The sequence below is a fragment of the Adiantum capillus-veneris genome, chromosome 27 (assembly GCF_014529385.1).
Source record: "Adiantum capillus-veneris isolate H3 chromosome 27, ASM1452938v2, whole genome shotgun sequence".
Lineage (NCBI taxonomy): Eukaryota > Viridiplantae > Streptophyta > Polypodiopsida > Polypodiales > Pteridaceae > Adiantum > Adiantum capillus-veneris.
This window is the reverse complement of record NC_140957.1, coordinates 46,401,668-46,473,756: the sequence shown is the minus strand read 5'-3', so window position 1 is coordinate 46,473,756 and position 72,089 is coordinate 46,401,668. Positions and strand designations below refer to the sequence as shown.

The following is a 72,089-nucleotide window of genomic DNA, read 5'->3' as shown; positions in this document are numbered from 1 at the left end:
GTGGTGCTACAAAGCACATTACCTCACATCGTGAATTGTTCACCGCTCTCGAGTCTGTCCCTCATGGGAATTCAGTCACTTGTGCCAGCAACGCCTCCTATCCGGTTCAGGGAGTTGAAAAGATTGTGCTTACTGCTACAAATGGCAGTTCTTTCACACTTGTTGACACAGTTTATGTACCTGGGATCAAGAAGAATCTTTTGTATGTATCTACACTTGCTAGACTTGGACATGTAGTCAAATTTGTGGATGACAGATGTACAGTTCATGATCTCAGTTTTGGTGATGAAATTGTTGCATCTAGGCTTTTGTGTCGTGGGCTGTATAAGCTCACTTTGTATGACAAGTGTGGACAAAATTTTGTAAATGCAGTTGCAGATTCAAGGCTATTTCAGATGCAAAACTTTGGCATGCACTTTTTGGTCATCTGAATTTTTCCAGTTTGCTACTTTTGCAGAAATCTAATATAGTTTCTTCTTTGCCACCTCTTGAAGCACCTGTCATGTTTGTGAAGGTTGTATTTTGGGTAAGATGCAGCGTTTGAAGTTTCCAAAGAATGGTTCAATTAGGGCCACATGCAGGTTGCAATTTGTGCATAATGCTGTTTGTGGGTCCATGCAAACTCTATCCTTGGGCAATTACCTTTACTTTGTAACTTTCATTGATGATTACTTGAGGCATGCATGGGTATTTCCGCTTAAAGCAAAGTCCAAAGTTTTTATGTGCTTCAAATAATTTTTGGCTATGTCTGAAAATGACTCGAAATGTACTATGGGCACCCTCCATTCTGATCGAGGGGGGAGTATATGTCTCATGAATTTAATGCATTTCTGGCTAGTCGTGGGATAAAACACCAATGTATAGTGCCTTATACACCTCAGCAAAATGGTGTTGTTGAGAGGAAAAACATGTCGCTTTCAAAAATGGCACGATATATGGTCAAAAGTCAAGCTTTGCCACATTCTTTTTGGCTTGAGGCCATCATGTGTGCCAATTATGTACTAAACAGGTCTCCTACAAAATCTTTGTAGTCTATTACTCTATATGAAGCATGGCATGATAGAAAGCCTTCTATTGAGCACATGTGTGTTTTTGGCTGTTTGGCATATGATTTGGTGCCACAAACACAACGTAGAAAATTGGATGATAAGGCTCTCAAATGTATTTTTGTTGGTTATAGTGCTGAAAGCAAAGGTTACAGCTTGTATTATCCACAAACAAAGTGTATTCTGGTTTCACGGGATGTAGTGTTTGTGGAAGATTTTGTTCAGTCCTTGTTCTCATGTACTAGAGACAGTAATGTAAGCTCACATGACATTTATGACACTTTGTCGCCTCTTTTCAGTGGTGGAAGTTTGAATGTAAGTTCCAATGAGGTAAATGTACAGCCTATGGGGGTTTCAGGAAATGTTACAGATCAGCCTGTTTTACTGATGCAGATGTACATGATGTACTTGATGAGGAAAGGGCTGAAAATGAGAAGGCTTGAGGTATGCCAAAATGGTTGGTGCATACATTGCATGACAGCAAATTGGATGCACCTTTGTCTAGTCATACTCGTTCAGGCTCTTGCCATGCATCTTATGCATCAGATTGTTATGCTTTGGTTGTGTGTAGCTTACATGATGTTGAGGAACCTTTGTCTTTTGATGAAGCACAGAATTCATAAAACTGGATGGCTGCCATGCAATCAGAATACGATGCACTTGTAGAAAATGACACATGGACTTTATGTGATTTTCCTCCTGGTAAAAAGGCCATTGGTACGAAGTGGGTTTACAAGTTGAAACGCAAGTCGGATGATGAGATCGGTGGCCATAGGCTCAACTTGTTGCAAAGGGTTATGCACAACAAAAGCCATAGAATATGAAGAGACTTTTGCTCCCACTTGTCGTATGACTACTATGCGTTTTCTATGTGCATTGGCAACTCATTTTGGTTGGGATGTACATCAAGCAGACATTGGTACTGCTTTCTTGAATGGTGACATATTTGAGGAAGTTTATGTAACGCAGCCTCGCGATTATGTCGAGAAAGGACAAGAGGACAAAGTGTGCAGATGTAAGAAGGCTTTGTATGGGTTAAATCAATCTCCTCGTGCTTGGTATGAGAAAGGTGACACTCATTTGGTCAAACAAGGCTTTCGTAACAGTCCAATGGAAAGCACATTGTATGTAAAGCGTGAGGGTGATGTACTTCTCGTTGTGGTTCTTTATGTCAATGATTTGCTGATCACTGGACCAAATGAGAGACATATTGCTAAATTCAAGGCTAATTTGAATGCTACTTTCAAGATGAAAGATTTGGGGCTGTTGAATCATTACTTGGGTATACATTTTAAGCAGTGTGATGGTGGTATTGCCTTGTGTCAAAAAATTTACATTGAGACATTGTTGTGTAAGTTTGCACTTGAGGATTGTAAAGCTATTGCCACTCCCATGGAAACAGGTTTGAAATTGAGTCTTCATGATGTTGGTGATCCTGCAGATGTCACTCTTTATCAAATTTTTGTTGGATGCCTCATTTATGTATGCAACACGAGGCCGGATAATCAATTTGCAGTCTCACAGGTCAACAGATTTATGCATAGCCCAGGGTCTAAGCATTGGCAGGCTGTCAAGAGTATTTTTTGCTACCTTAGTGGCACTTTACATCTTGGGTTGTTTTATCCCAAGGGGGGATCATTGCTGCCAGACTTACATGCTTTTTCAGACTCAGATTGGGCTGGTTGGTTTGACACAAGAGTGTCCACAAGTGGTTTTTATTTCATGCTTGGCAGTTCATGTATATCATGGTTGAGCAAGAAGCAACCGACTATGGACACTTCTAGTTATGAGGCTAAGTACAAGGCAGTCTTCATAGCTACGGTTGAGTGTGTATGGCTCAGATGCCTTATGGATGATTTGGGTACTGGATAGGACACTGCCAATGCTATCTACACAGACAGTCAAAGCTCATTGGCAGTTTCAAGGAGCCCAGTTTTTCATGCTCGCATAAAGCACATTGAGGTGCATTACCACTATGTCAGGGAGAGGCTCTCAGCAGGAGAGATCAGCTTGGCTTATGTGCCAACAGTGGACAACCTTGCAGATCTTTTCACAAAGGCATTGTCTCATGAGAAGCTTGAAGCTTTTCACAAATTTTTGGGCTTACTCCCCTTTGTGGACTTATCATGTCCTCAGGGCATGGCACTACCCTTTACTCATGTGCCAGCTCTCGTTCATCGCATCACTCCAGGGGGGATTTGTTACCATATACATGTGGTAGTGATGTGTGTGAACACACTAGGAATGCCCAGACATTTTTTCCCTCTTTAGGAGGTTTTTTTCCTCGTGCATTCTATATATGCCCATCATTCTAGGGCTATCTATCTTTCCATTGCACACTAAGTAACACACTCTCTATTGTGTGCCTTGAGCTTCCTTCATCTTCTCCAAGCTGTGTGTGTTTTTCTACAACCTTAATTCCAACACCATAGCGGCCTTTCAGCTCAACCAAATGAGATGAGACTTGAACTGTAGCATGCCCCTAGATGATAGAACACTTCTATATCATCAGTTGATCATTCGGCAAGGGTTGAGGGGGGTCCCAAGTAGAAAAGCTAGGTGTTTGGCAGATGTCAAAATTGTATTTTGACTCCACAGACATCTTATAGACTGGGTCTATTTACAATGTATATGGTTGGTTTCATAAAATTAATCAAGGCAAGCCCTCGGAAAGCAGAAAATAGCTCGAAGCCTACAAAGCGTCAAATTTGACATACGAGATCAAATGGGCCAAAATTGGATGAGTTGCTTCAGGACTATGTAGCGGACAAATCCATAGCCTTAGAAGTGACTAACCAACTCCACAAGCCATGTAGTCACAAAAATTGGTGAGTTCAGAGTCGACAAAGCACAAAGTGATGTTAGCAAGACGAAACTTTACCAATTTCAATTTAGGACTTGTTTTAGGTGTATAGAATATGTTTAGGTCAAAATTTTCAAGTTTTGCAAATAAATGTTGGACTGCTGTAAATAATCACGATTATTTACTTTTGTAATATTTTGGCTTGAAAATTATACCATCACTTCACCTATCACTTGTGCAAACCTATTACATGTCACATTTCAAGTATGAGCCAAATTGATCAATTATAACTTGGAAAATTGTCAAAAAACGCAAAGAAGTCCTTCCAAACCAATGAGTTATCAGTCACATTTTTTTATCCAAAACTCCTCATATCACATACATAGGTCTACATCATGCCTAGAACCAAGTTGCACCAAAAAATGTTTATTTTGATGAAAAAGTTAATAATCACGATTATTTACTTTTTTGCCAAGATGTGAGGAAACTGCAACTTTGCCCTCATGGGACCAAATCACATGGTGTCCTAAGCCCATTGACCAAGTTTGAACAAATTTGGAGCTCAAAATCTCAAAATTCCTTTATATCTACTATTTCAAAGACGAAAAACCTAAATCTGACACCATTCTCAACCTGTGCACTCAAAGGAGCCCACACTTCACTTAGAGTATCTATTTGATATATACTTCAAGCCCATGATGCCAAAATTGCAAAAAGTTGAAAAAATTCATCAATTGTAAATAATCGCGATTATTTACTTTTGTTGCAAATTTTTGCCTGGACTTTATGATTTTGATAACTTTGGCACTCTATTCACTTAACAGGAACCATGCAAGCTGCTGAAAATGCAAAGAATAGGGTCTCTCAAAAGGAGAAGCTACAAGAGTTGCCACCCTACCAACTGGACCCCAGTTCAGTAAAGACAGCCAAAGCAACGTACCTGTCCAGAGAACAGCTTCAGGAAAACAATACAACAATTTTCACAAGAGATCTAAAAGTGAAAAAGGACATCAGGTAGAACTACATCTTCTGCCAAAAGAGGTGTGTGATGTCGTTGCAAAACCCAAAATGAAAGAAGCTAACAAAAGGCTTGGACTTAGAGAATTCTACAACCAAGATCCATATGGTGTAGACTTTCAGAAAGCCTATTAGCTTTTGGCTACAATCAAGGAAGATGAAATAGCCCACATCACTCACTAGCAAGGGCAGAAAGTAGAGGTGGTAATTACGAAAGAAATAGTGACTGAAGCTCTCAAGTTGCCGACAAAGGGGATGACGATGAGAGCTAGAGACAGAAAGACAGCAGGTACCTTCACAAAGGAAACCGATGTGGCAACCTTTGGTGATCTCATCCAGAAACAAGTGGAAGAACTAGCACGGTTATATCACCAACAGTTTCACTTTCTAGCAAAGAGACTGCAAAGGTACACAACACCCAATCATGTAGTTTTGACTACATTTACACAAGTGCTAAAGTCGACAACTAGGAAACCCATTGATCACGCACAGTATGTGATATCCACACTAAAGGCTACCAAGAAAGTGGGCAAGATAACCTATCTGGGAGCACTTGAGGTACTCACAAGAATATCTTACCATGCTATCGGCATGGCAGACAATTTGCCACCTTTCCTAGATCAAAATACATGGATAGTGTCAGCACATCCATCTCCAAGAACCACAAGGTCGACAAAAAGAGTTTAAAAATCTGATGAGGAGTCTGAAGAAAGCTCTCATAAAGCACATAGCAGCGAAAGCTCAGACAATGAAGAGAAGAGAGAAGATGAAGAAGAAGGCAGTGGCTACACTTCAAGAATAACCTGAGCAAAAGAAATCGAGGTTCGAACGGGAAAAAGAGACCTACGAAAGAAGCTACCAACCCACAAGTGAGGACCCAGCACGGTGGGTTCCAAGGGATATGAAAGGCCCCCAAACTAAGAATCTAGCCAGGAAGAAACCAGAAGATCCCAAGGATTCTCGTGAACGCATGTACCAGGAAGCAAAAGCCCTAAAGAAAAAATGAGATCAAGAAGAAGAAAGAAAAGCAAGGGAAGATGCGGTAGAGCGGCAGAGACAAGCAGAAGAGGCAACAACACAAGGAGAGACACAGTACGAACAAAGTGAGATGTCTCCCAGACCATCGTCACCTGCTACAAAACAACACGACCACCCCATGCCAAGAACTCCACCTTCACCAACACTTAGACCAGTTGAGGGAGAGTAAACCAAGGAAAAGAAGCCTTAACCACAGGAGGTATTAGGATATGAACAACAAGTAACAACTACTTCCGAGAAAGGCAAAGCAAAAGAGACAAAACCAGAAAAAGCAGCAAGTCCTGAACCAAAGGAGGCAACAAGTTTTGAGCATTCAAAGGCACAAGAAATGGAGGCCACACCGTCTACCACCACCCAGCAGGAAATGAGCAAAGCAACCACACAACCACAAAGAGAGGTAGAAGCCCCACTGCAACTAGTAACTGCCACAATCCCACCCAAGGACCCATAAAAAAAGATTGTTGAATCATCTAGGTAGCTCACAAAAACTGAATACTGGCAGACAAATGATGAGGTAATTCTCCAAGTTAATAAATAGGCAAAGCAGATGCAAGAGATGACAGAAAAAATGCGATCAACAGCACTTAGCCACAATGCTAAGGCTAGCGAGTTGGAAATGGTGATAGACGCTCAAGGACAGCTAGAGGACAGATTAAATGTCATCATGAATCTGCAGAAACAAGTCCAAGAGTTGAAAACCGAAGCTAAACAACACTAGCTAGCCAAAAAAAAGTAGCAAAAGGAAATGGAGGAGCTAGGTGAACTTCTCACAAAGTTGTCAGACGCCTGCAAGACCAAGGACGAGTAGCTGATAGAAGTTACCAACAAGCTCTTAACTGCAACTCTGTCAGTTCAAAAGATCCAAGTACATTTAGACGTAGAAAATGCTTCATTACAATACTCAGAGCAGAGGATCAACGATCAAGCAACCTTCTTGTGATAGATAAGAGAAAATCCCGCAGTTGCCTCGATCAAAGGTAGAGACAAAGTGTATAAAGCATTGGAGAAAAAAGAATGAAGATCTTGAGCTAGAGCTAAAGCTGGAGCAGTCACAACGTAGAGACCTTGCATTAATGCAGGTACAAAGAGAAGAAGAGCTGCTCAAGGAGACAGCAGAGCTGAAGAGAGTTAACCAGCTACTTCAATATGGACAGCAAGAGATGCAGGAAGAAGCAGGTACATCAAAACAACCCCACAATGATATTCTGTCAGTCTCTTTCATTGAGATGGAAACACAGCCAACATAAGTCTAAGTGGAGAAGAAGAATTTCAAGAACCAATAACAAATGTCGATCAAGTGCCGATGGTTCAGCTATCAAAATCTGAAAAAGATAACTTAAAGAGAAGGTTGCTCAGGAGACAGATGAGCAGTGGAAAGCAGCGATGGATTGGGATTTGAGAAATCTTCATTTTGTTAATGTTACTCAACTCACTCCCAACCAAATCAATGCACAATGGCGTCATCAATCACTGCCATATCCCTTGATCAAGGTCGAGCTGCTACTACAGGTCAAGGAGAAACTATATAAAGACATGCAAGAAAAAGGTGCAGATGAAGTCCACCCCAAGTGGAGAAAGAGCTGGCCAAACAAGAATCCTAGATACTTGATTCTGTTCACAAGAGCACCTGCGAAACTTCAAAAAGGCCCAACTTTTTGTCATGTACCAAGAGTAAGGACGTCGCAAGAACATGAGGCAATGACAAAGAAGCGGCCTACATGGCTGAATCATCCAAGATTTCCAGCTCCAGAGAAGGGAACGCCAACAGAGGAATATATGGGAAAACCCTAGCGGGCACCATGGCATTCTTCAAAAGTCTCCCGGATCTTTCATGTGCTATGCTCTACAAAATTTTCCGAATGTTGCTCACATGCATTGAAGCCTTTCATGAGGCAGAGCAAGCAGGAACACCCTGGATGTCCTTCCTGGAGGGTAAGAAAGGTTTATGCTACGACCTCAGTGGCCAACCTTCTGAAGAAGTCCTTTATGGCTTCTACGCCCGCTGCATGTTCTTGCCATCTCATAATATGTTGGCATTTGAGGAAGCGTTCTACACAGGGTTTTTCACTTGGCGAACAAAGATTTTTGGGCTAGTGATCAAAAACTTAACTTCCAGATTCATAGGCTACTCCGCCATCGAGCTAAAGAACAGAGTCACGATGCAATTTTTGCAAGTTCTAGACAAAGAAATAAAGATCAGATATGAAAAAGCTTTACATGTACTTAAGGACTGCCTCGCCAGCTGTCAACCTGAAGAATATTTCAGGCCATAAAGCTGTGATAAGGGACGACACAGGTGAGGAGGGGGGGAGTGTTAGCAACACGCTAACTCGGATACCATTTTTTGGAGCTCTCATTGTAAAAACATTTATTACTTTAATGAATCGAGAATATTGTAACTCCTTTTTCCGGATAAACTTTGTTATTGATGAGCCGGGGCTACAAGCTTCCAGATTGTATCAACCTATCTTTACATGTCTTTAGCTAGAGCTCCCAGGATATTAGTTGTGCCACCAAAAACCTTGGCTAAGATATAAAAGCCAAATTTTGTAAGTTATTATTAAGTTTTGGATAATGAAATACACAGCATGATCTAACGATGCTCACTTCTCTCCTTCTTGCGCTTCCTACTCCCTCCCCAGTTGTCACATTGCGGTCGTGTATGCTGCATTGCAACCGTAGATAAAAGCTCTACGCATTGACATAAGCACTTCACAGTATTTTGTAGCTTTTGGCATTGTTGACCTGCGGCTTAATCTCATCATAAGTAGTAGTTTACACTTCAAAATCAAAAACTAAGCATAGGCGGGGTATTGGGGTATCATTGCTAAGCATTTAGATGCATTCTGGGTTGAAAACAACTAGGTCAAAAATCCACTGCTGTTAATAATCGTGATTTTTGCACTTGACCTAAAGTGGGATTTGAAACCATAAGCGTGTGTGCTTAGGTCTTATAAACATGTCCTAAATTTTTTGTTATGTTTGGATGTCATTTGATACTGTAACGGATATGATTGTTTGTCGATGAGCGATTGGCTTTTGGTGATTTCAGTCACTTGAGTGTAGCTTGAGTTAGATGCGAGTTGTTTGTTGTTTTCCAAGCGATTGACAACCTCTTGTAACCTCTATGCACTAGTCAAATCATCTTCACCCCATGGATTGACAATTTATTCGTGGTTCTCGCTATGTCTGCAATAAGATAGGAGTGAGGTTAGACACCCACCCCACACAATATGAAAGCATTACATTGATCCTTGACAAGATTTTGTGATCATCCTTGCAATAATGCATTAAAATAGGTGTATCTTTGAGAATCATGCAAGCTAGTATCCCACTAGGATTTGATTTCTTCCTTGTAGCTATTAAAAAGAAATATAAGAAAAATATATAGAATACATATATATTGAAAGCTACCCTACAGATAGGATTTAGCTAGGGTGTGAGATAATAACGAGATAGTAGAAAGAAAGAAACAATGCTTTTTGCCCCTAATTAAAGAGGCGGAGCTATTGACGCTTTTGCCCATAGTGCTTTTTGACGGTAAAGTAAGAATATGTTACCTTGAGATAAATAATAGGTTGAGATAGAAAGCTTATTATTATACATAGATATACATATGTACATATAGAAAATATACTTATGTATCTAAAAAATCACAAGATAGATCTTGTAGCATTCGTTCCCACTATATACGTGCCACAGCACGATATCCACCCCCTTGAAACATGCACATCCTCTGGTATGTGCCACATTTGATCTTTGCAAGATCAGTCCTCTTGTAGATCTTTCATGATTTCATCTTCATTGATAGCTTCCAACACTTCATCTTCACTTTGATCTTCACCTGTGTTTTGCTCTTCCTCCTCTTCAACATCTTCTTGATCACTATCTCCTCTTCTCTTAAACATTTTGATCCTTTTTCCTGCAATGGGAATCTTTACTTCTGTACCATCTAGTTTAGACAAGATGTAAGTAGCATTTTCATGCACATGCTTTACAACATAAGACCAAACCATCTTTTTGAGAACTTACGCATGATTGTTCTCTGGTTATCAAGGCTACTATCATACACTAAAACCCAGTGACCTTTGTCAATTGCTTTGCTCCTGAGACGATGTCGCTTATCAAAGTAGTCCTTGTTTTTCAACCTTGCATTTTTTAGTCGCTCGTTTGCAGCCTCAATGTCTCTAGGTCTTCTGTCTAGTTGCCTTATACGCAATGCAAGGAGCTCTTCCCTGCTAAGCCCCTCTTGCCAAGGTAGTAAATTCCATGTGGGAATTGTATCTTCAATTAGCATCACGGGTTTTTGACCATACATCAACTCTGCAGGCATATAACCAGTTACTGAGCTACATGTTGTACGATCAGCCCATAAAGCATATGGAAACAGTTTTGGCCACTCGTCAACTTTCCTTCTCAATCCTTGGAAAAATCTTTGATGATAGGAGGATACCCTATTTCACTCTTTCCATTGCCTTCAGGGTTGTAAGTTGTAGTAAGAGAAAGCTTGATTCCTAGTCTAGAAAAGAACTCCCTTGCTTCTGTGCCATCCAACTCACCTCTATCTACAGTGATCTTCCTCACACAACCATAACGGCAAATCACCTCATCAAGAAGGACTTTGCACACATCTTCTATGGTTTTATCTCTTAATGCTTTTCCTTCAACCTGGTTAGTTAGGTCCTCTCGTGCAAGAACCAAGTATCTCATCTGCCAAAGCCCTGAAGGCATTGTGACTAGATCCACAACCCATTTATAGTGCATGGCTAGTGGATATGTAGGGTGCAATCCATCAGGATGTTGGATATTTGAATACATTTGACAAGTTACACATGACTCTACAAATTGAGATACATCTTAATACATACCCTTCCACCAATATTTTTCTTTCAACTTGGAGAAGGTTGCCCACACACCCCTGTGTCTAGCCCATAGACTCTCATAAAACTCTTGCATGAGCTTTACTTGAGTCTATTTTTTACATATAACCCTTTGTGGTGTAGCACCCTTTTGTATTAGGATGCTTCCACAAGTAACCATCCCTCAAAAAGTACCCATATGCTTTCCTATGTATTCTCTTGAATTCTTGTTCAGACCAATCAACTTGTTTTGCTAGAGTACTTAAATAGCTTCTAGTAAGAATCCAATCACCTTCATAAAGCTCATTCAAAAACAATTCAAGTGGATTAGTCATACATAGATTTTTACCTTTGACATGAGAGATAGAATAGAACTTTGTGACTACATCATCTTCCTTGTCAATCATTTGTGACTCATCTTCATACCTTGCCCTTGATAGCATATCTACCACTGTATTGTCTCTACCTACAATGTGCTTAAAGTCAAGATTTAATGACTTAGTGTAGGCAATCCACCGCAACATAGCAATGTCTGGCATTGAGCAGCTTATAATCATCCCAAGAAGTGGTAGACAATCTGTTTCTACAACCACACATGCACCAGTTAGGTACTCTTTCCCATTTTTTTCAAGGATGTAGCCATACCCCATAACTCTCTCTTTATCTTTGGATAGTTTCTTTGGAAATCACTCAGTACCTTTTCTCCAAATCTCACCACATACATGTGTCCTTCTTCCTCATCTTGCCCTATTGTCCATTCAATCCATGTAGGACTGGTGTCTACTGTCACAATTACTAGCCTTTGACACTTATAGTCTACCTTTCTCAAATTTGATGCTGACTGGAGCAACTCCTTTATCTTTTTCATAGATTTTACATGTGCTGCTATCCATTTAAACTTTTGATTATTTCTAAGCAATTGATAAAGAGGATCAACTTCATGTGCATAATGTGGGATCCAAATAACATAAAAGACACATGCTCCCAGAAACATTCTAACCTCAGTGATGCTAGTGCATGTTTCTTTCATTCTTCGGATGACATCTACCTTTGTTGGACAAGGTTTCCTACCATATGGCCCGCACATGTGCCCCACAATGAGCACTTCATTGACACCAAACATAGACTTTTTCCCTGACAAAGTAAGATTCACTTCCTCTGACCTAGATAGAATTTTATCACAGTCATTTATGTGATTTACCACAAACCTGCGACATCCCTGAGATCCAAAGCTTTATCTTTATCACTTTCTTCACATCGTTTGATAGGAAAATCATCAATGAAAGGCATTGTGATTTGAGGAATAAAGTCAGGTAAGAACTTATTCATCCCATTCATCATATGTGCAACCGAGTTGGTTGCTCCCTGTTGCAAGGTACACATCCTTACCAAACCCAAAGGTGTCCTCATGGTTGTCAAGTCTCTGCTTTCAATTGCAAGCTCAAATTGATCATACCCTGAGTGGAGATCCCTCATTAAGTAGATTGCCCTCCCTGCAAACGCCTCTGCAAACTCATCCACAATCGATCATGTACCTACATTTTCAATTGTTACCTTGTTCACTGGTTGCATATCTTGGATGAAGCGTAGAGCACCATTCTTCTTCGGAACTGTGAACCACCTGTTTGAGTATAGAGCACAAGAAGGCTCCAAAATCCCCATTTTGATATTTTTATTCAATAGCTCTACTAACTTGGGCAAATGAGCCTTTGGAACCATAATAGGCCGTAGATTCCAAGGCACATGAGGTATTGTAAAAAATACTATAGGAGCTACAATAGAAGGATCAACACATCCTATTTCATTGTCTCAAATGAAAAAGCCTTACCATTTTTTGAAAGCATTTCTTTAACACTAGAATGGTAACCTAACAGGACATAAAAGTGTCCTTTCAGGGTTTTGGAAAAAATTTCCAAAACCATAGTAGATCCACTCATTTTAAAAATCCCTTTCATGATGGACCAGTGCATTTTGCCCAAAACAACAATTTCTTACGGTTGATTGCATATAAATAAGAGTGGGGATTTTTGTAGGACATGAGATAAAATGCCCCGCTAACTTCAATGGGTTGGTGACCAAAACATATGGTTGCTTTTACCTCACTAATTTCTTTTTGGGCAAAAAAAATAGGTACAAAAAAGTTGCATTTTTGCCATTCTACGGACCTATCATCAAAGTTTCCATACTCACGCTCAATAAAGATACTATATACATGTTTTCTTAGTTCCCTCTGGGCCTTTGGATTCAAAAGGAGCCATGGAGCATGTCAAAAGGATAATGGATCTCTTACAATTGGAACCTTGGGGGCAATGATAAAGTGCTAAATACAGCAAACATGAAAAAACTGGGTTTAGCATTATCACCTCTAGAAACCCATAGAAACTACTCAATATCTAGCCAAGTTTGTAGTCTATGATTAGATATGGTTACTACCTACAAAATACACACAATTGGCCTAAGAAACTAGAAATATTGAGAAATTTATACTTGCTACTCTAAAATGTATCGTATTCTTCAGCAATCAAAAAACTGAACCATCATCATATACTATGCTTTATAGCATATTAGGTCCCCCAAAACTCAAGGAAGATTAGCTTTATGTTATACATTACACTTACACAATCAAAATTGAATTTGGATATCAAGAAAGCCACCAAAAAAATAATAAAAGTGCTAATTTTGGCCAAAAAACAGGATTATGCAATTCTTGTAAATTGGTCATAACTTTCGATTTTGAAACTTAGCTCTCCCTACAAGCATAAAAACATGTTGAGAGCTACGAAGGCCTAAGCTCTAGCCATCTAAATCTCACAAACATGAAGTTTAGAGTGGTATAGTTGCCAAAAATTGAAAAAAAGCCAAAAACAGGACCCGTTTTTTCACACAGCTTAGGTCAAAAATGTTGTGCAAGAGTAAGGTTAATGGTGAGATTGATACTCCAAAAAAAATGCTAAGTTTTTTTCAGCTCATAAGGCAACTTTGTGGATATATAGAACCTAGAAATTCATTTTCATACTCTTCAAATAATTCAAGAAAAATGGTCACTTAACAGGACACAAAAGTGTCCAAGGACATAAAAGTGTCCTGTTACCATTCTAGTGTTGAAGCACTTTGTCTCCTCATGTGTTAGAAACTCATCGCCACCAACGTGCAACTCTTGAAAAGACTCCTTTGTGAAGGTGTACCCAATCTTTTTAGGATTCCTCAAACTTGGTTGCAAAGCAGGTTGCTCAATCATTTCCCTTTTGTTGGGTGGTAAGGATGAAGTTATTGGTTTCATCTTCTTTGCTACACTCTTGTATTTAGTTTCAACATGGACTTATGGGCCAACTGTTTGCTTGAAACATTGGTTTTCTTTAAAGGCTTCTATGACTTGATATATTTCCATAGAGCATACTTCCACAACTTCATTTTCAAGATGCAAACTAGACTCCATTATAGCATCAAGCTCACCCAGAGTATCTACAAAAGAAACTTGCTCACACAAACCCAAAACATTTTCAGTAGGCTCTAGCAAACCACTCTCTTTCATGCCTATTTGTACATTATGTATATATTGCCTCTCACAACTCTTCAAATCTTCAATTTTTGTAAAACAATATTGATCCATTCCTTGTTACCAAGGAGCCCATTGAGAAAGTTTCACCTATTTTTGTATCAAGCGAGACCCTTTTTCTTTCTGTACCACTGCAATCCTGCTTTACAATGGTACTTGGCCAAAACCCAACATTTCCCTATGATCATGAAACTCTTTGCTCACCTTTGGAAGAGGATGATCTCTGAGGTTGTCACGATTTCTTTCATGGTTTACACAAACTATGAGAAATTGAACAGCACATTTACCATCTTTGCTTTGTATCCTGGAATAAGCTAAACCATCATCCATTACCTTTGTTTCCATTCAAACTCCCACAATGTAGGGTTGTCCAACATTAAGATTATATGAAGATGTTTCCAATATAAAGAAGTTCTTTTCAACCTTTTACATCACCTATTGTTACCTTTACACTTGGACATGCTCCATACAATTCACTTGATGAATTGTTTTGCCACTCTGACCATCCAATCATTCTCTGTGTCCATTGGCCATTTACATTTGTTGTAAAGACTTTTTGATATTATATTTATTTCAAAACCATGGTCAATTAAGGTTACAAATGGTTCTTCAAGATCACCTACCTTGATCAATGTCCCTGTAGTAGCCCGTGCCAAATGGCTTCTAGAATAGTGGCTCCTAGGAATATTTGAGATTCTTCCCCATCATCATCAAATTTCACTTGCCTTACATTCCAAGAAGACTGGTAGCATCCCACCATAGCTTTGTTACCTTCTTTAGCATGCACATGTACTCCTTGTGTCTTCATAGTATTGCCTTCAGCTTGTGGGAGAATAGACTCTCCAAGTGTTTGCTTCTTTCTCTTGATGATGTCGATAATTTCTTCATGGAATTCACGCTTGGCTATGCCAAGCATCTCACCCAAAGTAAACTCAACCTTTCTATTCAAAATCCTCTCCTCTAGAACTGTAGTTTGTAGTTTGTAAGCTGGTACTTTTGGCCTACCTTTTGTTGGCTCCTTTTTTTTGTGTTGTAGATTCCTCCATGGTCACTTTTGGTGAAGGTGCCTTTTGTGTTGGTGGTGCTTGCAAAGTTGATGCATCATTCCTCCCTCCACTTCTTGTAGCTTTTTTGAAGGCCCTTCATCACCATTTTCACGCCTACGCTTGTCTTTTACAATGGCTTCATGGATTTGGAAGTTTGTAATGTTTGTAATGTAGAAATTGATAGACATTGAATCCACTAGATCACTCCAGCCTGTTTCTAGACATATGCAATCACCTACTTCATGTAGAGTCTCTTTTGTAAGCTTTCCTTTTTTAGCTAATTCCATGCCATTTGGCCAAAGTCAGCCATGATGATCAGTCACCTCTTCATCACAAAGATGCTCAATTTTTACTCCATAAGTAGATTCATCAACTAAAGAGGTGGCATGGTTAGTTGCCATATCTTCAACTAAGGTTTGCATTCCCCCCTTCGTAAAGTTAATTCTCAAGGGTAGACCTATCTCTCTTAAGTGGATTTAACCATCCTTAAAAAAGACAACATCTTTTTTCAAAGAATCACTAAAACTATCACAATCCCTTCTTACATGGTCTATACTATCACACCAAATACATCTATTAACAAAACCTTCTTTGGGATGTTGTATTTGCCTAAGAAGCGGCTCTTATGGTTGGCCTTTTTCTTCAAGATTTGCAAGATTCACCTTCAAGTCACGCATTCCCTTCACAAGCTCATCTAGCATAGACACTTAGGAGCTATAAAATTAGGTTTTACCATCTTGCCAGAAGTTGAGGTGAAAGGACTTGTAGTGTTTACTACCATCTTGTCCCTTCTTCTTTGTCATTTGGCAAGCACTAAGACAGCACCTTCAACTTCATTCCAGTTGGTCTTTAGTCCTTGCTTAGCATCTTTATCTTCAAGAATAATCTCTAAATTTTCTTGAAACTCTTTACATGCACCTTGTAAGAAAAGATCTATCTTCTCTGCATCTAGTGTGGCTCTTTCTGTCCTTGTGAGTTTTGCATAGCACCGCTCAAATTCCCTAAGTAGCTCTATTATTGATAGTCCTTGCTTTGGCTTAAATAACCATTCTAAGAATGTCCTTTTGGTCACTCTCTCACAGTCCTCCATGAAATATTCCTCCTTTAAAGCTACTTTCAGTTCTTTCCAATTTCTCCCATTCCCATTTTTAATTCCCTTAACATGTTCTCTAATTTCTAGAGCAATAACTAGCTCAAAGCTTTGAATCATCTCACCTTCTGACACGCGATGCAGCTCCATCTCCTTCACATACTCGCGTAAGTACTTGGTTACATATTTTCCATTTAACTGGTCCATTCTATTGACGACCTCTTGTATGGCCTTGGTTGTTGAAATCTCCCTTCTTTCAGTGGCATGTTGTTGTTACATGAACATCGCAAATGCTTGAGACATTTGCATTTTTACTGGGTCAAAATGCATACCCTATTGCTCAACATGATCACACATGGTTACCCAAAAGCTCTCACCCTGGCAGATTCGTGTCGGTTTACCAAAAATATGTCGAGAAATTTGCGGTCTTGCCAAGAAAGCACCACGCTTTTGGCTGTTGTGAGAGAACTCCAACTATTTGAAGGAGTTATACCATAGATGCCATGAAGTCTAGGGTTTGGAAGGAAGTGCAATCAAAGAAGACCCATTCTTTCTCTCTTGCACTCACACACACACAAATAAAGAACACAAAATAGAAGATCAAAACAACACAAAGATGAAAACATCAAGGCTATGGTCGTATCGTATCATGGGTAATATGAAAACGTTAATAGATGAGTTAATGGCATTCGATATTTGTTGATCAAATAGGCTACAAATTGTTCTTTGGAATTGTAATTTTGTGCTTACCATAATATATATGTTTTTTCTAGTGATTGGGGTTAATTGTGTGTACAAATCCTCTTGGTTCATAGCAAGATAACTAAACTTAAGTCAAAAGAAAAGTTATAGTCTATAAGGGGTAGTATGATGGGATCCGGTGAAAGAAGTATTTCATTGAGCCTTTCTGGGTCAAAGAGAAACATTATACGTTGTTGAAAGTGTATTTTATGGCTAATCCATACATTAATTAATAGATCGCACATAGTGGAAGCGATAGAAATTCACATCATGAGGATTATTCATCTAGGATAGTATGTGAGAAATGTAGATATGAGAGAAGTGAAGGAAAGAGAATTTTCCTCCCAAGCCCTGTTCTTGCTCGTAGGCAATAAGGATACTATGGGGAGAGATGTACATGTAGCAAGGAGAACCTAGAATTTGTAGAGAGAATGAATTTATAAGAGTGAGAGAGATAAGATGAAATTAGAGATATATGTTGGATTAGAGATGCAGAAAAAGAAAACAACAAGAAATCAACAAAATATCAAAGTAGAACACATCTTACTTGACAAACCATTTGGAAGTTATCCACCATTTTTTTATGGAGAGAGAAGAAGAGGGAAGACTTCAAACCTTGATTGATGCACCAAGTTAAATTCCTTCTTTGATTAGAGATTATCTTCCAAGGATAGCTTACAAGATTGGCTAGTCTTCCTCTAGGAGTAAGTAGGCCTAGGCTTATGTTTATGGCTAAGTACAATTAGGCATTACTACTCTCACTCCCTCTTAATTAGAGATTATCTTCCAAGGATAGCTTGCAACATTGGCTAGTCTTCCTCTAGGAGTAAGTGTAGGCTTAGGCTTATGTTTGTGGCTAAGTACAATTAAGCATTACAACTCACTCCCTCTTGAATTCATCTCATGAATGGCTTGGATGGTTTTCAAGAAAGAATAGGTCCCCTTGTATAGGTGAAGGGAACACCCAAGGGTTTACAAAAGAAGAGAAGGGCCAATGTGAACAGAAACTGGAAAAGTTTGAAATGGGTTGTCCCTACATGATGTGGGCAGACTAGGGTCCAGTATCTTGATCATATCTCCTCAACCGTGGCTCCAAGTAGAAAAGTAAAAGGATGTGTGCATGGTTAGGTGGACTAAATACCTATGTCCCGGACATTGGTTGTGGAGAGGTAGCTTCTTGCATATCAAAGCAGGAACCAAGAGAAGAGTTCTAAATAAAACTTTAAAGTTTCAAAGCGTGGATATTTATGATTAAAATATTCCCGCGACCTTTGGTAATTTTGTAGTTCCATAGTTCCCTCCACGCCCCTCGAGAACTTTCAAACAAAATTAGTCGGATGTCTCTCTCTCTCTCTCTCTCTCTCTCTCTCTCTCTCTCTCTCTCTCTCTCTCTCTCTCTCTCTCTCTCCTTCTCTCTCTCTCTCTCTCTCTCTCTCTCTCTCTCTCTCTCTCTCTCTCTCTCTCTCTCTCTCCCTCTACATGCACAGAACCAAGCACAGGAGAGTGAGCATTGATATTCTTGCAGAAACATTTTCACAGAAGCTTCTCTACAAACCAAACACAGAAGGGGAGTTTCTTAAAAATTTGGTAGTCTTGTAGGAGCATTTGCACATAAGCTTCTTTTCTAGGCAAAGACAAACACAGAAGGGGAGTTTTGCATGAGGTTTTGCAGAGAAGATGTTTTGCTTTTGTTTTCCAATCGGCAAGCAGCTAGAGCAGCTTTTTGAGCTAAGCAGAGAGGGTGTTGGTAGTGAGGCAAGAGGTTTCAAGCAACAACTACAGCTACAACTACAACTACAACTTATACATTGCAGGAAGAGTGGTCAGTGTGCACTCTTTTCCACATATCAAGAAGGCCATGGTGGGAAGATAGCCACGTCTTGACCTTACAAGCGGTAGGACTTTAACTTCGGTCTACATGGCACCCGCATCGAGTGGAGCAACCTCAAGCATTGGATCAGCATTGGTTCAAGTACCCTTAGGTAATGGGTTTATTGGAGAAAGAAATAGGAATGCATCTATGGAAAGAGCATTGATTGGGGCATCGGCAAGTTTTGGAGCAGGGATAATAGATGGAATAGCATGTGTTGAAGCTCCCTCAGGTTTTGGAGCATGTGCAAACCATGCCGGCATTTGTGAGTGTGCAAAATGTAGAAGGCTTGCTACCAGAAGTTATGAAGCTTGCAGAAAGAGAGAGTATCGTCGCAAGCTCAAGGAAATTCAGAACCAATATCCATCTCATCCGATTATTGCGAAATGCCAAGCTATCGCAAAGCGTATTGTCACATGTTTCAAACAGCACACAAGAGGCCTTGACAACGAGACAAAGGAATCCATCCTGAAGGATGTGCTAAATGATGGTTGTATGCGTGGGCTCAAAATTGAGACCTGAGAAAATCCAGCGCTAGTGGGTTTCAGGGACACTCTTTCCACCATCAAGAAACCCGGGAGCAAGAAAGAATTGTTTCTTTAGAGGGCGACTATCATGATGGCCATGAGAGCGCTGGCCCCAAACATTTATGCAACTTCAAAACTTCTAGGGACACACCGTAGAAACTTCTACGCAGCAAGACATAAATTAAAAAATGAATCCTTTCCATTGCATTTATGCGAGCGACAGGCACGCACAAAGGATGCAATCTCTCATGAGGTCAAAAAATTGGTGCTCTCCTTTTGGACAAGGAATACGTGTGTCTCATCGAACAAGAAGGATGTGTGCGGAAGACAAATCAAGAGAAAATTGTGGCAGAAGCATCCTGTGCATCTTCTAGAGCAACCCCAGGTGAATGTTTTCTGCATTATGATTTTTTTTGCATTCTGATGTTTTTCTGCACTTTGAAAAGCGTCTTGAGATTACATTAGCTTCATTCCTATCTTTCTTGTTGGCGTGTTGTAAGTTTGTTTGTAGCAGTAAGATTAGGTGGGATAAATACGATAATCATCCCTATGGTGGCAGTCACCCTATGGTGGCAGCCACCCTCTGGTTTTCATGAGTCCTACCATTGGAGTGATATGTGGCAGGCCATCAGTGCTGATACAAGCTTAGTTCTTGTTGCATATCTACAGGAATGGTTTTCATAGTCACTAGATTGTGTGAGGTAAGGGTGGTATTAAGGAAGAAGTCATTGATATGATGCCCTGTCAATCAACATGCAGCTTATAACCTGGGATGTCCACCTGCTATATACATTAGTATCTTTAGAAGTCACTGTCTTGGAGGCTACCAAATCTATAAGACATATTGAGTGTAGCTACTTACTAGTAGGCATCCAGGATGGTAATCATAGTGTTGCTTGTAGTAGAAATTTGTTGGTCTGGTAGCTAGGTTTTCCCAGTAAGTGGGGTTGTAGTAAAAAAAATTGTTGGTGTGGTAGCTAGGTTTTCCCATTTGGTGGTGTTCGAGCACAATGTAGCAATTCAGGTCAAGAGGTGGCTATTTTTCCTTTTCACATGACTAGTATGTCCTCGGTAGCTACCTTTTATAAGTACCTTGCTTCGTAGCTATCCCATTATTTGTGGTGGGGTGTTCTCATGAGATGGCTACAATGACATGGATTACACTCTTTCTTGAGAGCACCACAATTATGGTCTAGGTAGCTACCCATTTGGTTTGGAGCCTCCCAAGGTAGGGCGTGACCAATCCCTTGATACCTTCCATACATGGTAGCTATCCTCTAGGGTTCAACTTGCTATTGGTTGAAGATTATAGTCAAGTAGCTACCACTCTACCTTCATTTTTGGTTGGGTGCTATGTGGTGGTAGGTGCATGAAACTGGTACATTAATAGATCATACAAGTAGCTACCCCCCTAGGTGGTGGCAACCTGAAAAAGAGCTCATCATACAGGTAGCTACCCCCTAGGTGGTAGCAACCTGAAAAAGAACTCATCAAGAAGGCTAGTCTGATGACGGGTGGCTATAGATTGCATGACACCTACTAGCTTCCTCTATTAGGTAAGGTATTTTGAAGTGCATGGTTTCTATCAAATATACTTAAGTTGACTAGGCCATAAGTAGGTACAATCAAGTGCATAATAGAAATAGGTCAACAATTTTTTTTTTACTTGCTTCTTAAACCGTGCTCATGGATGCGAAGTCCAAAGGTTTGCATGTTTACAGGTAGAATTATTCCTTCAATTTCAAAGAGCCCATCCAGATGTGAAGATTGGGCAACGAACTTTTGAGAAACTAAAGCCATACTTTGTCCGCAAACTTAAGGATAGGTACACGTGCTGCTGCATAACACATGTCCAGATTTCTTTTTTGAGAGATGCCTTAAACCAGATAAGGCAAGGTTCTCTTGGCATGCATTCCGTCAGTTGTACTTGCCAATGTAAAATTTGTGGGGCCACCGACAAGTGCAATGCATGTGCTCAAACCTACAACAGTATGACAGTACTATGGGAATCTGTTGTGTGTCTGAAGTCTAAAGTGCCAGCCACATCACAATAAAAAATGTTTAATGGGAGAATGCTCTATTTGTGGACCATAAAAAATGCATGCATGCCCAAGGGAAGGATCACAGACAGGATGCATTGTGACAATCAAGCTATTCGAGGATGTCAAAGTTGGACAAACCGATGCCAGGAAAAAGAAGAAGAGGAAAGTCCTTTCATTCAAGAAGATGAACATCAAAGAGATTGTGGTTTTTTTTAGGGATCACTTGAAGAAGTATATCCAGCATAACTCTATGTATAGATGGCAGGCTGAGCAATTCAAAGAGTGTCTTTTAGTTTTTCCAGAAACGATGGTATTGTGTGTAGTGGACTTTGCAAAGCACTACACGTTCAAAGAGCAGAACGAGATTCAAACAATGCACTGGTACTCTGATAAGGTCACAATATTTGTCCACATCACCTATATCCACGTTGCAGGAGTGGTCCAAGAATATTATCACTTCTACATATTAGATGACAAGACTCATGACACTCTTTTTATTCAGCATTGTTTCATGCTACATCACCAATGGTTGCAACAACTTGGCATAGCAGTCCAAGAACATTGGTTGTGGTCGGATGGCGCGGCCTCTCAATTCAAAGCCAGGAGGCCTTTTTACTTTGTTGCTAGGTATAACACTCTAACAGGGTCTCTTATGACATGGAATTTTTCAGGATCAGGTCATGGAAAAGGTGAGCATGATGGAGCACGGGCTGTCATCAAACGTCATGTCACTCATCAATAGTTGAATCCAAATGGAGTAAAACTCTAGTGTGCACATGAATTTGTAGCATTCTTGAGGAAGACCATGTCTACAGGCGTAGAGAGGCTTCTTATCCATCAAAGACTAGGCTAGTATCATGGGTGTTTTGGGAGATCAAGTTAGATGAGGCTGATCAAAGTCAGGCATGGGATTGTAAGGCTATCCCTAATGAACAGAGCATCCATTGCGTATCTGGTTATTCACTGACAAATGGGAGAGCTCTGAGAAGTAGGACACTATCATGCTTTTGTAGTGCATGTATGCACGGTCTCTGGAGGAGATGCTCCAATTCTGCACATGTGGGGTCTTGGGAGTACGTTTTGATCGAGCCCACGGATGACTTTAAGGTGGAGGAAGAAACAAACAATCCAGTCTATGAAGGACATTATGATTCCCTAACAGATGTTATGCATGTATGATAACTTTGTTGTTGCTGCAAGTGTATGCAATGAAGAGCTTGTGGACTTCTATTTGTTGAAGTGCACGGGAGAGAAGTCATGCATCGAGTCTCCAATTACCGATGCTGGGGGTAATTATTGCTTGTGAGGATCTTATGTGGTCAAGGGAATTTGATATGAGCAGCGATCTAGAAATCCACATGAATACAAGCTCTTGTGCTCAAAGCCTGAAGTCTATATGTTATCACACCTTGTGAGAGCTATCAAGTTTCCCATGGAGACAATCAGCCACAACTTGTTTATGATGTCCCACGATGTATATGAGGCTCTTTACAACAGCATTCCCTTTTATACATAGGGACCTTAGAATTTCCAGTATATTCAATGCGTAAAGTATCCTTTGTTTCTTCCAAATTAAATGGTGCAAGGATATACTGCTATGTTGTTCTTGGGCTCTAATTCACAATAGGACGTCTGCTCTCTATTTTTGTACTTGTAATGGTTCCTTCCTTTCACTTTGGAGGTTGCTGTGGGTAGAGAAGTGTTTGCTCTATAATGGTACCTTCCTTTCACTTGGTAGGTTGTTGTGGATAGGGAAGTCTTCAGCTGATGGTTTAGGATTCGAGGGACAAGGCCTCGTCGTCAATGAACAAACAATAATCCAACCAAAATTTCAAATCTCCTCTGAATCCTTAAACCTCAATTTAGCCAAAGCGGGTGATGACTAGGTGTGAAAAAGTCAAGAATCTTTGTATTCAAAGCCATTGTAATTTCCCACTTCTAACTAAAAAATAAATACCGCAAGGGGCGTCGGACTTTGGAGCCAACCAGGTGTTGAGCGAGGAAACGAGTTTAAAGTATGTGTGTATGAATAAATCTAGGTATTAATTGAATGAATTGCTTCTTTATGAGACCATAGATGAGTTTTATGGTTCCATCAACGAAATTTGAATTTTTTTCTACAAGTCTGACATGGACAGATTTGGGTGAAAAGGACTCACAAACAGTTGCCTTACAGGTGAGAAAAACCAGCATCCTCAAGTCACGCTCTCTCTCTCTCTCTCTCTCTCTCTCTCTCTCTCTCTCTCTCTCTCTCTCTCTCTCTCTCTCTCTCTCTCTCTCTCTCTCTCTCTCTCTCTCTCTCTCTCTCTCTCTCTCTCTCTCTCTCTCTCTCTCTCTCTCTCTCTCTCTCTCTCTCTCTCTCTCTCTCTCTCTTCGTGGAAAAGAAGGTGGGCAAAAACTATAACATAAAACTACACCGTAACGGCTGAAAACCCAAACACAAGGCTGAAAATCGCCGAGGTAAAACCCTTGAAATATTATATCACAGCAGAACCCCAAGGGGCAGAGCCTCAGTCAAAACACAAAAGACATAGGAGAAGGATTAAGGATCCACAACAGGAGCTTTTGATAAGCGGTAGGAAGAATGAACATCCAAGAAGAGGATTAAAGTCTTCAGTTGATGGTTCCCAAACCGAGGCACAAGACCTCATCATCAAACTCCAACCGCGAATCAATTAAAAAATTGGAACTGTAAAACCAGTGTCCTCTCTCTCCCCCCCCCCCCCCCTCTCTCTCTCTCTCTCTCTCTCTCTCTCTCTCTCTCTCTCTCTCTCTCTCTCTCTCTCTCTCTCCCTCCCCCTCCCCCTCCCCCTCCCTCCCTCCCTCCCTTTCATTTCTCTCTCTATCTCTCCCATGCACACAATCTTCTATTTCGAAATTGTCATGAGTATGAATCATGACTCAGAGGGGGTATCCACCATGAGACAACAGGTAGCTACCATGTAGAAATAGGGAGCTACCAGAAAGAAATAGATAGCTGTCACATAGAGCTACCATGCAGATAAAGCTAGCTACCATGCTAATAAGAGATAACTACCAGTCATGAGAAGCTAGCTACCATTCTGAAAATAGATAGCTACCAATAATAAGAAGCTAGCTACCATGCAAAAAATAGATAGCTACCAGTCAAGAATAGGCAGCTACCATGCAGAAAATAGAGCTAACATGCAGCTACCATGCAAAAATAGACATCTATCATACAACAAGATTTATATTGGTGGCATTTGCAAGGAGGAGACAACACAGTTGACTAAGCTTTAAAAATTTCAACTCAATTATAAATGACGTGAAGTACCGCGTATCATTTCCCAACAAAATCACAAATGCCAAGAAGTATGAGATATCCATTCTAGTATGAAGGCAGTTACAGATTCAAGAAGGCTGATATAAATAGGTCAATGATACAAAAAGGGGTTATCAACTCCCATTGGCTGTTTACACAAGTACATAGGCCCAAACCTAAACTTGGTCTCTTCCGACCGAGTCGCTTTTCTCTGTGACCAATATTTGATAGCATATTGAGAAACCTGGTCCTTCTCATTTGATATCATGTGCATCCTGACATACTGATCAGGATCTTGCACACAGTTCCACCCCTTTAGCCATGGCAATAGAGTGTTCGTGAGGTAGCGAGGATCCTGTGATTCGTCATCCGGTTGAAATGTTGGTGGACATATCATGGTTGTATCACTATTGAGAATATTTTTGTATCGTGTATCGTCCACCATAAGAATTGATGACCCCCTCCAATCTTGTCTCCTTCTTAAGGGCTTCGGTAATCCCTTTACAAGAACTGGTTTTGCTTCACCACCTTGCAGCTCTCTGATATCAGTAAGTCTGAAAGGCAATTTGACGCAGTCAGTTTGGCATAATTGCTCTTTCCAAATTCTAGGGTGCATCCCGCTCAGGCGACCCTTAAGTGTAATATTCATGTTTCTGTTAGTGCAGTTGGACCAGATGCAAAGGTGAAAGATATCTGTGCATTCACGAAGAAATTGAAGCACATCTGGCCTGATTATGCAAAAGGTGCCACGGTCACTGCCTCCCTTGAACACTTTTTGACAGAGAAAATCTTTGGTTCTCGGAGGGATCTCTAGATTGGGGTATCTTTTCAAGAGAACCCCATTCGTGTCTAATACTAGGACTTTTTGAGCAGGGCAGGTTGGAGGTGGGGTACCCTCCATCAGCGGAGTAGTCACACTGCTAATTGGGAAAGTCATTAGAACATCCTTCCACCTTTTTGTACAGGAACTTACATCTTGTTGTAACTCTGGCTCTAGCTGCACATCTTGCCCCAAAGGGGAATCTTTCTGAGGATCACCGACAAGGACGAATTTTGGAGGGGCCGCTGGGTGCACATGCATGGATGCCCTAGCAGTAGGATCCTGTGATTCATCATCAGACATTGTACCACTCTTCATGTCAGTGCCTTCCTTGCTAGGAAAAATAGCCAAATATTGTATCAACAAGAGTAGCTCCTTTGGTGTTTTTGTTGTGTTGGCAAAACCTGTGCGTTGTAAAGTAGACAATATCTTCAAAACCCCTTTCAATCCTTGGGGCATTACCCATTTCCACCTGTTGTAGCCCAAGGGTTTGAGTTCCTCTAAACAAACAGAACGCAAGATTCAAAAAGTTGCAATATTAATTCTTTTTAAGAGAAAATGGATCTCATCTCAATGGACAAGGCATCAAAAGACACATGCAACACATCACAAGTCACATAAAAAAACACTTTGACAATGAAAGAGGAACTCTAGGTTGATCCAAGCATTCTATTGTTACATTATGAAAGGATTGCGATACAAAGAAGGATAGTGGTTTGATACAAAAAGGATGGTACAACCAAAAAGACTCATAGAAGGGTTGGCTATAAAGCATCATTCATGGACACTAGGTAGAGTCTGAGCCAGTCATCTTTTTGCCCGTGTGTTTGTAGCACCTTTTTTGAGGTTTGCTCCGCTTACTACACCGGTGTCCCCATCCACAGCCATGGAATCCTTCTCTTTAGCACTCTCTGACCCTTTGGCTGCATCCAACCTTTCATTCCGGTCTTCCCTTGCCCCCCCTACAGGAGCAGTAACTATTAATAAACACCCTAATCAAGCCAGACAGATGCAAACATCTCAAAGACTACCCAGTTATACCTGAATTCCCTTTGCGTTTTTTGCATTTCTTGCCACTGAAAAAGCCTCTGCAATATTAGGGCTTTTTGAGGGAGATTTCTCTTGGTTCACCGGTATGGATGTCAAGGGTTTGCTAGGATACTGGCTCTTGAAGATATCCACTTCTTCCCTGACAAGTGGTGATTTTGCAAGTACTTCATGCGCAATGGGGAGAACATCACCATCCATTAATTGGGTTTCCTCTATATCAGGTACATCTGTTTCTGAAACATCCCCAAAAACAACTCTAGGTACATTGTAAAAAAGAATGATGAGTAAACTTTGTACTAAACAAGTGCTTCGAAGGAGATCACTTCGGTGTTTAGATCACCCTTTTCAGCATGTGATCAATAGATAGGAAGCTTAGGCAACATTTATTGACAAAACCATACAGTTATTGTATGAATTTCCTCGAAGAGAGGGTTACCAAAACTGTCATCTGATTTGGTTGAAAGGACCTGCGCCTCACTTTTTTCTTGGAGGTAGATTTTGCACAAGCATCAGGAAATTTAGGTTATGACAAGCTAACCATCAATGGATATAACCTTAAAGATTATGTCCCACCATGCTAGATACCATTGCATGAAAAAGGTAGCTATCCCCAGACTGGTAGCTACCACAATACTAGTGGGTAAAAACACTGTGTTGGGTGGCTCAAACCATAATAGCTACAATTTAGCCAGTAAAACATGGGTGCCTAAAGATTGAATGTAAGACACATGATCATGGCAATAAAGTGGTAGTCACCCCCTATCATAGCTACCAAATTTATAGTAGTTAGCACATAAGCCACTAGCCACCTACTATCCAGCCAGCAACCAAGTCAGCACTTGTGACTAGGCAGGTCTGACTTGGGTGGGGTGGACCACCACCTACCATAGGTAGTACCACCTTTGTAGAATCTACCACATAGTCACTAGACACATAGCCACATACTACCCAACCAGCTAGCAAGTCAGCATTTGTGACTAGGTAGTGTTGAAGGGTGTCTACCTGTGGCTAGGTAGTGCTGACTAGGTAGCCACCACTCAGCAATAGCTAGTCACTAGCTAGCTCTGAGTAGCTAGTGGTAGCTAGTCAGCAACTAGCCATTGACCACCCAGCCAGCTGCCACCTTGCCAGTTAAGACCTACCTAGCTAATATCTAGTCTAGAACACCTATACATGGTACCACCTAGCCAACCACATTGCTACCACACGTAGAAGAGGTACCACAGTTCTCTTGGAGGGAAACTGCTAGCCATTAAGAAATAGGCACCATAGCTACTGTCTAACAAGGTGGCTACCCTTCATGTCACACTATTAGATGTCTACCCCAGTAAGCACCACTTTGGAAGCTAGTACTTGTGGAGATGCAATTATAGGTAGCCACCTTTGAGATCATGCTCATATGACATGTACAAGTATGCACAGGCCTGAAGTTGTACCAGTAGTAGACTAATTCTACCACAAACACAACTACCTCTATGTTAGGTGTCTACCCATATGTTACCTAGAAAGATGGTAATAATAATGCACATTCTCAGCCACATTCACAGATACCATATGTAAACAAGCAAAATGACCTACTTACCAAAATTTAAGCATCCAGGAGATGTGTCGCCTCCGTTGTCTACAAACATTAATTCCTTGATATTATCTAGGATGACATGACCACAACTTGTAGCCAAGCATTTTCCCTCTCTGCCAGCAAGGTTGGCAAAACAATATATGTGGTAAGCATGTCTGCAGGGGAGTATGAATATCCCCAACGCCTCTTTGTCATACATGAGTAGGCCACATGCACTGCAGCTATCAGGCACCTACGATATCTCAACATTAGGTGGTGGCACTTTGGGGGGTGGAACCTGCAAATGAATCGGAATTTTCCTGCGTTGCATGGCGTTTACAAAATTGATATGAGCATTCAGTATGGGGAGAATTTCTTCATTCATCTCAATTTCCCTAGTAATCTCAAGTAACTATGCACTGCAATCATCATCCTCCACCTCAGCTTACAAGGTCTCTAACGTCATTTCGAGCTTGAAGACCCGTGCCTTCTCCCTTTCCACATCAGCACTGTCCGTCGCAGATGATTACAGCTCCCCCAATCGATGTTTGGCTTTAGCAAGCTACGTTGTCACATTGTTAATGATTGACATTGCCCCCTCATTTCGATGCACATTTGCATGTATGGCATCTCGTCTTTTACACACTTCATGGTACTTCGTTAATGCCTTTGCTTGGCTAAGTGCCAAAGCCATTCCAACATCATCAAGTTCACAAAGAGACAAATTTCCAAGCCTTGAAAATTTGGCCGCATTGTGTAAGCCAGAACCCCTGCTGGCATCCCCATCATCTACATTCATAACCATGGTCATGCATCGCAAGCTCTGCGGTGCACTTGCAGAGTGGAACGCTGCTCATCTCTGTTTCTTCAGCTCCAGCTTGCTAGATTCCATATTGGCTACAATGCTCTCAGCAAAAGCTGCCCAATTCACAGTCCCTCTCAAATGTTCATAGAGGAAACCCCTAGCAAATACCTTTGTTACCTCCATACCATAGTTCCCAGGAGGCTGTTCCCAGGAGGCTCCTGGTACACCGAAGTGAACATGGAGTAGAATTTGCTCCAAAATTTGCTCCAAAATTCCTTCTTAACAAACCTGCATTTGACTTTGTTGCCTCTCTTTGGCACCTCAGTAAACACTTGCAACCAGTCTTCATCTGAAAAATCCTCCTCATTCAGGAGCCTAGGATCCTATCCAGCACAATTAAGCTTGTACACCTCATGGGGATCTTCTTTTGTCATGCAAAACTAGCTCTTCCTCTCAAAGTTTACATGAGGAGACTGCCACCTAGACATCGGTGCAAAAGAAGCGGGGGTTCCGACGTTTTGGTCTGATCGGGAATGACGAGCTTCCCTCTCCTCTACAGCAGGTGTTGTATGAGTAGGATTTGGCCTTCTCTTCTTCACCCTGTGTGTGTCATGGTCCTCCCCCTCAGAAGTAGAGGATGCAGCTGTTTTGTTTGGAGAAGTATGCATGACGTGCCTGGGTGGTGTCTTCCTCACCGGCTTGCTCTCCTTCTGCCTGACTTCTTGCTCCTGAGACATGTACCTATGTGCCTTCCTTTCTTTCCCCACCTGCTCCTTGACGTGCTGTGGAGAGGACTGAGCCCGTTTGACACGTGACAGTAGCTCCATGTCCCCAGCTCTCCGCGTCATAATTCCCCCGCTCGCGGCTGTTACAAAGGGGCCCAAGCCACTCAAACTCACTTTTTTTAAAAAGACACTGATATGTATATATTGAAAAAAAAACCCTTCCCATGTTCTCAAATTCGGTACTACAAGTGACCTCCACCACTTACAAACTTAGGTAGTAACATGAAGTGGCTAGCCCCAAAAAATCAAGTAGCTAGTGTACCACCTTAGCATGAATATACCCAAAAATAGAGACAAAAAAATCAGCTCATAAGCTACGACTTCCATTTTATATCCGTTTTTCAATTCAGATTGAAACCTTGTGTAAAAAAATCATCAAAATAGGATATAGTTTGGGCAGCAAAAGTCTTCTTGTGGTCCCCTTAGCGTATACTTTCATTTGATTCCAATGGACGCCTCATGCAATATGAAAGCATGACACTTCTCCTTGACAAAGTTTTGTAATCACGCTTGGAATAATGCATTCAAATAGGTGTATCTTTGAGAACATGCAAGCTAGTGTCCCACTAGGATTTGATTCCTTCCTACTAGCTATTAAAAATACATAGAATACATATATATTGAAAGCTACCCTAGATATAGGATCTAGCTAGGGTGTGAGATAATAATGAGATAGTAGAAAGAAAGAACCAATGCTTTTTGCCCCTAGTTAAAGAGACGGAGCTATTGACACTTTTCCCCATAGTACTTTTTGACGATAAAGTAAGAATATGTTACCCTTGAGATAAATAATAGGATGAGATAGAAAGCTTATTATTATTCTTAGATATGCATATGTACATTATAGAATATACTTATGTATCTAAAAAGTCACAAGATAGATCTTGTAGCATTCATTCCCACTATGTACGTGTCACAGCACCGCAACACCATAGCCTACAAAAGTCGAAGGCTCGACCCTGCTGAGCAAGATTTAGGCATATATGAAAAGAAACTCCTTGCACAGTTCTACATGCCTTAGACTGGTGGAAGCACTATTTATTGGAGACTCCTTTCATTCTGCTGACGGATCACCAAAGCCCTAAGTACTTCATGACGCAGACCAAGCTCTCCGCCAAACAAATAAGGTGGGCAAATTTCCTTTTTCAATCTCATTTTCATATTGCTCACATTCGTGGCAAGCATAATCAAGTAGCCTATGCACTCTACGGCCAAGAGTAAACGCGGTTTCCATAGCAACTCACAATGATCTATCTTCTATCATAGAATGAGTACGCTATTAATCCCGATTTTAGAGATGTTATTTTAGTCCTTGCACTAGGGAAGAAAGAGAAACCATTTATCTTACAAGATGGTTATCTTCTCTATGGAAATAGACTATGCGTTACTAAGTCATTATGTGAGAAAGTAATGTATGAATCTCATGCTCCTCCTTATGCGGTACATAGAGGGATTCATTCTACCCTAAAAGATAGAAACATATGTCTATTGGCCTGCCATGAAAGAAAACATACAAGAGTATCTTTCTAAATGTGTGATATGCCAAAAGACAGAGTTTGATAGCAAGAAGCAACCTGGATTGCTTCAACCTTTGCCAATCCCTAATTCACCATGGGAGAGCATATCCATGGATTTTATCTTTGCATTGCCGAATACTATCTGGGAATACGGGAATATGGATGATACTAGACAGGTTCAGCAAACAAGCTCATTTTATACCTGTCAAAAAGACTATCAAAGCCCATCAAATGGCAACTCTCTTCATATCACAAACCTTCAAGTTCCATGGCCTGCCAGTGTCCATAGTGTTGGATAGAGATCCTAGAATGACCAGTAATTTTTCGAAGGGTCTCATTGAGAATTTAGGGACACGGCTAAACTTCTCTTCGGCCTATCACCCTCAAACGGATGTCCAAAGTGAAATAGCTAACCTAACAATTCTTGATCTACTATAAGCCTACATAATGGAAGTAGATCAAAGATCCCAATGGGAGAAGTACTTACCCTTGGTGGAGTATGCCTACAATAATATTATACATACCTCCACGGAAAAAGCACCTTTCGAGGTAATTGAGGGAAGATGTAAAGTCCCCTGCTACTTAAGGTACACGGGAAGATCTTCGTTGCCGATGAGTATAGTGGAGACCTACAAGAATCTTTCCAAAAGATTAAGGATTCTATCTCTATCTCATAGTAAAGTCAAAAGGCTGTTGCTGCTGATAAGCACAGAAGAGCCCAAGCCTTTAAATAAAATAATTGGGTCTTGCTTAAATTTTCCCAAGGCTCGTTTAATGCACACGACGGGCAAGAATCCTACGGGACACCAAAAGTACTTGGCTAAAATAGCAAAAAGGTATTATGGTCCCTTCCAGATTCTTAGACCAATCAATGAGATGGCCTATCAACTTAAGCTGCCCAGTCATTGGCTCATACAAAATGCTTTCCATGTGAGCCTACTAAATCCTTACAAAGGAGAGCCACCTCAAGAACCAACTATTGAAGACCAACCGGGGATCGAGGACCAAGAAGAGGTGCTACAGCCCAAGTCCATTCTCCGACATGAAGACAAGGTATTAAGAAGTGGTAATATTATCCAACAGTATCTTATTAAGTTTACAAGCTATCCTTTTGAACATGATAGATGGATGCAAGGCATACAATTAAAGGATAACCTAAACCTTGTCAATGCTTACAATGCTTCCCTAGAGTAAGCAAATGTAAAAATGTTTAAAATGAACAAAGTTTTTGTCTTGTAAGAATATCTTTTTCTTTATTGTGCACAAATGTTAAGATGTATGCATGCTTAGGATCAAGTTTGCAGAGACAACGTCTTCCAAACACCAAGTAGAGCTCGTCACTCTACTATGGAAGATTAATGGGCAGATATGATTGTGATAGCTTAGGCTCTCAAGTGCCAAATGGATTAGTCATCCATTCTGGAACGATGTCATAGGGTAAGATAGGGATCCTCTATCCTCTAGAAAAAGTACTAATGAATAGGCTATATCTTCTCTACCCCATAGTCGAGGACAACTATGATTTCAAGAGAGAGGTAATGTCATAATAACTAATATCTAATTCTCCTAAATCCTTTTCTCATGTTAAACTGATCATTTAATATGGGGAAGTACCAGGGGAGAAAAAGCTAGAATATTGGTTAGGTTGGCAGACCAGATCACTGTAGGGATCCAAAGGGGGGGCCATCTGCAAAAGATCAATGTGCATCAATGGGCTTCAAAGACCCTAAGGTTCATCCCATTAAGCCTTCCAAAATGCTAAGGTTCCAAAATTAAATCAATACTCAATGGTCGAGCTTTAGGGAAAAATTGGATGCTTGTGGGAAGACTCAAAAGTCTTCCCATATCCCTATCTAGGAGGGGGCGAGCCTTATATGTAGGGGATGAGAGAGAAACACACACACACACTCTTACAAGATCCCTTTACACAAAGGGCATAGTGGACACATGTCATCTTCCTAGCCTAGTTGCCCCCAAGGTGCATTCAAATCCTATTGGATGGCCATAGAGGTGGACCAATGAGGATTAGTCTAGAGTAATTTTAGTTTAATTCATTTAAAAACACTTGATAAAAGAAAAAATAGAAATTAAGCTCTCTAGAATTGCATTATTTAAATACCTAAAGCTCTCACAAAAGGGGAAAGGGGGACACATGTCACACGGCTATCACTTATGCTTCTTAATTGTCACTAGCTAAGCTTTGCAAAGGCCAATAGGATGTCATCATGAGCAAATAGCAAGAGGGGTCGCGACCGAGAGAGAGAGAGGGGGGGGGGGGGGGGGGGGGGGGGGGCTGATTTTTGTAAGGCATTATCACACACACACTCACAAAATCTCATGTTGAAGTAAAGAAGACTATCTTCTTCTTAAGATTTAATGGAAAGCTCATCATCTACTCCAAACTTGTGAGAAGGAAGGCCCACACCAACAACTCTTGGCTTTGTGATGCAATCCCAACCAAGATCCAAGCTCCAATGCATGCTCATCTCCTCTACCATGCTAATTACTAATCTATGCTAAGCTATTAAGAGTGATTATGTGAGGAGACATAATTATTTCTCGTAAGAATACTCCTTCCTCTCGATCTACTCTCATACCCCGCTAGCTCTCACCATCTTCGAAGGTGTGTGAGGTCTTGGGTCTGAGACCGTGAGGGAATTGATTTTGTGTTTTCAAATGTAAGCTTGGTGCTTGAATCTTCCATCTTCATTGCACCAAAAAATTATTGAAGGAACACAAAGTATTGTATTGTAAAATGTCTCCCTTGATTGGGGAAACCTATAATACAAAGCCTTTTGGAGGAGGGACCGGCTCCATGTAAATCCGTTCCTCAATTGTTGTCAATAGCTTAATTTCTCTCTCTTTTTGAAGTATTGTTCATGCCTATCTAACTAGGTGTTATGCTGCTTTTGTTGCTTTCTCCATCCAAGCACTCTTGATGTGCTCATTAGGAATCTATTCTTAATGAAATGCTCACTATGTCTATGCTATTTTCTGCTATACACAAGTTACTAGATCATTAAATGTTACACCCATTCTAATCCAAGTGTTTTCCCAAACTTTTTGAAGTGTAAAGTCTCCTAAAAAATAAGCCAAACAAGTAGTCAACCAGCCAGTTCGTTATCTAGCTAGCTCTTCATTCAATTGGTACCTTGTATTAGACTAGTATATGAATTCCAAAATGACCTACACATTAGGCCATCATTCAAAAACCAACCCCACAGTGCTTATTTATATGAGTGAATAGTACAAGCCAAAGTCTTAGCTACAAGCGACCTTCTTGGCTAATCCACACTATAGCCATATTGGATTTCATTAGAATCTACTAGTCCTATAGACCAATTTCATAAATCAGTCACATATACAGTTGTGGGAATTCCACAGTAGTAAAAAAGCTCCCAATAGCAATACAAAAACTACAGTTCATAAGCTACTAATGTTTGAGTTTGAATCATTCCTAGTCAAATCACTAGTACTAGCCAGGTTCTTTACAGTATATGTAGCATACACCGAGAATGCACAAAAAGTGAGATTCAACCATCACAATCCTAGCCAAGAAGAGACACTATCAAAAGGGATAAAAGAGGTCATCTGAAACGTCTAAACCCAACATCAGGCATCAAGTCATATCTAGGGAAAAGGCAACAACTTGTCTCCTCAGGCCATCCATATTAGAAGATTATTGGTCAAGTTTAGGTATTCCTAGTATGAACAAAACAACAAAAAATGCCAGTATAATAAAGTAGAGTCACCAAAGTATCAACACAAAAAAAACTAGTAAAGTGACTCTTTACTCAGAAAGGCTCTAAAATTAAGTAGCCCATGCGTTCTAACTCCCTGTCCATCATCATCTTGTTGAAAGCTGCCATACGATCTAGTGCAATATTTGACGTAGATGGGGAAGGGTCAGGAAAACCTTCTAGTGAAGAAAACTCTTCTTCACCTTCTCCATTCCCATCACCTTCATGCAAAGTATCCATATCGCTTTGGGTGATGACCATCCACTGAAGTCTTGGGTTCTTAAGTTCACGAGGAACTTGGGTTCTTGTGGGTCTTGGGTTCTTGGGGTCTTGGGTTCTGGAGGTTCTTGGGGGTCTTGAGGTTCTTGGGGCTCTTGAGGTTCTTGGGTTCTTGGGTTCTTGAGGTTCTTATTTAGCTTGCAATCTGTGTTAGAGAAGGATCTTCTCTTCACCCGAGTTCTGCTCTTTTCCGCGGGTGCACCACTTGGCGGCCTTGCGCTCACACCAAGGTTGCTTTTTCCCACCTCACGTCGATTGGCCAGCCGTTAAGTGCATGGTCCTTCTTTCTTGGGTTTCCTATCACTCTTCAAAAACACAATTAGGAATCGACACGCCCAAGAGGTCTTGGGTTACGTGCGATCGCAACAAGAAAAAACAATTATGTGGTTCTTGTAGTTGTTTCCTTGATTGATACAAAACACTGCCAAAGCTCTGATATCAATGTAAGGTGCAACAGAAGTGAATGTCAAACTTTGCTCAAGATGAGTGCTCCAAACTGTGCTCAAGGTTCCTTTTACTTAGGGAAGGGAGAGCCTTCTGTTATTTAATGAGAGAGTGCAATGGACACAAACAAAGTGTACATGCTCAAGGTTCCTTTTACTTAGGGAAGGGAGAGCCTTCCGTTCTTGAATGAGAGAGTGCAATGGACACTGTGAGTGAAGGTGCTGAGGCTGAGAGATAGAGAGAGAAGAGAATAAGACACCTGGGATGTTGTAAAATCGTCCTCCAAATGCCCCACTCTCTATGGTGAGAGCAGCCTACTTATGATTGCACAAATCTCTACAATGCTTGGACTTGCCGACGATGTCGACGACGACGAGACGGGCTAAAATCTAAGAATATAAGGCTGAAATTTGCAAATCTTGATCTGTTGAATTCTGACTCTATGTCGGTGACGATGTTGATGACAACGGTACAACAACGATGCGCTGAAAATGTTGATGATGAAATTTGCGTTTTCTGGGCTGGAATTGTAAACTGCACGGGATATGACCGTGCGACGAGCATCTTCTGCAGGAAGGTGAGATCTGCGGGGTTCGAGATTTGTTATGCTGTGCCTAAAGGCTGAAAACTGAAAAGACTAGTGTATGGGCTGGTTCTGTCGCGATGGAATTGCAAAGTGTTGGATGTCTTGCTGCTCCAAAAACGCTAGGGCTGAATTATGCTGCTGGGAAAAAACTACTAATGCTAGGGTTGATCTTCTATCATGAAGTGGTTCTGCTGTGTTTGCTAATGTCGAGGCTGCTCTGCAATGCAAAAAAGCCAAGGCTGATCTGTCTTGCAAAAACGCTAGGCCATGCTAGGGGGGTCCTACTGAAAAGGTGCTTGTTGAGCAAGTGCTCATGCTGCCTCTTCTGCCAAAATGTGCTAGCGCTCAGTTTCTATATATACAAACTTATGAAATTTTCCCTACCTAGTTCCCAACAAAAGTCACTTAAAAATAATAAGTGAAAAATGTCAAAAATAGGAAACATAGGTCTAATGCACTGGAAAATTCTCCTAATGGATTAGGTTGGATTCTAATGGTAATGTTGTGCGCAACCAGAGGATATGTATCTATTCTAAGTGTCTGGACATGCATGGTCTGCAAACAGACTCATAAAAGTGCCAGATCACTTCCTATTCTAGACTGACTTGACTGAACAGAACCCTGGTCATGTTGTAGCTTATCCACGGATACATAGGGTTGGATGTGTTGGATGTGTCACGTGACATCCCAATGTAAGGTGTAGTGGAAGTGAATGTTGAACTCTGCTCAAGATGTGTTCTCCGAACTGTGCTCAAGGGTCCCTTTTACTTGCAGAAGGAAGAGCCTTCTGTTCTATTAGTGAGAGAGTGCAATGGACACAAACAAAGTAATGAACACTGTGAATGAAAATACTGAGACTGAGAGATAGAGAGAGAAGAATATGACACCACAATGTTGTCAAACCCTTCTTTGAAGGCCCCAGTCTTTATGGCGAGAGTGGTCTACTATTGATTGCACAAATCTACAATGCTTGGACTTGTCGACGATGTCGACGACGATGAGGATGACGATGAGACGGGTTGAAATCTGAAAATCCTAAGGGCTGATATTTGTAAATCTTTATCTGCTGAATTCTGACTCTATGTTGATGATGATGTCAATGACAACGATGCGACGATGATGAGTTGAAAATGTAGATGCTAAAATCTGTGTTTTTTTGGCCGAATCTACAAACTACGCTGGATGTGACCGTGCGGCGAAGAACTGCTATGGGAAGGTGAGATATGCGAGCTTCATGACTTCTTTAGTTGTGTCTAAATGCTGAAAACTAAAAACGCTAGTGCTACTGTTGATTCTGTTGCGATGGAATTGCAAAACGCCGAGGCTGATCTGCAAACCAAAAACGCTAGGACTGAAAATTGTCCTTGCTGAGGAAATATGTTAACGCTAGGGCTGATCTGCTAACGTTGTGGAATTTGCTAATGCTAGAGCTGATCTGTTGTATCTTCTTGTCGTTGAGGCTGATCTGCCATGCAAAAACGCGAAGGCTGTCTGTGGATGAAAAACGCTAGGTCTTGCAAGGGCAAAAATGCTAGGTCTTCTGTCTTGGGGGGTCTTGCTAAGAAGTTGCCTGATGAACATCGGGTTCATGCTGCCTCTTTTTCCCAGAAGTGCTAGTGCTAGGTTTCTTTATATACTTGCTTGTGAAAATTGCCCTACCCAGTTTCCAACAAAAGTCACATGAAAATAATAAGTGAAAAATATCAAAAATAGGAAAAATAGGTCTATGCACTGTAAAAATTCTACTGATGGATTCTGACTGTAATTTGATGATCATGTTGTGTGCAACTAGAGGATATGCATCTAATCTAAGTGTCTGGACATGCACGGTCTATGAACAGACTCACAAAAGTGCTAGAACACTTCCTAAGCTAACTGAAATGAACCCATGTCATGAAGTAGCTTGTCCACGTACACATAGGGTTAGATGTGCACGTGACATCCCCTCCGTTTCTAAGTGAGGTACTGGTACCAAACTATATGGTATCAAGGGAGTTCGCCAACAACGTCTCGAATCCTGGAAAGGACTCTTCGCCAGCCAACTCTGATGTGTGGGTCATGTGATACTTGAACTTCATAAATGTCTGCAACGCTTGCTTCTTTGGGCCACATCGAAAGCGACACAAAGTCTTCTGTGGCTCCTTCAATGGTTCAACTTTGTCTAGAGTCATGCGTCTACCTATCTCAGAGACTGAAAATTCCTGAAAGCACTCCCAACACAAAAATATGAACATACTCATTCCATGTAAAGTGACTGGAAAAATACTATTCCTTCAAAAAAATTGTGCATGCAATGCAAATGAACAAAGTGACGGAGTGCCAAACCATCCATCAAACACACACAAACAATGGGGTCGGTCCAATCTTGAATTTCTGATCTAAATCAGTCAACTATGGCAAATCACAATGGAAATGCCCATGATTCATGCTCAATCTTTCTTGTGCTCTTTTGGATATTGTGTCATGCCAAGGAAGAGACATGGAATGTGAATTCCTTGGGTGCAAACATTTCATCTTTTCATGAATCATCCGCATACATCCGTGCTCATTTATGAGTGAATCGTGTTCAACATACAATATGGCATGCCTGTGAAAAGGGATTACATAAGGACGGTGAGAAAAATACAGGAAAGCATCACAAATGAAAAACTAGAACAATGCATGATGACTAATCAAACGAACACATAATACTTCCTGTGGGGGTTCATTGGACCTCGACTCGAGAACCAAGATCGGTTCTTTGTGATCGATTGAATCTTCCTGTGGGCGTTCTTTGGACCTCGACTCGAGATCCAAGATTGATTCTTCGTGATTGGTCAAATCTGCAATGAGGTTAGCTTCACTAGACAACGTATCAACTAAACCATCATTCTTGTGAACAATCACAGTTTCTTCCTACAAATCATCATGCTCGTGAATAATAGCATCTTGATCATGCAAATCATCATGCTCATCATCATCATCATTCAAATCATCATGCAAATCTTCATGTGTGTCATGCTTTGGAGGAGAAGAGATTGAGAGAGTCTCATTCAAATCATCATGCAAATCTTCACGTGTGTCATGCTTTGGAGAAGAAGAGATTGAGAGAGTCTCATTTTCCTGATTCTGTTCAAATTGCACGTGCCCAATGGAAAAAAGTCGCCACAACTCTTTCATGTGTTGGTCGCCCCTCTCTTGTCTTGCTTTGTTCTCGCGATCAAATGTTGCTTGTCTTTCTTTGTTCTCACGATCAAATTCCTCTTGTCTTTCTTTGTTCTCATGATCCAATTTTTCTTGTCATACTTTGGCTTCCAAGCATGCTTGCTCATACCTACACTCTATGGCTACCATTCTTTCTTGGTACTTAAGATCAATTTCTTCCTTTTGTTCTTTCTTCACGTTCTAACTTCCTATCCACCCATCATCATCTTGTCAAAAAGCTCCATAGGAGTTGGTGCAATCCTTGGCGTAGATGGGGAAGGGGGAGGGTCGGAAAAACCTCTTGGTGGGGAAAAATCTTCTTCACCACTCCCATGCGAAGTATCCATTTTTCTTTGGGTGATGACCATGCATTGATGTCTTGGGTTCGTAAGTTCACGAGGAACTTGGGTTCTTGTGGGTCTTGGTTCTTGAGTTCTTGAGTTCTTGAGGGTATTGAGGTTCGGGAGTCTTGAGGTTCTTGAGGTCTTGTAGTCTTGAGGTTCTTCTTTAGCTTGCAATCTGTGTTAGGAAAGGATCTTGTCTTTACCTGAGATCTTCTCTTTCCTGCAGGCGCACCCCTTGGCGGCCTTGGGCTCACACCAAGGTTGCTTTCTCCCATCTCACATCGATTGGCCGGCCGCTAAGTGCACAGTCCACTCTCAATGAGTGAAAAGAGGCACAAGGAGAGGCTGGACAAGCCCATCTTTTCTGGGTTTCATGTCACTCTTCAAAAACACAATTAGGAATCGACAAGCCCAAGAGGACTTGGGTTACATGCGACCTCAAAAAGAAAAAACAAATTCTTGTGGTTCTTTCCTTGGGTGATACAGAACAGTGCCAAAGCTCTGATACCAATGTAAGGTGCAACAGAAGTGAATGTTAAAATTTGCTCAAGATGAGTGCTCCGAATTGTGATCAAGGTTCCTATTACTTAGGGAAGGGAGATCCTTGCGTTCTTTAATGAGAGAGTGCTATGGACACAAACAAAGTGAATGGACACTGTGAGTGAATGTGCTGAGGCTGAGAGATAGAGAGAGAGAAGAGAACACGACACCAGGGATGTTATAAAACCCTCCTCCAGAGGCCCCGCTCTCTATGGTGAGAGCGGTCTACTTATGATTGCACAAATCTCTACAATGCTTGGATTTGCCAACAATGTCAACGACGATGAGGACGACGACAAGACGGGCTGAAATCTGTGAATGTTAAGACTGAAATCTGCAAATCTTTATCTATTGAATTCTGACTCTATGTCGGTGACGATGTCGATGACGACGATGTGGCGATGAAGCGCTGAAAACGCAGATGCTAAAATCTGCATTTTTCTAGATGAAACTATAAACCTTGATGAATCTCACCGTGCAGCGAGGATTTGTTGCGGGAAGGTGAGATCTGCAAGGCTCGGTACTTCTTCTACGGTAACTGACTGCTCAAAACTGAAAACATTGGTTCTAGGGTTTAATTTGTCGCGATGAATTGCAAAACGCCGAGGCTGATCTGCAAACCAAAAGCGCTAGGGTTGATTTTGGTTCCTGCGGTGGAAATCTACTAACGATGGGAATATGTTATCTTTTGTGGGGAATCTGCTAACACTAGAGTTTATCTGATGTCTACTGTCGTCGAGAATTTGCAAGTGCAAAAACGCTCGTTGATCTGATGCAAAAACGCTAGGCCTTCTGGTGAGTGAAAACGTTAGGGTTGTCACGAGGGGAGTCTTGCTGAGAAGTTGCCGATTGAACAAATTGTTCTTGGTGCCTCTTCTATCAGAAAGTGCTAGCGCTAGGTTTCTATATATACATACTTAGCAAAATTGCCCTACCTAGTTCCCAACAAAAGTCACTTAAAAATAATAAGTGAAAAATGTCAAAAATAGGGAAAATAGATCTATGCACTGTAAAAATGCTCTTGATGGGTTCTGATATAAATTTGATGGTCATGCTATGTGCAACCAGAGAATATGCATCTAATCTAAGTGTTTGGACATGCACGGTCTACGAACAAGCTCACAAAAGTGCCAGATCACTTCCTATTCTAGATTGACTTGACTAAACTGAACCCTGGTCATGCTGTAGCTTGTCCACATACACATAGGATTGGATGTGTCACGTGACATCCACTCCTTTTCAAAGTGAGGTACTAGTACTGAACTGTATGGCGTCAAGGGAGATCGCCAACAACATATGCAATGGGCTTGAAAAGTTGCCCACTCGCAAAGCGGGAGATCTTCAAGGTATCAAGCCGGAGATGATCAAATGGACGGGAGATTTTACCCATGAGTGGATGTGTGATATGTTCAACCTTGCACTTCAACATGGTATGCCTTATGATTGGAGTACTAATTGGGTTAAGCCTTTGCATAAAGGAGGGGATGTAGAGAATGTAAACAGTTATCGAGCTATAATGATTGGGTCTCTTATGGAGAAGTTGTTTGGGTGCTTAATGGAGATAAAATTGAGTGATTGGGCTAAAGAGAATGACAAGTGTGCAAAGGGACAAGCGGGTTTTTGTCAATGCCATAGCACCATTGATCATCTTTTCACTATTCGTGTTCTCATGGAGGAAAGTTGGTTGAAAGGAAAGCGATTGTATTGTTGTTTTGTGGACTTTAAGAAAGCCTTTGATATGATTCCACGTAACAATTTGTGGAGAAAGATGGAAGAACTCCAAGTGCCAAGTGAGTTTAAGCTTGTGAATCTATGAGAAGGTGATTTGTCAATTGTGCATGGGAAGAGAAATTTCAAAAAAAATTGTAAGCAACTATTGGGGTTAAACAAGGATGTCCGTTGTCACCAACTCTCTTTGGTCTATGTATCGATCAATAGGAACAAATGGTAATTGACTTTATGCAAGAAGAAGGCATTGAAGAGGTCTTGCAATGCGGTAATCATGCTTTTGTTGTATGCGGATGATGTAGTGCTTCTAGCACACACTTTAGAAAATGCACAAAAGCTTATGGTTGTCCTTGAGAACTTTTGCTTGCATAGTGGGCTGATTGTGAATGAATCCAAAACAAAGGTTATGCTTGTGAAAGCCAACCATAAGGAGAATCCATGCATTGTGTACAACAATGAGACACTTGAAGTTATTTAGAGCTTTAAGTACCTTGGCCTTGAGGTTCCGTCCAATCACAAGTGGCATGAATGTGCTACGCGTCGTTTGAAAGTGGGAAAGAGAGCATATCATGCATTTGAGAACATGTGTAATGCAGTAAACATCAAGTGTTGGGTTCTCAATAAGTATCTTTGTGATGCATTGGTGACACCGGTTCTTCTTTATGGAGTTGAAGTGTGGGGCGAGAGCATCTCAAAGTCTACTTGGAAAGAGTTTGAGAATGTCCAAAAGCATTTTCTTACAAACTTTCTCCAAGTGAAGACACAAACACCATATATTCTCCTACTTCTTGAATTGGAATGTCTTCCAATTGCGGTATGGGCATGGAAATGGTTGTGGATTACATGATAAAGATGCGTCAAAACCCCTCACATCGACTTCCTGCCATTGCATGGGAAGCAAGCAAAAAAGTTCAAAAGATGCATAAAAGCAAGATCTTGAGCATGGGATGGATGCAAGACATAAAGAAGTGGTTTGGGAGATGGGAGGCACTACACTTGCTACATGATGCTTCAATTGACTCCCAAGTGAATGAAGCTTTTCTACAACACCAATGTATTACGGCTTGGGAGAAATCCGGTGCATCGCGCTTCATACATTACACCACCCATATTGCCCCCAACTACAAAACCATGTTCTTCACTAAAAGAGAAAACCGTACTCACACCTTACGTGCTTGAGCCTATCCCCTTGTCGGTGATACGCACTATCGCATCCATTCGGCTTAGCTCCCATTTCCTTTAATGTGAGATAGGGCCATTGGGGCAATGGAGAAGAGTCTCTCTCTCTCTCTCTCTCTCTCTCTCTCTCTCTCTCTCTCTCTCTCTCTCTCTCTCTCTCTCTCTCTCTCTCACACACACACACACACACACACACACACACACACAAATGAGAAGAATTTCTATTGTCTTAGGAAAAATCCAAAGAGACCTCAGAGATTGATATGACATGTGGAGCTCAAAAATCAATCTATTAAATAGGAGGGGGGAATCAAAGATCAATTCAACAAGTCAAAGCCAAGATCTGCAACTCAAAGCCTGGGGGTAGAGAGAGAGAGAGAGAGAGAGAGAGAGAGAGAAAGAAGGGGGGGATGAAGGAGGGAGATCTGCTTTGTGCTCCCATAGATCCAGTGAAGTGTGTGTGTGTGTGTGTGTGTGTGTGTGTGTGTGTGTGTGTGTGTGTGTGTGTGTGAGTGAGTGAGAGAGAGAGAGAGAGAGAGAGAGAGAGAGAGAGAGAGAGAGAGAGAGAGAGAGAGAGAGAGAGAGAGAGAGATTACTCCTACATAGCCAACTAGAGAAAAGTATATATAAATATATGAGATTTCTCCCATCTTCCATAGAGTCAAAGTGAGATTATCTGAAAAAGAGTGTCCAGGCTCTCACAGAGCAACAATATCAAAAGATATAAATGTATACGTACAACCTATATATATATATATATATATATATATATATATATATATATATATATATATATATATATATATAGATATATATATATATATATATATATATATATATAGATATATATATATATATATATATATGTATGTATGTATGTATAGAGAGAAGGAGAGTACTATTGCTCTCAAAGATTATAATATGATCTATGGGACCAAATCAAATATATCAAATGCTCTTTTTTTAGTTGATCAATGACTCTCAATGATTGAGATTATAGAGATGAGGGTGGCAGCCAAGCATCCATGAAGTAGCTGGAAGGTTATAAATATGAGGGTGAATGTGATGAAAGCCAAGCACTCAAGTAGGGTATGAAGCTAAGATTGCTAAACTTTAAAGAGCATAGTGTGCAACAATGGAGAATACCTCCCAAGTGTCCTAATTCCATGTCTCGTATCAAAGGGAATGTTATATAATCTAAGTAACTGCTAAAGTGCAAAGTGCAGGTGGAGGAGTGGAAACTAAGATGGATCACTGCTAAGGTGCAACATGCAGATGGGGAGATAAGATTACGCTAAGGTGCAACATGCAGATGGGGAGATAAGCTCGTGCATCTATAGGTGAGTTTAGTAGTCATCTTTCATAGAATAACATGCTTTGGCAATTAATGGAAATCTCATAATTTGAATCGTTATAAGTTGCCATCACTTAACTACTTAGTCTTGTTGTTTGAACTCTTCACTCATCACCACCATAACATGATTAAGGCTATCATGATTCGATGTCCCTCTCTTTTATTGGCATTCATCATCAACGCATTGTTAAGGATATGCAAATGATGATGAAGGGTGGGTTAGTCACTTTCAAAGAAGAAATATTTTCTTGGTATGAAACTTCCTTCCCTAAAGACGTGGATCTTTTACTTCCTTTTAGTGTGTTGGGCTCCATTTCCTTCTTGTGAGCACATATAGCCTTAAATTTTGTGAGATTTGTTTAGGTTTGGTCCCATCCACCAAGTTACAAATCTATCTCTCATTATGCAAGGTCTGCAAGTTTGCATTTCTCTCTCTCTCTCTCTCTCTCTCTCTCTCTCTCTCTCTCTCTCTCTCTCTCTCTCTCTCTCACACACACACACACACACACACACACACACACACACACACACACACGCTCACATACATAGAGGGAGTGGAGTTAAAGAAAATTTCAAATGGTTGAGAATCATTGATGCTTGCTTTACCTCACTCTCAATCTCATGTTCACCAAGCTATGTTAGTAGACCAAGATCCATATACTTTTTAACATGTTGGTACAGCTAAAGTGTGACATCCATAGAAGATAGAACATGCAGGGATGTGTATCCTTGCAGTGCATGGATGAGGGCTAAAGCAAGTATGAGGATCTTGGGCATGTATGTAGCAGTTGATGTGTATGATTGATGAGGCTTCATAGGCCAGAAGGGCTTCAAAATGGTCCAAATGGGATGGGAGGAAAAGATGTTCACGTGGATCTTTTTTTGCTTGACATTTTAGTGCTTGAAGTGTTGAGTCAGTTGGTCTAGATGGCTCATCAATTGGAGCTATGGATTGCAAGGTATGGTGCTTTGAAGCTGGAGGTATTTGCAAATTTGAGTAGGATAGGGCAGATGAGGATAGGTATTCAAAGCCAGTTTGAAGTGATGTTTGTATAGAGCTTATAATGTGGAGCATGAAGGTCTTTACGGATCGACAATCAGAGTCCCAATTGCCAAGTTGCGGGTGTTTGCAATTTTGCTAGGGCCGGCTCTATGGTAGTTTGATTGCATCCGAGAATGTGCCATCAGGGGTTTTTTGGAGTTTGACAGGCTTTGTAGATGTAATATGCACTGTGTGGAGCTAGCAAGAAGAGATGGCATGTCAAGCGGATTTGGGAGTTTGACAGGCTTTGTAGATGTAATATGCACTGTGTGGAGCTAGCAAGAAGAGATGGCATGTCAAGCGGATTTGGGAGTGCAAAGTTATAGCAAGTTGAAGTTTGAGGATTGTGGCAACCACAGTGGATCTAGTATTTTTGTTTCTTTTGGGTGTGTGTCATTTGAGGTCATTGCACAGTCAAATGATGAGCACACATGTGAGTTTGAAGTCTAGAAAGGTAGGTTTTTATGGAAACTTGCGGTTTGACCATCTAATAACTGATCAAGAACTGGCAGTGGCTTAAAGTTGGGGGAGGAAATGGCGTTTTTTTTGAAGTTTTTTAGTAAACATAGTGGAAATAGAGGAGCTTGGGGGGCAGTAAGTGGCGAGCTGCCACATGGCATTGACATAATCCCACATGCACGAGGAAAAGTAGGAAACTTGTGGTATATATCCAAGAGGGGCACTCACTCTATGGCAACAAGTTCGAGAGCCTTTGCCGTTGGGTGGCTATGGCGATTGCCTCATGGCGCTATGTAGGTGGTTCCTCTAGCACTGCACAGGCACGAGTGGCAACCTCTGTGGCCTATGGTGGTGTGTAGTGCTGGCATTGGTTGTTTGACAATTTTGGAAACAATGATGATGTGGCAGATCCATCTAGTGCTTCCCACTCCCATAAAGGGGGCTCCTCCCTAGTCACGGTGCCATGACATCCCAAGCGAGGGCCTCCCACAGGTCAAAGAAGTGTAGGTTGACTCGGAGTTGGAACAGAGGTCCTCCATATGTAGTGGAAAGTGATCGATGTGTTGGTGCCATGCAAAGGTTACTAAAGGTGATAGTGCTAAGTGTGGTCAATGCAGGGTTGTTAAAATGAGCTAGCCAGGAGTATGAAATGCAAAAAAATGCTAAAAGAGACTCAAGTTGAGCTACACGAGTAGTGAAACAAAATGTTTTTCTTTTTTGAGAGCTTTTGCACACTCCTATAAGAGGAAATTCTCATGATTTTGTAAGGGTTCTTTCCTTGGCAGTTGTACGGGAGGACCTAGAGACTTTTTGCCATTTTGCTCCGTTGTTGGGCATCAAGCCATGGTGTGTTTCCGAGAGGAGACTGTTTAGAAATGAAGTTAATGTGAAGCCAAGAGGGTTGAAGATTGTGGTATTGAGCTTGCCGATGTGTATGCTGGCTTGGAGCTATGTTGTATATGGTGTCTTTTCTTGAGTATTGAAGCCATCATTGCCAGCATTTTGCCATTGATTCCCCCTTCTCTTCTCTGCTTGTCTGTGTGCATTATCGGGCGTCTGTCGGCAAGTGTGCCCCCAAGATCTATTGTCCAAAGAGGAATAGAGAGAGAGAGAGAGAGAGAGAGAGAGAGAGAGAGAGAGAGAGAGAGAGAGAGAGAGAGAGAGAGAGAGAGAGAGAGAGAGAGAGATAGAGAGAGAGAGAGAGATTGTGTGTGTGGGGAAGGCAATGAATTGTATTGTGCTGAATGATTGAGTTGGTTTCTATTGTTGCATTGCATGCATGCGTATGGCTGTGTGCAAATGGTGGTTCTCCTATGAGTTGCGTGAGTTTTTAAGGTGAACTCTAGTGGATTGGTGTGACGTGTATATCCTGGGCTATAGAGAGGCGTGTTGATTGTGTTTTGGGTGTGTTCCCCTTTCCATCTTTTGGTGCTCCCACTGAGGATCTTACTGATGCTCTCGTTTAAAGTTGAAGTGGCAATTTTGTCGGTTTTGAAGATGCGAGTTTTGAAGAGGAGGTATTGCTAAGGATGGCTTGGTTGGGATTCCTGATTTTTATAGGGGTTGAAGACCCGAAGGTATGGCTATAGGACTATATTTTGTCCTGTTGAAAAGCGGTGTGTCAAGAGTAGATGGAGCAATGTGAATGTTCCTACTCTTGGTTTGTGGAAAAGCAGAGCGGTTGTTCAATGGACTACTTGAAGAAGAAAAAACAAATTGTGATGCCTTGGAGATGGCTTTTGGAGCAAGTCCATAGTAGATGTGTGGTTGTACGAGGAAAAGAGAAAGCTGGATGAGTTGAAGCAAAGTCTGGAAGGGAATTTTTAGACGTTCATTTGGGAATTCAAAGCCCTTTGGTTAAAGTTGGTCCAGGTAACTGTTGCTACAAATGTGGATTTTGTTAAGTTGAGCAAATTTTTGGACTACTTGCATGAAGAGGTGCGAGACAAGGTGGAGATTGATGGCCCGGTGTTATATGAGGAAGCGTTGGCTCTAGCAAAAGGGCGGACCAAGAAGCTTGTGAAGAAGCTACTGGCAATGTAGGGGTTTCCAGGTGTTATGGTGACAAACCAGATTGAAGCATTGAAATTCAAGCCAAAGGTGGTGAAAAAGGAAGTGCCGGTACGAGAAGGACTGAGGGTCTTGTGGTTGCAAAGAGACAAGGTAGGTTCCATGCTAAGGATGCCAATGAGAGTGGCTCCAGTTGCTAAATAAATGAAGACAGTTCTAGATCAGACAAGAGAAGTGTTGCCAAGTCAAGGTATGGTTCTTCAATCTCCTTTGAAGTGTGGTAGAGAGCAGAGGGTAAGGTTTGCAGATGAAGTCGAAGATATGAAGACAGAGGAGAATCCCAAGCTTGAGACAGAGGATGAGGTTGAGTCAAATGATTGCAACTCTATGGATGCAGATACAAGTTGGGAAACAAAGTCTTTCCAGTCAAGGTATGAAGAGTTTGATCTTATGTAGGTGAATGGAGATGTGGTAAAAATGTTTGAAGACCAGGGAACATTGCAAGCCAAGATGTTTGATTCAGACCAAGTGGAGGGGTCCATGCCTATGGAGGAGGACCAAGATGAAACGGTGTGGAGAGAGTTTCTCTCTTCATTGGTAGAGCATGATGCAGCAATACAAGAGGTGGTTGAAGCAAGACGGCTCCGTGATGCTCGAATCGAGTGTATTACTAGTGAAGAGGAGAGCATGGAGTCAACGATGGTGGAGATTTCAATCCAATAGACATGTCATATGGTGGAAAATTTCCGAGAGACAGAGAGAAGGGGGGGGGGGGGGGGGGGGGGGGGGGGGGCGAAGGAGGGAGGGAGATGTTAATGCTTCCCTTAGCTGTATGTGAGTTTTGGTTGAAGGGTATGACAAATGTGCAATGGATGATCAAGCACGTACAAGGGTCCTTGGAAGAGGCCTCCCCTTTGTACGGTTGGGCAGGAGGGGTTAGGTACATTCATTTTGAGTGACACTATGCTTGGTGGTTCTTGGTATGAAGTGGATTGTTTGCCAATGAATGCTTGGAGTGTTGAAGGTAGGCCATGGGCGGCCTACGAGTATGATGGTCTATGCATTGGGATGCAGCATTATGGGATGCAGTTGCAAATGGATGGACGGAACCAGTGCCAATTTTTTGATCCAGGTAAACATTATTTTGTGATGTAGGGGGTGGGGCAACCCACTTGAGGTGCCATAGGTAGAATAAGATTGTATATATGTTTTTGGTTTTCTAACAGTGTTTTCCAAGTTTTGCAGTATGTAGAAGAATAAAGCTATTGTGTGGTTGAACATAAATGCTTAACAACAGGGTTGGGCAATGATGGTACAGATTAAGTGTGTCAACCATAGAAGATAACACAGGCAAGGATGTGTTGGCTGGCAAGTGCATGGAAAAGGGTTGAAGCAAGTATGAAGATCCTAGGCGAGCAGGTAGCAATTGATGTGTATGGGTGATGAGACTTTTAGAGGCCAGAAGGGCTTCAAAATGGTCCAAATGAGATGGTAGGTAAATAGGTTCATAGGTCTCTTCTTTTGCTTGATATTGTAGTGCTTGAAGTGTTAAGTCAGTTGGTCTAGACGCCTCATCAAATAGAGCTATGGATTGCAAGATATGGTGCTTTGAAGCTTGATGTGTTTGCAGATCCAAGACGGATAGAGCAGATTAAGACAAGTGGTCAAAGCCGGTTTGAAGTGATGGATGTATAGAGATTACAATGTGGAGCATGTCGGTCTTTATAGATCCACAATCAAAGTCCCGGATGCCAAGTTACGGGTGTTTGAGATTTTGTCAGGGAATGGCTCTGTGGCAGTTTGATTGCATTTGAGAATGTACCATGAGGGTTTTTTTGAAGCTGAACAAGCTTTGTAGATGTAATATGCACTAAGTGGAGCTAGCAAGAAGAGAAGACACATCAATCGGAGTTGGGAGTGCAAAGTTATAGCAAGTTGAAGTTTGACAATTGTGGGAACCATAGTGGATTTGGTATTTTTGGGTCGTTTTGGAGTATGTCATTCAAGGTCATCAGACAATTGAAGTGTTGAGCACGCATGTGAGTTTGAAGTTCGGAAGAAGCTTTTTATGGAAACTTCTGGCTTGACTACTTGATAACTAAGCAAGAAAGTGGGGGAGGAATTGGCATTTTTTGTAGTTTTTTAGTACACATGGTGGAAATGGAGGAGCTTGGGGGGCGGTAAGTGGCGAGCTGCCATGTGACATTGACATAATCCCACATGCGTGGGCAAAATCAAGAAACTCTTGGTATATATCCAAGAGGGGCACTCACTCTATGGCAAAGATTTGAAGAGACTTTGACATTGGGTGGCTATTGTTGTTGCCTCACGTGCTGTGTAGGTGGTGGCTTTGGCACTGCACGGGAAGGAGTGGCATCGTTTGTGGCATGCGGTAGTGCATAGTGTTTGTGTCAACCATTTGGTAGTGCCCTGTTAACCCTCACGAAAACCCTATCACCTTCAGTGGACGCCTTATTATTTTTTTGATTGTGAGTCATGGACCGGGCTTGTCGGTACAATAGGTGTGTAGGTGATCACCGATGAGAGGCGCACCACTTATCTTATTTTTACAGTAGCTTTTCAACGATCGGCCACTGTGGGCGCCCATGTGTGAATGGGTCCAACTCTAATAAAAGGTCCATTTGACATAAAAATCCTCAGTCTGTGAGGTGCATGTTAAGAAGTGCTCTTTCTCTACCTCTATCTCCTTCTCCTTCGTGTGCTCGTGTGTGTGTGTGTGTGTGTGTGTGTGTGTGTGTGTGTGTGTGTGTGTGTGTGTGTGTGTGTGTGTGTGTGTGTGTGTGTGTGTGTGTGTGTGTGCACGTGCTTGAGAGAGAGAGAGAGAGAGAGAGAGTGATCAAGCGTTGCAGCGGCAAGGCGGTTGAGCGCGACGACGGTGGTGACTCCTTCTTTGCAGTAGAAGATCCTTCGCAACGAAAGCATTGAGCGGTGAGTGACACACCATTGTTTCTTTGAGCTTTCTAGGACTGTCTAGTTGTGTGCTTGCAGCCATTCATGGCTCGCACATGATGTTTTGGCAAGTTCCCAATCTTCAACATGTGCGGAAAAGCACACATTTTTGGCGTCGTTGCTAGGGACTTCCTTGCATTAAGCTTGAGGAGCACTCAGTGCTACCTCTGGAAGCCTTTCTTTCATATGTTTACTAGTTTTTGTTGAGATGGGTGAGAACTATTAAGTGGCTGTAATGTGCAGTTTTAGTTCTATCAGTCTGTAGTTTACTGTGTTAGGTAGTGTGTGAGTAGAGATAATTAGTGTTAATTAGCTCTGTTAGCTGTTAGCTGTAGTTTACTGTGTTAGGTAGTGTGTGAGTAGAGATAATTAGTGTTAATTAGCTCTGTTAGCTGTAGATAGCTTACACAGAGCTTCCAGGTGCAACAGTGTGCACGTGTGAGCTCAGCATCCATGCGCAACATTATCCATAGAAAAAAGTTATTAAAAAAACAAAAGAAAAAATATAGTACCAGTACTAGCACTGAAAAATTTGAGACTAGTACCAGTACTACCAATACTAGTACAACATTGAGAATATGAGACTAGTACTAGTAAAGTAGTATACGAGTACCAGTACTACCAGTATCAGTACTGGTATCAATATACCAGTACCAGTACCAATACTTGCACTAAAAAATTTGAGACCAGTACCAATATACGAGTGCCAATATAGTAGTATAGTAGTACCACTACTAGTATTAGCACTAAGAAATATGAGACCAGTACCAATATACCAATACGCGTATAGGAGTATACCACTACCAGTACCAATACTATCAGTACCAGTTTTAGTACCAATATAGTAGTATAGTAGTACCAGTATACCAGTACCATTGGGCTATAGGAGTATACCAGTACCAGTACAACATTGAAATCTGAGACCAGTACCAGTATAGGAGTATACCAACACTACCAATACCAGCATATAAGTACTAATACCATCTCAAAAGGAAAATAAAATTAAAAAACAAAATATAAAAAGTACCAGTACAGCTCGGAAATTTGAGACCAAATAAAAAAATAAAAAAACTAAAAAATTGAGGATAAATTTGGGACGCCCAAAAAACTAGGTGAGTGGCCCTCACGGGCACTCACCAACACTTCTAGAGTATTGAGGTCACATGCACCTACTCTCTAGTCGTGTGCTAGAGGACAATCACATAGAGAGTGTCTCCGTTTATGTGGGCACTCATTATTCCTCCACCTTAGGCTCTAGGCCCTCAGCGGGAACCCAAGGTAGTACCAGTCAAGATCCACATATTGCATCTAGTGACTCTTTCTTTGACTATGACCTCATGGAAGGTTACCCGATGCCTAATACCAATAGTTCAAGCCAAGACATGCATGTCATGGGCCGACAGTCCAGGCCAAACGTTCTTAGCCACTTGAAGGAGACTTTTAGCAGAGCCACTCGCTCCGAACATGGAGCTAACGATGTGAATGAAGGCGGTGTGCATGTGGATACTCCATTCACTACACCACGTGAATCTTCAGAGCTATTCCCCTCTCAGGTTATATCACCTTATGATAGAATCCTTGCGGAAGTGCAAGAGGTTGAGCGATTTATCATTGTGGCTAGGGAAAAGGAAATTGAGAGCCCACACAAGGAAGAGCAATGAAGAGAGTTAAGGGCAAAGGCCCCTATGTCAACATCCATGCTAGTCAAGCAATTGAGTGCTCCTGACTTAGCAACCACTAAGGGTCAACCCATAGAGAGCCACATTGCATCTAGTTCAAAAGACACCCCTAGAACCTCAATCCTAAATGGAGCGTTTCTAAATGAAAATTGGGATTATGAACTACAAACAGAGACTTTCATGAACTATACACAGGTCACACCTATCATGTGGGTTGGTTAAATGTCCTACAATCCACAACAGGAGCTACTAGCATAGGGGAGCAACAACAAAGAGTTTGTGATGTCATCCATAGGGTTATTGAGCTGGAAAGGCAGAACAAGGAGATCCACATGTCTTCAACGGGTCTCACGAGATTCTTGGATACAAGGAAGTCTAGGCAACCAACTTTATCGCAAATGAAGACTCCCTCAGTAAGTCCGATGGATCATTAGGAAAAATATGGACTCTCCTTGCGCCTTTTTGATTAGTGAAGGCTTAAGGGAGAACCAATGAGAGGGCTCTTGGGATATCACCTAGAGGGGGAGGAATGGTAGGGGTGCATCATAATTGTCTCTCTCTTCAATTCTTGGTTCTTAGAGAGTGGGGGGAGGGAGGCTGGGGAGGGGGGGGGGGGGGGGGAGTAAAAGGGGGAAAGAGGTGTCGTAAAAGAGGGAGGGACCCCCCCAAAAAAAATGCGCAGGCTTAAAAACCTTAAAAAATGATTATTTTTTTTTAAGTGTCAAATTGACTCATTTGCCTCCAAAACATATACTAACTTCAAAAAGTCAAATTCCCCCCCACACTCTCCCTCTTCTCCCTCCTCCTGTTCTCTCTCTACAATCAAGGCAGCCATAGCAAAAATCTTTCCACCACTCTCTTCTTCTCTCCATAGCTCCCCCTTCTCTCACACCTCCATCAACCCTCTACAATCCCATAGCTCACCACTATCCTCTCTACCTCTCACTCCTCCCCTCTTTCTCTATCTCTACTGTCAAAGCCACCATAGGCAGCTCACCTCACCCTCCCCTCAGCTCCTCATTATCTCTCCATAGTACCCACACACAATAGCCCACAGCCTTGCCCACTTCTCTCCCTCACCTTCCTCCCACCCATTCCCAATACCTTCTTAAGCCCAACTTCCCAAGCATGTCCACCGCTAACACACATAGACGGCCCAAACCAAAGATACAAGAGATTGTGTTACACAACACAAAAAATTCAGAGGGGGGATGGATCCCACAGGTATTCAAGAAGGGTTCATGGGTCTACATGCAACCATCCAGTGTTGAACCTCATCGCGTACGATGTCGAGGCGTACTAGAACGCCATTGGAAGGGAAGACTATTGGCATTCAAAGAAACCAAGTCTGGAATGGTGGCCATCGTGCAACACGTGTACAGTGCAGCTGAGATCCACCTGCAGAGAGCTTCAACTCAATTTTCACCTCATTGTAAGTCCTCATGGTTTAGCTATCCCATGCATATATCATGTTTAACGTGCATGTGATCATTTTGTTTGACTAAGGGCATTTGTAAAGATGTTTTTCCGTCTAGCTTAGTTGAGGAGCAGCCGCTTGAGTGCCTCTCAGGCACGTTCATGGTTGTGCATGCTCACATTGGGGAGCTTATGTTTCCTAATGTCTCATCGTAAAAACTTACTGAACAACGAATATTCATGTACTCCCACAAGTTTGGGTACCGAAGTCAAGCCAAGGCTATGGTAGGTTAGAAGCCGTGGAGACATCCTCATTGCAGAGTGCAAAATGGCCAACTTTAGACCATTGGGCCTTGCTTTCTTTCAAGCGCAAGGTGTTGCAAGGTTTCCAAGGGTCCCTAAAGATTGGAAAGGCAACCAGATTGGTGGGTCTCAGTTGGCATTGTCCCATCCATTTGTTTGTGAATGCATTCTGCTCTCTGTCAATTGTGGAAACACCGACAATGTTTGTTTGCAAAGAGGTTGACGTAGATGCAATGGACACCATTCTAGGTGTCAATTGGGGATATTTTGACGGTTTGCATCATGGTGATGGTTACAAGTGCAATGTGTCCCCCACAAAGCTTTGCCTTCAATATTTGAAGGCAAGGTGCACCTTGTATGAACGGTTTAGCTACGAAAGGTGGATGCACAAACGTGGTAAATGGATACCCTTGCAGCTGAAGATCGAAGAGGTTCAATCCTTTGAAGTTTGTGTCCGCATGCCCAATAATGAGGTGGAGGTGGTTGTATTGAACCCACATTGGACTCTTGCCGGGGTTCGAGGATGTCGGCAATGCAAGTTTCAAACTAGAACAACTCAAGGTCTGCTTTGTGCTTGATTAGCTACCTTTTCTTAATTTTTTTGGGTATTTGTATCTTGATTGCCCATTTTTGGTTGTGTAGATTGGAAGGCGGATGGAGGCCACTATGCTTGTTTTCAAAGATTGGGCTACAGATGAAGTCATCTTGTCTAAGTGAACTAGCTTGTAACTTTACTCTTTTATGTACTGGATATTTTATTAAAGATTTTGAAAATTTTTAGAGTGTTGTACTTGAGTTTTAAGATGTTGTGTAATTTTATTTTTAAAACGCATATTTTTTATTTTTTTCGAGATGGAATATGTCTATAAAAGGGGGACCACCTCCTCATTTTACCATTTTGATCCCAGCATTGCAGAGAGACCTAGCATACCCAGTTACGCAAAGAGAAAGCATGGCTGCAACTAGTACTTTAGATGCATTCCTTAGTGAGGCTGGGCATGCAAATCGCCCTGAGATTCATGCATTTTTCACAACCCAACCCGATTTAGAAACCACCTTGACCCTCCCCTCTCAATCTCTTAAGCACATCACTTCATACATTTCCACGTGCATGGGGAGATTCATTGTTGAGTTACCAAACCGGCAAGGAAAATGGGTCCCTGTGGGCCTTCTGCACCACATCTACAAAGGGGACAGGCCATTTCATCAGCGGCTTGTACGCTTTGCCACCATAGCACAACTCGTCGGACAATATGTGTGGCTTGAAGATGATGATGTGCGAGCAATGCCTAAGGGGAAGATCGGAAACACATTTTTCTCTATCCAAGCCATAATGATCTTCCTACTTCACGAGTGCCCAGTAGGCCCTGACGTAGTGCTACCACACTTGCAGATTGGCAAGGTCTTGGCGGATGTGAAGGACCCCAAGCCCGTGCCCATTGACACATCTGCAGAGGAGAGGATGCTTGCCTTGACCTACCCTGTAGGGATTCAAGGCCTCTTCATCTGTCCTCGGGGCCGCCAGAAGGAGCCAACACTCGGGATGCCATCCGTGAGGTAGAGACTACCTGTTTCTCCTCCATTGTGGTGGGTGGGGAGGATTTTGTGGTTTTACATGATCTGGAGAAATCCTTTGAGCTTCTCATGGATGAGTGTTTCGCCATCCTCGATGCCCATGGCAAGTTTGAGGTTGATACCACCACCTCCCATGACAATGATCTCCTACTTCCCATGGGAAATACTATGGCGGACACAGTGGCGATTGCACAAGCCGAGGTGCCCGGGGAGGTCACCTAATAAAAATGTAACCTATCATGTGAGTTCAACAGAATGGTATTTAAAGTTCTTGAAACTTACAGAAATATATATACAAAAGGACATTATTTTTTCAAATTTGAAAAAAACTTACATATTTTAAAATAAAAGGGTACATTATATTCTTAACAAAATTCACAGATAAGGGGTTCTACAAACATGTCTTGAACACACGTGATATGGTAGTTTTACACATAGTGAAGCCCCCGAGCCGAGGTGGCAGTGGCCGAGCAGGCCAAGGTCTCTGAGGAGAATTTTGTGGCCGTGCAAGCCATGTGTTTGTCTAAACGCACAAGAGTGGATTCATCATCACCTGCTATAACACCTGTTTTGCTTGATCCAAAGGGGAAGTCAAGTGTGGATATTTACTTGCACCCGAATGTTGATGAGGAGGATCGTAGAAAAGAGGTATAGATGCTCACTTAAATTTGATTGTTACAATTGATTTTGTTAATATTTCTCACAAATCCTATGTTTTGCAGGATGTTTTGGAGGTTGACGCCTGGGCGCAACGGTCAGGGGGGAGGAGGAAGGCGTTTGGATCTCAAGCGGCACTTGCTCACTACCTCAGTACACTTTCGATTGGTGATGTGGTGTTTGTGCATGCCGACTACTCCCCCAATGGACGCTACAACATTTTTGCCCTCCGTTCACTCTCCAAGGCCTTGTGCTTAACAACCCTTGCCCAATCGGCCAACCTTGTAGTGCTTGTAAAGAAAGATTTTGCAATATCCACTTTTGGTATCAACTTTTGGGGTGCCTCATCGCCCATGTCAGCATGAACCAAGCTATAGGGGTTAATGACACCCAAGAAATTACAACCACTTTGCTGAACAAGGAGCCACCCCAAAAGGCCAAGCACTAAAAAATTGTAATTCGAAAAATCCTAAAGCAAAAGCCGGATATCATGTAAAGCGTTGATGTCCTTAATGAATCTACTTTTTGGTGTCTATGACTCTCTCTTACTTGCAAGCTTTTGAATTTGTTATATGTTTGGCTTCCAATGTGTTTATGAGAAGCACCCGTGCTTTGTGAATCATGCAGTTTTTGATGCATGTTGGGTTGGAAAGCATGTTGGCCAGCCAACTTGCATTAAATCATGGGGAAATTTATTGATATGCCTACAAAAGGGCTTAGGAGGCCCCAAAATGGGCTACCACAAGGGCACGCATGTAGGTCTTCCATAAGCATATGGAAGGGGCAAATGCGCGCCCTTGTGGCAGCCCATTTTGGAGCATCTCAAGCCCTTTAAAAGGCTTATCAATACCTTTCCCCATGAATTAAGACAAAATGGCTAACCAACATTCACTCCAACCATAGATCCTTTCATAACCAAGCTGTTGTACAAGCCCATATAAATTTCAGTTGTGCAAAACCAAAACTAATTACATGTATGCTTCAAAAAATCTATGCTACAATGACTTAGTGGGGCATGCACTTCCTGATGCATCCAGCCTATTTGAAGCATTGAAGCAAGGGAAATATCCTGAATGCAGGGTAAAACATCCTAGAAATCTTTGGAAAGACCTTAGCAGGCCCTAAAAATGGATGCCACAAGGGCGCGCATATGGTCCCTTCATCGTCCTGTAGAAGCACCAAATGTGTGCCCTTGTGGCAGCCATTTTGGGGGCATTCCAAGCCCTTTCCAAGGCTTTCCAAAAACTTTTACCTTGCATTCAAGATATTTGGGTTGCATCAGTGCTTCACATAGCTTGGATGTATCAGGAACTGCATGCTTGACTTAGCCAAGGTGCTTAACATAGGCAAGTTCTCCCAATGCCAAGCTTTAAGCTACATACATACAAAAGAAGGTAGACAAAACATGGACCACTGCTACATCGCATGGTACACAATTAAAGAAATACAATGCACAAAGAGTGGATTATACAATCAAAAGACGCTTATATTCAAATTCTTCCCAATCTTGGAAGTTCCGTAAATACAAAAATGGTTTGATGACTAGTTACAAGCTAATGCTCATGGCGCAAACAGCGAGCAAGCTGCATATCCTTGGGCATAATCATTACACTCTTTCCATGAATGGCACATAGGTTTGCATCCTGGAATATGCTAGTTAGATATTGCTCTGTTGCCTCTTGGACTGCCTCTATGGCCACGGTGCCCATCCGAACTCAGTGTTGTACATTTGCAAAACCTCCCTGCAAAGTCTTGCAAAAGGGGCCCTCCAAATCAAGAGCTCGGTGCTCTTCCGATAGTGGCAAATCTCCGCAAATGCATGGTTGCGCTTTTGCACCTTCTGAGGTTGACGGGGAGGTGCATTTGCTGCACGAGTTGAGGCAGCTTGCTTCCTCTTCTTGTAGCTATGCTCTTTCTCTTTTTTGGCCGCACAGGCACCTCCAGCACCTCATATTCTGAGACCACCAACTCTTCATCTGATTCGTGCTCTTCACTATTGTGTGGATGTGATGGTGTGGGTCCACTCCCTTAAGGGAGTGTCTTAACCCCAATAGACATGTGCGCGGCATAAGTTTGTATTTCGACGCCAACCCATGGGGGATCATCATCCGTTTGCGTCTCTTCGACGCCTTATGACCGCTGTTAGTGGTTATTTCTTTATTTGCCTTGGTCACTCTCACCCATCATGTAGCCCTCAGAATCGTTGGAGTCCAATGAATAGACAACAAGGTGATGCTTCCTTCTCTCTTTTCCTACTGTAGAGGACTGACCATGTTGATTTGAAGCTCCGGCTTCTTCTATGTGGAGCTCACCTTGAACTTGTGAAGTTCCAGCTTCTTGTGCTGGAGCTGGGATTCGTTGGACATCCGACCCCTCTCGATATTCAATCCTTGACGTTTTTTTTGTTCTTGCCATGGTAGCACCTAATATGGAAAATGACAAAATGAGCACCTTCAACCTTTAAATAGGGGTTTTTGGGATTTGGCCCCTTTCACACTATGCGGACAATTAAGTGAAAAACTCAAATAAACCAATTGAATTTAACACGTAAACCTAGATCATGCGGACGGCTGCCGTGACACCCAAACGCTGCCATTTCAATCCTTAGTTGCATGCCAAGCCTCATGGCCCATGGCCGCTCGCGAGCGTTTCCACTTCTCGGATGCTACAGTATAGGAGGCCTTGCATAGCTGTTTTGCTAATATCAACTCTCTTGCCTTCTCAATAGTGCGAGTTCTCCCAAAGGTGTGCCTAAAAAACCAGTTAAACATCTCTTGGAGGTAGTTGGAGTGTGAACCACCACCACCATGCCGAGTATTCTTGAAGTTGACTTATTTTTCTTGATAGTACGACTTCTCCATGCCTTGTGTACTCCATATATCAAGCGAACTATAGCGGTCCATGTAGTCTGCACCATGCGCATAGAGAATGTGCTAAAACAACCAAAAATGAGATAATCCAATAGAAAAGTTGCATTTTCAAACATTGCATATCTATTAAGTCCGTTAAAACAAACCATGTAGTGTGTAATCTTGCTTTCAGCCCATCCGTCCTTAGCGGCCTTTGTGAACTCATAAAGCACCTTCTTGAACTCTTCTCACTGCTCAATGGTGGTGCTTGAAAGATTCATCAACTGCACAACCTTTTGAAAGGATGACCATACTACCTTGCGTTGGTTAGCAACCTCCACGTTGGGATCTTTGTCCATCGTGCATGAACACAAATCTTTCCATAACTCCCACGCTTCTCACTTGCTAGATCGACACTTGCCTTGTGTACCTACATTGGATACTTTCACATCTTCTTGAAAAATCAACGTGCCATGGCTCCATTCATGGAAACTTCTGTGCCACCTCATATGTCTTCTCCCTACAAGTCTCTACTACAATGTTCACCCTTGATCGGTGACATCCAATCTCATTAAGGAGCGTCTCTACCCCCTGCAAGGAGTCTTTTGACCGTTGAAGGGGCTTCATTGTGAAAGCATAATCAATGTGATTCTTTAGCATCCTATGAAATATTCGCATAAACGCATGCAATGTACAAAAGTGAACATTGTTGAGCGATAAGGGAATTATGGGGTTCCACCCAGGATCTTTGCTATCCCTATTGGGCACCTCTAGCATATCACATGAAAGAACCAAAGTTTGCCACTCCCTATGTATATGATCATCATTATCTTCATCTTGACCCTCCACTTGAGTTGCTCGACTTGTCTTGTGCCCTTTCACATAGAATGGGCAGGGAAGTAAAGAATTTGCACCTTGTTTGCATCCAAGCATGCACTTTATGGTCTTTAGATCACCACCTAAATGCCATTCAACATCAAACTCCCCACGCCCTGGAACCATGAGCTTCTAACCGTTTATTTGAGCTTTAATGACCTCTATGACCCATGGGATTCTACTAAAAATCCATGCAAGGACTTCATGTGTCTCTTTCGGAACTTCAATTGCACCAAGCCACCATATATCCTTCTCTGATTGCACACTAAAAGAGGGATTTGTCGCTTCACTCGAACTGCAAGATTGCTTGGCATAACCTAGGGCTTCATTCATAAGCGTGATTCTCATTCTCTCCAACTTTCTCCCGTTTACAATTACACACTCATCCAACTTCAGCACAAACACAAGCTTGCCTTCAAGAACTGCCACAAATATAAAGCCTCAGAATGCATGTTATGACACATCATAGAGCATGTAGGCAACCCTAAACTAACCTACATCACTCAAATTGTAGAAGACAGCCATGGACTGCTACAATGGTATCAAGTCCACAAAGATATTGTTGAATTTGGTGTAAACAAAGCCTTCGGTCCGCAACATACTGTTAGAAACAGCACCGCTTCCCTTCCCGCGGCCCTTCCTTCCTTGCGATTTTCTACGGAGTGGCTGAAGAGGCATCGTGTCCTCAATATACAAGTAGTCCCCTAATCGGTGAACAACATCTTCATTTGACACCCTCTTGGCAATCGCCACTCTGTGAAGAAGTGGGAATAGGTTTTCCATGACTCCTTGACTTCTTAATGCATCTTTTAACACTTGATGTATTGTTTGATAGCCCTTCGTACTAATCCCAATAGCATCACAAATATCCTGAACATCTAGGTTAGTGACAATATTAGAAAAACTTTGAAGAACTCTCTTAGTGATTGCATCTTTCAAGTGTTTTGCCTCTAGAGCATCAAGCATCCCAATAAAGTCCTCTTTGTTGAAACAAGAACGAAGTAAAGATGCCCAAGCTGACGTATTTTTGCCGCCGCACGTTTCTTGGACGAAGTTCCTAATACCATTAGGAAAATATTGGACTTCTTTGGGGCCTTGTAAGGTTTGGGATTAAGTTTCTAATTGGTAGGGGGTTAAGGTGACACAAAAAACCTCTTAGTGGTTTTAAGCTAGAATATGTCAGTTTTCAAAAGAAACTGACTAGTGGGGTCTTTGGCCCATATTTATTAGGCCTTGGAAGATGGACCATTGGTTAATTGGAGGGGAAGGTGCATTGTTTAATGGGTAAAAGAGCAAGGCTCCATATGATGTGGAGGTGCAATCTTGACCATTGGATCTCACTCAAGATGAAGGATGGAGGTTGAAAGGCACCTTTTGATGATATCCATTGGATGAAAAAAGGATCTAATGGTTGAGATTCAAGCCCCCCCCCCCCCCCCCCCCCCCTTCCCCCCTCCCCAATTCAAATTACATTGTACCATCATGTCATCTTCACTTTTCCAACTGTCACGTCACTGTCACACCCTAAAAGCATGGTATTCTCCTCTAAAAGGTTGTTTTGACCTAGGCAAACCAAGGGAAAGAGGGAACAAACTATGACACACCTAGCTCTTCCTAGTTGTAGAGTGTGTCCACCACCCTCTTCCTATTGGATGGCCTCTAATTAACCTTAATCCCAAAGGGCCCCTAGAGGGTTCATATTTCAACTAATGACCCAAAACAACAATGATGAGTGGTACTAGACTTAAACAACATGAGGGGCAGAACTTCTTACCTCATAGCTGTCACCCTTCGTTTTCTTCCCCCACCACATGGTGCAAGAGTCTAAATTTTGGACAACTCTAGTTTCCTCACCCTACTCCCATGACAGTACTCTTCATGTGTGAGAGAGTATCCTCAAGCTTTTTAATTTCATTTTCCTTGGTTGCGATGGTGCTCTTTGCCTCCTCGAGCGCACTAGTAGCTGTTTGCATCTGATCTTGAAGATTGTGGAAACTCCCATACAGCAACTACCAATGATGCAAGTAGATCTTGTACCGAGAAATCTTGTGTCTGTTGACTCTCTTGCAGTAGCCCAACAAACCTTGCTCTCCATTTCCAACATATTGCAACAGTGATGGAAGGTTTGTAAAAGGCGGATGGACATTGAGAGAAGGATCCTTTGGGTACAAGCATCCCTCTGTCCAGAGATCCATGTTCTTCTCCCCTTGAGTGCGGCGTTCGCTGGATGAAGGTAATGTACCCAAGCATGTCTTCTTTGTCGGAACATACTCTTGAGGTAGGCATAGGAAAAGCCCTGGAGACCTACTGCGTGAAGATCTTGCTGGGACATTGGTCAGGTCGTCAAGAGTCATTGTAGGATGGAGAGATGGAGCTTGAAGGATGGAGAGATGGAAAGGAGATGGATGTGTAGGTGCAGCAGCAGGTGCAGGTCCAGGTGCAAGGGGGATGGGTGTAGGAGAGGAGCTTAGATTAGGAGGGAGGGTGGTCAATTTTGGGGGGAATTTCTTAAAAGTTTTGGAGGGAGTCAAAAAATGCTAAATTATGAGTAATTTAGCTTTAAAATCCTTTTTTTTATATGTACATATGTTGGGGCCACTTTTTAGGGGGAAATAGAGTTTATTTGAAGTTTTTTGAAAAAAGTGGCTTTTTTTACCTCTTTGACCCACGGATTTGATTAGGTGGCATGGGAGAGTTAAGAGGCCACTTACAAGTTGGCCAAAAAGCTAGAGAGAGAAGATATCATTCTACCCCCTCCCCCTACTTTTCAAATGGTTTACCCCCCCCCCCCCCCCCCCCCCCCCTTCCCCCTACATTTTTAGGGGTCAAAGGTGGAGGAGACCCTACTAAAACAGCCCCATTCAAATCCTTTGTCCCCCTTAATCTTGGCAGGCTTCCATGAAATTAGGAATTCTTACAAGGCACGTGGAGAGTCCATATTTTTTGCTGGGCATCCAGGCCCTCTCGATATTCAACCATATGCCCTCTCCATGGACCATACCGGCTAGCATTAGCATGTCACATCCGACGTCTGGTATTCCTAGGTCCACACATATGAACTTTTGGTCCACCACATGGCACAACACCGTACCAAACTTGGATCCCAAGGGCTTCTTATACACCAAGCCCAATACCAACCCCCATTTCACATGCAGTCCCGAGAGCACCTGCCCCCACCATACCCGCTCACTTACGTGACTTGGCAATGTTTGCTCAAACTATCAATTAATCTATGGCTGAAAATATGTGTAACACGCCTGATAGAGAGCCTAGAAGTAAGGCAGTACAAATATCCAAGCCTACTTTGGGGTGTAGCATCTCAGCTTCAAAAAGCCCAACGAGAGGAAGGAGAGTCCATAAGAGACTTTATTAGTTGCTTGAAGCATTTAAATTCTTGTTGTAATCCAAAGGAACGCTTCAATAACCATACCAATTGCTCAATGGATTCATGAGGGTACTACGACATGAGGATATCTACAATGGCTTAGTCATTAGAGGTATCACCACTTGAGAAGCAGTCACCACCAATGCCATTGCAGGACAATTTAATGATTCAAGAAGAAAGGGTGTCTGTTGAGCTTAAATCTACTAGCTCGCAAGCATCGCGGCATGAGCCAATGACTATAAATCCTATTGCTAAAGAGCCAAAGATATCTGAGATGACTCTTTAGCAGATCTCACCAAGGCCATTCAAGAAATCCTTAGAGACAATCGTGCTCCACAAAACAGTCATATGTATCCAAGAAGGGAGCAACAATGGTTCTCCCTTTGCTATGGTCCGCATAGTACCAGTGAATGCCCTATGTTTAGAGTAAAATTTAATGGGAATTTCAATACATGTGATAGGTATGGTCATGAAGCCAAGGAGTGCATATTATTTAAATGCGCGATGGCCAATAGACCAACCTTAGCATGGACGAACACACCTTGAGTGCCTGCATTGATGCCAGTCCCACCTCTTGAACAAACATCACAACACATGGTCCCTAGGGTCCAAAATGTTGTTCAAACAACACCCTTACCACCTCTAGTGCTAGGACCACAACAACCACATCCGAGAATCACTTTTGTGAATCGAGAGGGTTGTGAGTCATCTATTGCTTGTTTGGAAGGCTGTGAGGAAGATATAGACCCTAATATTTCCTATGGGATTGTTGCACTTGAAGAAAGTCCACAATATTACATGGAGTACTATTGGGGACAAGTCAAACTTGTCTATCAAGTAGCTACTCTTGCTGCAAGAGGCCAAAATATCAATTACACTGCCAAGAGACCACCTTTGTTTGGAGGTGATAACAACATACAAGTGCCCACCTAGCCAAGGTGCCCGTTGGGTCAGCCGGCCAAAGTTTTGATGTGGTCACATTATTTTCTGATGTTTAATACATCAAACCCTCTAAAAGCCTAATGACAATCATCTATGTCAAGTCTAAGTCAAAGATGTAATTTTTCCAATGATGTACGTAAAGGTCCATGAGAAGTTGGCCGCCGGCCACTTTAGAAAGCCCTAGGTATATAATACACTAAGGTTAGTGGAAAAGGGAGATTATTTTATAAAGATAAGTGACTATTGCTGTATGCACAGAGAGCAACCTCTTGGCTCCAACTTGTAATCATCGCTATTGTGGCTACAGTAATCCAAATTCAGTTTTGTTTATTGCATTGTGTTCTTCTTACTCTGCTCTTTCATTCAAGTGTAAGCACTCAAGATTCGGTGTAGGTATCAAACGCAACCATTGTGGCCTTAAATCGCTGTTTTGAGTGTTTATATGCATATTTTATATTGTTTTGACCCTAGGAGAGGCTTTAAGGACCCAAAAATGACCCTTTAGGATCATCTGTTTACTGTTTTTGCGTACTTTGGGACGAGCGATCGCGATCTATGTATCCATCCAAAATGCTGTGACAGTGATAGGATATGCTCCTGATAGTCCCTTGTAGCTTCCCTTCAAGTTTCGTGCGAATCCGGTATGATTTGCATGGTAAACAGGCGTGATGACTGTAGAGTTGTAGAGTTGTGTAGAAGGACATAGGCAGATTACTTGGCTTTAGTGCGTTTGATTTGCTTGTAGAGTTAGTAGTTACATCTCTTCAAGTTCACTTCATTAGGATTGACACCCTAGTGAGTTCCCATGCTTTATCCGAGTCGCTTCCCTGGTATTGATATTTATGTTGATGCTTGAAGGCTATGCTATGGACGTCCGTCGTGGCCACCCGCAAGCATTGGCACCGTTTTCGGGGAATGAATCTTAGGTGATGAGTGACCGAGTGTGTATTCAGAGTTTTCTTATTGTTTCAAAAGATAATTTCCATTCCATTTACATTTCAGTGAAGCATCTAGACAGGGGTTTAGTGCTTAGTGGAGTCTAGGGTCAGTGGACTGGCTAGATCTACTCTTGAGAGATAGGGAGTTGTGAGTGAGGTTGCTTTAAGCATTTTTTCTCTTCAAATTTCTTTGTATTGATTGAGTACTGATCCATCATCCGTTTTTTATCCTGATAGTTTTGTTTGATTCATTTTCTTATGTTCTTTCATTTCTGTACTTAGGAGTAGGATAAGTAAATCACATTCTAGTCAGATTTGGTGCAAAAGATAGAGTCAAAAACACCAGAAAAACATAACTTTGGCAAAAGGACCATAAGACTCTGAAATTAGAAAATTGACCAAACAGAGTTGAAATTGATTCAAATCACAAAGTGGTAGCACCAAACACTGGGAATAATTGTCAGAGAGAGCTTGTAAAATTTGATCAGATTTGGCTCTGGTACTACGATCGCGATCGGTGTACCTCAGTGTCAGAATTGTACAAGATTTGACATGTGCCTTCCTGATAAGATTCTTAACAAGTTTGTCTAAAGCAACCACACCCAAAAACATCAAAAATCAAGGAAATCAGGCCACTTGGGTAAAACTAGCCTGACAGACCCAGAAACTGTAAAATCTTGACTTTTGGTGATCCAAATGCAAAAAGACTTGGGGGATAGCCTTAAAACATCAGTGTCTACAAGCATGCCAAATTTGGTTGAATTTGGGCTCAAAACTACGATCACGATCGGTGTACCTAGACCTCATATTTGTACCACATTTGATGAGTAGACTCTTCAAGGGTATACAAACATAAAAGTCTAAAGGACCTAGGGTCAAAAACCACAAAAAACTGGTCAAAACCAATGAATACAGATCCAAGTCAGAACCTGCTAAACTGGCTTAGAAATTGACTTTCAATAGACCAAAACACATCAAAACTGGGAAGAAACCATGCAGAGGGATATCCTGTGCATAGGACAAGCCTAGGTATCTCTCAAATCCCAAATCAAACATCAAAATCAATCAAACCTAATAAAATTGGGAAATCAGGCACTTCAGACCAAGAAACTGTAAATTCTTGACTTTTTTGAGTCCAAATACAAAAGTGTCTGGCAGGTAGTCTTAAAATACCCTAGTGAACAAGCTGGTGAAGTTTCATCGAATTTGGGCTCCAAACTACGATCGCGATCGGTGTGCCTCAGTCCCAGATCTGACCCAGATTTGACCCACACATACAACTAGGTTATATAAGATACCAGGAGATGTCAAAATTCAAAAAAAAAGTCACCAAAATAGCCAAAAACAGCAGACAGTCAGAAAACCACTACAACAGACCAAGATTTGGTAAAAACTTGACTTTTTCTTGTCCAAATTCAAAAATATTTGAGGAGTAGACTATACACATCATTGTCTACCATATCCACAAGTTTCACTTGAAAAGGAGCTAGAACTACGATCGCGATTGGTGTACCCCAGTGACATTTTGAGTTGAGACTTGGTGAGTAGGTAGCTGACATCTAGTGCAACATATTTTCCAAAAGGAGCAAGGTCAAAAAAGCAAAAGAAAGTGGTCAAAAGTCCCAGTTACACAATCAGGCCAATAACCGCAAAACCACCTGGGATTTGGGTTTTCATTGGTCAAAACATCTCCAAATTCAAAAATACAAAGACACTTGGTATCAAGACATCAAGGGTTAGCTACTGTGCAAAAATCTTCCAAATCTATGGCATGGGGTCAACGATCGCGATCGGTGTACCTCTACATAGTGAGGGTATTTGACTTCATAAGTTTGTAGACCTACTTGAGTACATCCCAAATCTCAAGTTTGTAGACCTACTCGAGTACATCCCAAATCTCAAGTTTGAGTGAAAAATACCCTCTGGAATCCAAGATTCAAGCACAAAATCTCTTTGTGTCTTGATCCTGAAACTGTTTTGAGTGATGTTTCAAGTGCAGTTTACCCAAACTGCTCTAACTTTTGACACACAACTCCAAACTGAGTCTCCTATAGCTAGGAAGAAAGCTTGTGAGATAAGGAAGATACCCTTGACAAGCTTTTTATTTTAGAGTGAAATTTTCTACGATTCCCATTTACAAACTTTTAGGGTACCCAAAACCAGTATCCAAAGGTCAGTGGGGCACCAAAGCCTGACTTTTTAGAGACTTGACCAGGGGCAAAAAGGGATTGTGTGCACTAAGCCAAGGTGTTCTTATCAAGGACCATCTTGAGAGTATTGAGTGAGGCTTAAACATGACAACTCATCCATCATTAGGGTTTCCCACTCAACTTAGAGCTATGCCACCTACACAAACAGCCAGAAATACTGCAACACCTATAACAAGAGGGTTGAGACAAGACCATGAGGCTTATCAATCATATCAAGACAAACCTCAAGGCATGGCTCATGGATATTTTTCAAGTGATCATGTAGCTCACTGGAAGCCAAACCAATCAACTAAAATGCGGGAGTTTGGAAGAGCAAAAGTGGAAATTGCTGGAGACTTAGAGGAAAGCATCCTCTAATCAACAAACCCAACATGAGGTTCATCAAAACCAATGAAGCCACGAGAGTTCTAACGGATTACACTTATGATGGCCTTTATAGGTTACCTATTGGGGATCAAAACAACTTCTATAGATGTTTAAATTCCATCATTGAAGAGTTGACAGACTACAAGAACCTCTATGCCTTCATATACACAGATGACCAGGGAGTGCAAATTCTAATGGTAGATAAGTATGGACGAGAGTACAAACTTATCAGCCCAATTGAGCAGTTTGTGTCAAAAAGAAGATGAGAGAGTGAAGGAGGCATCACTACGCTTCAAACAATATATAGAGAGATGTTCGGAACGCGAGTTCCCACAAGATGAAAGATAATCAATTCTATTCATAGAGGGTTTGAAAAATGAAACTCTCAAGAAATATTTGCACTTAAAAGGATGTACTTCCTTTGAACAAGTCATGAGAGAAGAGTTATACCTAGTTGAAAATTGTAAGGCCTATGGCGAGGAAATTGGTGATACAAAGATCACTCTCGATAATGCTCCTTTAGCATCTAGTGAAACCAACACAAGGCAAGTGGTTATGACTCAATTAATGACCAACCTAGATGACCTAGCAGCACAAGTAGAACAACAAATAAAATGGTGTGCCATTGAGCAAAAATGGACCAATCATGAGATGAGTGAGTGCTACTATAATCAAACCTACACGAGGGGGATACTATTTGGACATCATATAGAAAATCAAATGCCATTACCAAATCATCCATTATTTCAAAATAGGGTTGTATCAAGGGCTTTACAAAGAGCTGAGGTATCACAACCTAGGCTAGGGCAAGAACCTATGAGAAAACTCTATTCATTGAATGAGGACACTCTGATGTTCATAGCCAATCAAGAGCGTAGACCAGAGACCATTATGGCTAAGCAAGAACAACCATCAATTGTGCAGAGGCAGAACCCAAAATTCATATGAAGGTAGTGACTAGAGCCCAAGCAAAAGAAAATGCTGAGGACCAAGCTAATGAGGAGAAAGATCAACAACCCAAACAAGGGGAAACAACTAGTGTGTCAGTGAGGACTGGGAGAAAATCCTGGAAAGCCAAAAGAGACATAATTAAAGCAAAAACAATAACAAATCAAACTGCACTACAAACAGAATTAGAAGAGACAAAGGAGCAGTTAAAACAAGAACGGGAAAACAAAATGGTGGTGAGCGATAAGAAACCAAGGAAGGCGTCTTCCGGAGGATCTGTGTTGGTAGACAAAGTCCTAGATCCATTAGATGCTTCACTGGAAGCATATGAGGCTAGATTGAAACGCAACCAAACCCTAGAGGAATGAGGGATGAAATATCCTCATGCTAAGGTAGAGACTAAGATGTTGAAAATGTGTAAGGAATTGGTAAAAATTGCAGAGGCAATGATGGAGCCTGAAGCACCAATTCCACCTCCAGAAACAAAACCAAAAAGTGTTGGATTTGAAATGCCTAAGGCAAAGGTTGTTGAAACATTAACTCAAAAAAACATTGAGCTAGAATCACAAAAGGATGTGCAAGAAAAGACTGCAACAGAAGAAACCAACAACCTAGAAATTCAACTAGATGATCAAGTAGTGGACAACACCACTAATGATGCAAGGTCAAGATCACAATTTATGGCACCTATCCCAGAGATAGATGAGCCATGGCCAAATGGATTGTGGGAAGCAATTAGAAGTGCAAAAGATGGAAGTGCGAATTTCCAATCTGCACCCATAACTGAGGTCAATACAGGGCATGAAGTCTATGAGGGAGACATTTAATCTCTAAATGGAGATGCAGGGAGGGAAGTTTTAATTGAAAGAAAACCAAAGTCCTTGAATACCTTACCCTCATACATAGGAGAACATGAGGCAGACTCAGAGACTAGAGTGGTGCCATCTCATAGGAAAGCCATATCCAAGATCATCGATACAAAGAGTATGCAAGAGTTGATGTCAGCTCCAATACAGTGTACCATTACTCTATCTGAACTGCTTCAGATTAGACCACATGTATGGGATGAATTAGGCAACAATTTGGGGAATATGGGATTAAAGATACCTCTTCAAGATCTACCCTCAAATGAACAATCAAACAAAACTCAACAAGAAAGTGCAAAAGCTAAACCTGTGCCAATAAACAAGGTGGGGGAATATTGCGAAGGAGAAGAAGGAAAAACCACCTTACCTATGGAATACAAAGGAGTTAAAACATTGGCTATACTTGACAGTGGGGCTGGAGTAGCCATAGCCATAAAAGACATTTGGGAAAAATGGGGTAGACCAGCGCTTAGGAAAACTAGAATGAAGCTGCAACTTGCAAATGGATACAAGGAAAAAACCTATAGGTATCCTAGAGAAAATTATTGTGACTTCTTGTGGAATTGAATATGAATATACATTTGCAATAATAGATTTTGGAAAAGGGAACAATTTTGATATCATTTTAGGAAGACCTTTCATGCTTTAACTTAAGATGGTTCAAGATTGGGGCTATGACTATATCTACTTGAGACATAAAAAGATCACCACAAAAACAAGCATAAAAGACCATAGCTATAGAGATGTGAATAGAACTCCTTTAGAAGAAATTGACTCTACTATAGTCAATGGGAAAGAGATAACTGTGTGGCTACAAACCAAACAGGAACTTTGGATGTGTGGTGCTTCGAAGTGTGGAAGCTCAGTGAAGGAGGATTGCATCCTAGAAAAATCAATGGACGATGAAGTTTACATACCAGAACCCTTTCCAGAGCAATTATTTGATCCATTTGGATGGACTCAAATATTGGCAACCTTGGATGTGTGTGTAAATGAGCTAACTCCAACCAAGTTTTGTGACGAAGAAGGCTACGACCTAGTTTCATGTTTTATGTTGAAAGTGCTGAGAAATGCTAACAAGATTTGTGAGAATGAAAATAGAGGGACAAATAGCTATGTCATGGAGGATGCTGCATAAACACAAACTACGAGAGCAATACAACCATGTGGAGATGTCATCATTGAAATACTTGAAGAGTCAACAACGTCTACTCCAAAGAAACTAACTTCAAATGATGCAGAGTTGAAAGTACAGGAAGAATCAGATGTGCAAAGCTCCACATCAACAGATGTTCTACAAACTCAAGATCAAAGGAAGAATGAGGAAGAAGCCAAAGATGAAAAATATCCCACATTGATCAAATTCAATTTATGCGGACAAACAGGGCTCAAAGTTACATGTTCGGCCGCAATTGATCCTTATGCTACTAAGAATATAATGTCATATGTCACTTGGATAATGATGGGAAAGCCGACAATTAAAGAAGTGGAGGAAAGAGTATACACCAGTGCCAAAACACCAATCCCAAGTTTTGGCATAGCGGAGGCAATACTCAAGTTGAGCCATGGGGAGTTCAAAGACAACTTCAACATAGTTGACTCACATCACATCAAAGAAAGTCTAGTCCTAACAAAGATTTGGAAGAATATATTCTTCGGACAACAACAAAAAGCATCAACAACAACAACAAAGACGGTCCAAGAGAAATCAACAAAAAAGACACAACCATTTGCAGCAGAAAAAGCTAAGGCCAAACTAAACATTGAA

General features: G+C 41.6%; 3 pseudogenes; 1 reads left to right on the top strand and 2 right to left on the bottom strand.

The window, feature by feature from the left end:
- Positions 1-19,054: 19,054 nt before the first annotated feature.
- On the top strand, positions 19,055-19,588 carry LOC147421897 (uncharacterized; annotated as a pseudogene).
- Positions 19,589-25,030: 5,442 nt separating this feature from the next.
- On the bottom strand, positions 25,031-26,986 carry LOC147421896 (uncharacterized; annotated as a pseudogene).
- Positions 26,987-28,908: 1,922 nt separating this feature from the next.
- LOC147421895 (uncharacterized) lies at positions 28,909-29,978 on the bottom strand (annotated as a pseudogene).
- Between the last annotated feature and the right edge of the window lie 42,111 nt (positions 29,979-72,089).